This window comes from Hypanus sabinus, chromosome 2 (genome assembly GCF_030144855.1).
Source record: "Hypanus sabinus isolate sHypSab1 chromosome 2, sHypSab1.hap1, whole genome shotgun sequence".
Lineage (NCBI taxonomy): Eukaryota > Metazoa > Chordata > Chondrichthyes > Myliobatiformes > Dasyatidae > Hypanus > Hypanus sabinus.
The window spans coordinates 81843628-81915716 of record NC_082707.1 but is presented as its reverse complement, the minus strand read 5'-3'; the positions used below and the strand labels follow the sequence as shown (position 1 = coordinate 81915716).

The following is a 72089-nucleotide window of genomic DNA, read 5'->3' as shown; positions in this document are numbered from 1 at the left end:
CTGCCAGTGCAATTTTTATAAATTCTTTCTGATACTTATTTAGTTTGAGTTTCGGTTTTATCCCTTCAATATCACCTAGTAAAAATAATATTGGATTATGAGGAAATTGTGTTCCTGTAATTTGTTCCAGTAAAAGTCTTAAATTTGTCCAAAAAGGTTGAATTTTAGAGCAAGACCATGTCGAATGAAAAAAAGTACCAGTTTCCTGGTTACATCGGAAACACTGATCCGATAAATTTGGATTAAATTTTTTTATTTTTTGTGGTGTAATATATAATTGATGTAGAAAATTATACTGCACTAATCTTAACCGAACATTTATTGTATTTGTCATACTGTCAAGACATAGTCTTGACCAATTTATTTCTTCAATTTTAATATTCAAATCACTTTCCCATTTTTGTCTTGACTTATGGACTCCTTGCTTAATTACCTGTCTTTGAATCAAATTATACATGCAAGATATAAATTTTTTGATATTTCCTTTTTGAATTAAAATTTCTATTTCATTAGATTTCGGCAATAACATTGTTTGACCTAATTTTTCTCTTAAATAAGCCCTTAATTGAAAGTAACAAAATAAAGTGTTGTTTGATATTTTATATTTATTCTTTAATTGTTCAAATGACATTAATAATTGCTATGCTATCCTGAAAGGGCTGAAAGTTCATCTGGTACCTAAGAGACAACAAGATCTCTGGTGCATGTTTGAAGGAATAAGCAGTAAGTAGATCTGGAATAGGTCACTGTTCCATTTTCCCTAGTTGAGAAGAAGGTATGACAGGGGATCTCCAAATGATGCTACTGTGTCCATTTTCAAGAAACAAGACAAGTCCAATTTATTTTGTTGGATATTCACGTGGAATATAATGAGGAAGCAGAATCTTTGGTCAAAGGAGTGTATAGAGAAACCTTGGCGCTCTCTGCACATTGAAACTCATCGTCATTGTAAAGATTCTTAACATCCGCCTTCTTTCTGTTACCACAAGTATGGGTACTTGTATGGGTATGATTTTCACTAATTCAAATTCAAGAAATTAAACAAATTCAGGAACAACATAAGGAGAAATGTCATCTACTATATGTGTTAACCTCAGTAAAATCTTCCTCTCTGATATTTGAGAGAATAATGAAATACCCTTCTCAAGTTTGGCTGGGCTTAAAATCTAATCAACATTGAAACTCATCGTCATTGTAAAGATTCTTAACATCCGCCTTCTTTCTGTTACCACAAGTATGGGTACTTGTATGGGTATGATTTTCACTAATTCAAATTCAAGAAATTAAACAAATTCAGGAACAACATAAGGAGAAATGTCATCTACTATATGTGTTAACCTCAGTAAAATCTTCCTCTCTGATATTTGAGAGAATAATGAAATACCCTTCTCAAGTTTGGCTGGGCTTAAAATCTAATCAACATTGAAACTCATCGTCATTGTAAAGATTCTTAACATCCGCCTTCTTTCTGTTACCACAAGTATGGGTACTTGTATGGGTATGATTTTCACTAATTCAAATTCAAGAAATTAAACAAATTCAGGAACAACATAAGGAGAAATGTCATCTACTATATGTGTTAACCTCAGTAAAATCTTCCTCTCTGATATTTGAGAGAATAATGAAATACCCTTCTCAAGTTTGGCTGGGCTTAAAATCTAATCAACATTCTTTTGGTGGCTCATGATGATATATAGTGAATAATCCTCACCAATGCACGCACCTGAGATCCAATTCCAGTGCCCATTACATTCATGCACGACTGCATTTTCATTCTCATTTTAGTCTCCCTTACTACAATGCTCCCACAAGCTTCCCATTGGATTGGGTTAATTGTAGGAGCAATATTAATCAGGTCAGCCTTAGCTCTAGAATCAACACCGCTACCTTTAGATAATGTTTACATGGGGTGCACCTGGTAGTCCAGCTCCTATCCACTGCTATAACACCTGAGAGGCTGATCCCCAATTTCCCACATTGCAGGGGCCATCTCTCGGCATGTGAAGTTGTTGATGATTATATGCTCCAGAGCCAATTCAGCCTATGGCCAAGAGAAAAGGAATGTTGAAAAAAACCATGGCCACAAACCCAACTTCCTGATCTAATGAGCTGCCACAGTTCTTAACATCTTGTATGCATTGAACAAAGGGACAACTTGTAACAAGTACCTTAACAGTACTAGAGAAGAACTATCAACACTCTTGTTGATGACATCTTCCACGTGCATTGACAAGATAGCTTAACAAGTACCCTCACCCTCTCCCAGGCCAATATTCCCATAATCAAAGCTCTGATCATGCTCGATCAGTTACAATGAGCAAGTTAAAATGTCCACATGCTTGTCACCAGGCACTTGACCAAGCATTTATGATCATTTACACAGTCCAAAGTACAATTATTATTACAACCATGAGATTTGTATCTTTACAGGCAACTACAAAACAAAGAAACCCAGAAGAACCCATAAAAAAAGACTGTCAAATATCCAATGAGGCCGTGCAAACAACAGAAGTAAGAAAATAGCTTTCAGAATGAACTCACATTCACAGACACAAATCCTGAAGCAGACAGAGCAGGCCACATCCTTAGCCTCAGTTCAGCAGAGATCTGAGAAAGCATCGCGGCCTGACTCTCTCCTTTGGTCCTGATACCCTTCCTTTTCAATCCTGCCCAGCGTTTAAATCATCCAAACATTGGGTTGTTCCTTGCTCTAGGTCCCAGGCCTATTGATTCAAGACACTCTGGGCCTGGACCCTGCTTCCTTGTTTCAACCCTTATCCAAGGTCTTCAAATCAGCCTGGCACTTAGATTGATCAAACCACTGGCCTTTCCTGGCTCTCGGATTAGGTGGTTGGGCCTTGAATTTTCCTCACCTCCACTTGCCTTGAATCTGCTTCAATCTCACCTCAACTCTGCCTCGCACCTGCTCGCTTGACTCTGCCTTTCCTCTTTCCACCCCTCCATTGCTAGCGGTGACTGTGTACCATAAATTTGACCAGAAAAAGTGTTATTAATAAAGTGTTTTGTTGTATACTTTGCCGCCAATAAGTGTTGCTGGGCTTCATTAGTGCCACCTTAAACCAAAAGCTGCAGTACTAAATGAGCTTATCATGCCAAATTTCCAGGAGGATTGGAAAAGTGCTTCAAAGATGTGTTCAAAACCTCCTTGCAAACACATAACCTCTTTGGGTACTCAAAGAATCCGGAATCTTTAGCCATTCATCTGGCAGCAAGCAACTCAGGAAGATACTGCAGACTTCTAGGCTCTCTGATGACAGCAGAGGCTAAAAGCATACAGTGCATAGAGTGTAAAACAGTACAAATGCAGTATCCATCCAGCCGTCCTGCTCTATAGACAGCAGATTCATTAATCTAGTCAAAATGCTCACTCTAACTGATTGCTTTCTCTGGGAAAGTGGTGAAGGAATATACTTTCCTCATGAATAATACATCGGTGATTGAGATTCATGAATTTGTGATTTGTTGATTGATGAATTTAAATGTAGATGTCCACTATGGAAGCCAGGTACGGCCCAGAGGAAATCAAAGTCAGGATAATTTTCATTGAATGTTCCCTTTGGAAGTATAATCATTTTGCCCACCATCACAAGGATCTGCAACTTTGTCATAAAACTTAGAGTCTAACTATATTTTGACGATAACAGTCTCAGATAAAAAAGTTACCTTTGTAAAGGAAAAGAGGAGTATGTTGGAAATGCTCGGTAGGTTAGGCAGCATCTTGTGAAAAGAAACAAAATGAATGTTTTGAGTCCAAGACCCTTCACCCTAATGTGATCTTGGACATGAGACAATAATATGCAGTGTGCTTCTTTTTCACACAAACGGTGGATGATCTGCTGATTGCTTCTAGCATTTTCTGATTATCTTTCAGATTTCTGATTTTGATCTATTCTTCATTTTCCATTTGTAAACTTTGTTTAAGTAAATAAGAATGCAGGTAGACTATTTCTTTCATCTTTTACTACAACCTGTGGATTTCTGAATTTGATTGTATCTTTACTCTTCTTCAGTATATTGCTGTTCAGCCCTTGACATACTCAAAATTCAAGGAAGATTTCCCTTTTAAGAATATTTCTTTGAAAAGAAAATTTAACAGGATTTTCTTACTTCTGAGGGGAAAGAGTAAATGTAACAGCTGCTATTATTATAACACTTCATTGTCCACTATCATCAAAAGGAGAGGAAAAGCCTTGCATTTTTACAGCACCTCTTGTATCTGGATGTTCCAAACTGATTTGTCAAGTAATTTTGATGGGCAAATACTATTGTAATAGAGGAAGCAAGGCAGCCGTTTTATACACGAGAACAACACTCAAAACTAACAGCAATATAAATGAGTAGATCGAAATTTCTTTGTGTGCTGGTTTCAAGTTAAGTGATGACCAGAACTCAGTGTGGCCACCAATAATCTTTATCAACTAATCTTTCTGACAACATGAGGAGATTTTCTGAGTCTCGGCTCAATATCTCATTCTAAAGACCACCAGTATTGGTTTATTATTGTCATGTGTCACAAGATACAGTAAAAAAATTTTGAACTATTCCCTCAGCACTGCACTGAAGGATTGATCAAGACAAATGCTCAGGTTTCTGGAATAAGGTTTCAACTCATGACTTGCTGACCTGAAGGTAAGAGCTGGACCATTGAACAATACATACTTAATGTTACAGACTGGATCATACATCTCTTTAGCTGATGGTTAGCGAGGTTACATGTTACATGTAATAATATTGGATTGTCACTGCCTGAACTAGACAGCAGCTGCAGGTGCTGGAAAACCTAAGCTGATGAAAGACCTTGCCCAAAAACACTGATTCTTTATATCCCTCCATAGATGCTGTCTGACCTGTTGAGTTCCTCCAGCATTTTGTGTGTGCCATTGTCTAATCTAAGCTGTTACGTTCATCAACCAACTTCCAAATCAACGGTGGGAATAAATGCAATTCTGAATTCTCTTATGGACCACGTTAATGGGCCTTTCTTGCACAGTGGCTCACGCCCAAACTGTTGATTTCCAGCCCCATGAACCATTGAGTTAGCATCTGTGTAGAGACTCCTTAGTTATTTTAGCCAAGAAGAAGGCAAGCTAATTTGTTGAGAATAACATGAAAATCCAAGGGCTTATCAACAACAAACATAAAGGCATTCCTTGTCACAACCACAGGTTCGGCAGTGTAGTAGATACGGCAATTTTGCTTGTGCATTTGCACGTGTCAGCTAACTATTATTTAATTATGTTCGTATTTAACTCCATACTTGTCGTGGCAGCGCTTTCCGAGACTTGGACAGAGCACAGCAACTCTTTGCTGCCTGTTTGCTTTTTGCCTTCCCTGAGAAATTGGACTTTCGAGTCAACTGACTCTAAAGACTAGCAGTATTCGTTTAATGCTTAGATGTTCTTTTCAGCCGCAGTGTAGGCTTCATTTCCCATTTGAGAGATCTAGTTAATGGCCCTATTTGTCATAGCGTTTATTGTTTATTTTCCCTTAAACACTGTTTGCATTAAAGTTTGTGAACTACCGACCTGCTTCAGTGTCTCTCACTCCACACTTGGGCCATATCCGAACCTGGTCACCACACAAAGATGGACCCAGCAGAAAGAGAGCAGCTGACCTTGGCTGTGAGATTCATTGGTCAGGTAGGAGATAAGCTACAGGCAATGGAACCTGTTCTCAATGAAGCTATGGAGGCAATGAGGCAGATATCCTCGTGCTGACAAGCCCAGCCTCACTTGCAGGAACAGGTATCGTCCCTAGCTACAATTGTTTCCATTTCCAGCATCTTGCAGGTCCTCTTTTTCTGCTGCCTCAACAATCGCTGCTACTAATGCTCCCACGCCCAGACCAGAGCTGACTCCCACGGACGTATAGGAACTGAGTATTCCACCACCAGGCAGATATTCTGGTGGTCCTGATGGTTGCAGGAATTTTATTACCCAATGCGAGCTGACATTCCAAGCCCAGCCTGGTTGTTTTGGTGATGATGTACGAAAATTGGCATACATGATCAAACTTCTTGATGGGCCTCCACTCAGCCTGTTCAAAGTTTTACGGGAGCAAGGATACCCCGCAGCCCAGTCGTTCTGACATTTCTGGCAGAGTTAAGGAGGGTTTTGGATCTTCCGGTATGGGGTCAGGAGGCTGCCCCCTGACTCTTGGACCTGCGCCAAGGCAGAGGAATGGTGAGAGCCTATGCAGTTAAATTCCATACCCTTACAGTAGAGAAGGAACGGAATGAGAGATCTCTCATCACTGTCTTCCAGTGTGGACTGAGTGCATGAGATCGCTGACTGGGACAAGCAGGACAGTCTGGATGACCCGATTAATCTAGCTATTTGAGTTGATGACCGAGTAACTGAGTGGCGCAGGGAAAGAACGTTTCAAACGTCCTACGCGCTGCCTGATCATCGCCTTTCCTTGCCTTTCTCCTCCCCTCCCTCACCGTCCAGCACCCAGCCCACAGAGGAGCCTATGAAAGTGGAGCGCATGTGCCTGTCTCAGGAGGAATGAGAGTGGCGCCAGAGAACAGGTTCCTGTCCCTATTGTGGTGATCCAGGACACTTCCAAGCATTCAGTAAAAGAGAATACCCGTCAGCAGGGAGGGGAATCCTGACTGCTCAGTTCTCAGCCTGCCCTAATTCTGTAATGCTCGCAGTTTCCTTGTCTTGGAGGTCTCAGACCCATGAACTCAAAAATTAAAAGGAAAGATCAACGTCAAGGCGCTGGATAATGGACCTCTGGAAACTGGCCAGATCCTCCTTCCCACCCAACCGCTCCAACTGGTGCTCGAAGGCAACCATCATGAAGAGATATCTTTCTATCTGGTTAATTCACTTGAACTGCCACTGGTACTCGGTCTCCCCTGGTTATCCCGACATAACCCATGGATCGATTGATCTCTGAAGGTCCAGGAGTGGGGACTGGCATGCCTGTCTGGGTCCTGCTCAAGCTCCATTCCATGAATCCCCTCTTGTATCAGCTAAGATGTGGACCTGTCCGGGATTCTGGCTGATTATGGTGATCTCCTTGAGGTTTTCAGTAAAAGAAAGGCCACCACCCTGCCCACACACTGGCTATACGACTGTGCCATAAACCTCCTACCTGGCACTAGTCCTCTTGGACTAGTACCTGCCTGTCCCACCTGCGCTCAGAACAAAACATCATGCCAGCATCCTGTGGATCTGTTATGTCCACTGCCTGTGCCCCACCACCCCTGGTCCCACCTCTCGCTAGAATTTATCACTGGTCTGCCCCTGTCTAATGGAAGCACCACCATTTTGATCGTTGAGGATTTATTTTCCAAAGCTGCCCACTTCATTGCCCTCCCCAAGCTCCCATCGGCTCGTGAGACTGCCACACACATGGTTCAACATGTGTTTAGGCTCCATGGGTTTTCTCAAAACATAGTGTCTGATCGTGGACCAGAGTTCACTTCTTGTTTTTGGAAGGCTTTCTGCTCTCTCGTAGGAGCCATGGCCAGCCTCTTGTCTGGCTCCCACCCCCAATCCAATGGCCAGACTGAGTGAGTGAACCAGGAGTTGGAGACAACCCTGCTCTGTCTTGCCTCTTCCAACTCCACATCCTGGAGCTCCCAATTTGTTTGGGCAGAGATCGCTCACAGCAACATCCAGTTGTCCTCCACCAGTATGTCTCATTTGAATGCCAGAAGGGATTCCAGACCTGCTCTTCCCTGATCAGGAGATCGACGTAGAAGTTCCTGCTGCTGAGCAGCTGATCCAACGCTACAAGCGCACCTAGAGACGAGCCAGGGCTTCTCTGCTGTGCGCCCAGAAATAGCATTCCCAGCAGGCTGATCAGCTCCATCGACAGGTAAGATCAGTCAGGCAGGAGAGGAGGACTGGTTGGCATCAAGGGATCTTCCCCTGAAAACTGAAGATTAGCACCGTGCTACATGGGACTGTTTGTAGTGGAAAAAGCTGTCAACAAGGTGCCCTATAAATTGCATCTACCAGCGTCACTGAAGATCCACCTAGTATTCCATGTTTCCCAGGTGAAGCCGGTTACTAACTGTCTCCTGGCCCCAATCACCCCAGCTCCCCCCCCCCCACCTCACTGCCTGGTAGATGGCTCCCTTGTCTATAATGTGCGATGTTGTTGGGTACATGGTAAGGTCCAGTACCTTGTGGACTGGGAAGGGTATGGCCCAGAAGAACGTACTTGGATCCCGACAAAGGACATCTTGGACAAGTCACTGATCTGGGACTTCCAGCAGACAAAAGTCTGCGGAGCCTCAGGGGTTGCACCTAGAGTGGGGACCCTGTCACTACCACAGACTCAGCAGCACAGTAGATATGGCATTTGTGTTTGTGAATTTGCATGTGTCAGCTAATTATTATTTAATCGTGACTCTGAAGACTAGTGGTATTCGTTTAATGTTTAGATTTTTTTTTCAGCTGCAGTGCAGGCTTTGTTTCCCATTTGAGAGGTTTAGTTATTGGCCCTATTTGGCAGAGCATTTATCACTTATTTTCCCTTTAATACTATCCACATTAAAGTTTGTGAACTATCGACCTGCTTCAGTGTCTCTCATTCTGCACTAGGGCCAGATCCGAACCTGGTAATGTTCCTGATCTTCAAACTTCATTATGCTTCTTGAGCAAAGAGCTATATAGGCTATGATTCAGCAGAGAGAGAAAAACATGATTTAATGGTTATGTGGTGGGCAGAAAAAGCACAGGAGGCCCGGCAGCTTGATAACAACTATGACACATGAAAGTTCTTAAGTGTTATCAAGATCACGTTCAATCCCAACACACAAGGATTTACTCCATTGACAACCAGTAACAAAGGTGAAATGTTCACAGACAGAGAGGCAGTCAATCTTTGCTGGAAGCAACATTGAAGATCTCCTTAACTGTAAATATATCCTTGAATCAATACTGAAGTAATCCATACCATCGTGCCTTGCCACCTGTTCGAACTAAAATGAAGTCAAAAAGGCTGTATAATTAAGCCTCTGGAGCAAGTGGAATCTCTGAGAACTTCTCACATTTAACAGAGAGGACCTTCAACCACTAATCCACAACCTAATCATTAATACCTGGGAAATAAGGATATACCAGATATACCAGAGGGATTCAGAAATGTCATAATGATAATCATCCTGAAGAAAACAGACATAATTGGCTGTGTTAACTACAAAGGGGGAAGTGTATCACCTAGTGTATCAGGGAAAGTTATCACCGAGGTCCTTCTCAGCTGTAGTAGCCCAATGGTCAAAGTGTTGTTCTCTGAAATATTGAATGGGTTCAGTCTAATCAGGGGTACATGGACACGATTAGTGGACCATGAAACAGAGCAGCAACAAATGGTTTTGTTTCATTCATCTCACAAATGCTTTCAAATCCATCAACCAGGAAGGATCGTGGAACAACAACCCCAACTTCAAATAGCTATTGAATTTCATCTCGATATATTTGTATCATGACGGCATGAAGAATGAAAGGCAACCTCACTTGAAAATTGTGGTGGTTATTCACCTTCCAGGGCTTGAGAGGCTTATTGCTAACCTTGGCTTTCTACCACAGCAGCAGGATCTTCCCTAAGGTTCAGAATTGTTTGTGACAATGTTAAACTTTTAACAGATACTCCTTGCTCAACTCCTTGTTATAGACAGCAATTGCTTGCACTTTACATTCAGTTCTTAATATAAATTGAAAGCAATAATCTGTATGGAGTTACCCTAAATGCTTCCTAATATTTATGCTGTTTTGCTACTAGATCGCATCATCTGCATTTGATGTTCTCCAGGTACCTTTGCTGGGACAAAGTAATTTACACAAATTGGTTAAAAGGGTCTGAGGGCAATGGTACAAATAATTTAGCAGTAGTTGCTTAATGTAGGCCAATGAATATAGCCCCATTGTCTTATGTTTGGGTAATGGTGACGTAAAAATCTTCTTTTGAGTTTAGGGTTTTGTGGATGGTGACCCAATAATATCACAACATTCTAAGGGACACTAAGGTATTTCACAGGGTGATGTTGAGATGCTTTCATTATTAGGGGTATAGAGAAAAAGGGAACAAAACCATAAAATAAGAGCTGGTCATTTAAAACTGTGTATGAAATCTTTTTTTTTCAGAAGGGGGTGAATCTCTGGAATTCTTTGTCCAAAAATGATAGGAGCCAGATGATTCAATAGTTTTAAGGTGGATACAGATGAATAAACAGCTGTGATTAATGCTTATTAAGATGATCCTAATGAATAGTGGAGCAGGCTTAGGGGACCTGGTAGCCTACTGTAGCTCCTATTTTCTTGTGTTCTTGTCACTATAACAAATTGTGAGGTCAAGAATCCTAGGGTACTAGGGAACAATTTAATAGTCTTACAATGGTTGGATAGAATCTGACCTTGAGCCTGTTTTCAAGCTTTTGTATCTTCTGCCTGATGGGAGAAGAGAGAACAGTGTGGGTGGAGTCTTTGACTATGCTAGCTGCTTTAATGAGGCAGAGAGAAATATAGACAGAGTCCATAGAAGGGAGACAATGTAGGCACAAGCCTAACATATTAGGCACTTCCTGTCCTATCTGTGGAAGAATCTGTAAATTCAACATTAGCCTCATCAGTCACCTCTGAACCAATAGAATCGTAAGGGAATGAATAAAGGGCACAAAGGATATTTAGAATGATTTTAGAATTCAGTTGTGCTAAGATAAGGAGTTTGCCACTTTATATCTTAGCTTATATAACACCATATACAATCCTGAGATTAATTTTCTTGTGGGCATGCTCAATAAATCCATCGAGTAACAGCATAATATAATCAATGAAAGACCGTACCAACTTGGGTATTCAGCTAGTGTGCAAAAGACAAAAAAACAGTGCAGATACAAAAAGACAGAAGAAATAATAATGATGATGACAATAGTAATAATAATATATTACAGAGCTCATCACAGGATCCCGCAGCAGTTTTACACAAACTGATTACTTACACAGTTACAATCAATTGGCAAACATCATTGATCAAAATCTCGTCACTGAGACAGATCACCACCTTCCTCTTAGGCACCAGTATAATTGAAGCCTGTTTGAAGCAGGTGGGTACCCCAGACTGCTGAAGTGAGAGGTTAAAGATCTCAATGAACACTCCAGCCAGTTGTTCAGCACAGATCTTTAGATTTTGGCCAGGTACTCTGGCTGGGCTCGAACCTTTTCATGGGTTCCCCCTCATGAAACCACAGGATCATGGGGAAGGGTGGCTGTGGCAGTTTGTGATGGTTCTTCCATGTTTTGATGGTCAAAGTGAGCATAGAAGTCACTGAGCTCATCTGGAAGCCCTGGTGTTGATGTCACTTGATTTAACTTTATAAGCGGTATTCGTATTCAAGCCCTGCCACAAGTGTCAAGCATCCATCATTGACTCAAGTTTAGTCCGGAATTACCACGTCATTCGTGAGACGGCTTTCTGAGATCACACCTGAACCTCCTAAAATTTCTTTGGCTACCAGACTTGAATGCCTCTGATCTGGCCCTCAGTATATTGCAGATCTCATCCAGGGCTTCTGATTGGGGAAGAGTCGGAATGGTTTTGTGAGGACACACTCATCTACGACGTTTTAATGAAGTCCTTGACAAACATGGTTTATTCATTAAGATGAGTCCTTGAATGTAGCTTTGTCTACTGACTTGAGGCAATTCCATAGCCACTCCTCTGCCTCCTCCAACCACCTTTTTGTTATCCTAATCTCTGGAGCTTTTCTCATGAGCCTCTGCTTGTATGCACATAGAAGAAGGACAGCAAAGTGATCTGATTTACCAAAATGCGATCTGGGCATGGAATGGTAGGCATTCCTTGTCTCACTATAACAGTGGTCTAGTGTGTTGGGACCTCTGGTGCTACAGGTTATATGCTGATGGTAATTGGGCAGGGCTTTCTGCAGATGAGGCTGGTTAAAGTCCCTGACTATAATTTAAAATGCGTTAGTGTGGACTGTGTAGTGTATGGAGACGGCATCCTGCAGTATCTCAGAAACTTGACTATAGTCCACTGCTGGTTTGTAAATTGTGGTCAGGATTATGCAGGAGAACTCCCTTGGAAATGCAATGGATGGTGTTTGAACATAGATATTCAAGTTGAGGGAACATGAGTTTGACAAAACCGCCACTTTGGAGTACCACTGAGAGTTTATCATGAAGTACACATCTTCACCTTTTGCCTTTTCTGAATCAGCAGTTCAGTCCATGTGCATAGTTGAGGAAGCTTCCGGTTTAATCACTATACCTGGCATGGCCGAAGAAAGCCATATCTTGCCTAGACATAGAACTCAACTATCCTTCATTTCTCACCCATGGATCAATCTTGCCCCCTGGTCCTCAATTTTGTTGTCCAGTGATTGCACACTTGCTAACAATTTCCTGAGTAGAGGGGACTTCATCCCTCTGTGTTTCAGTCCGGCTTAGAATCCACCCACAACCGCCCCCCCCCCCCCGCCCCGCTTCCAGCCATGGCGATGAACATTTGTCCATTTAAAGGTGTTGTATCTGCTTCAAAGATACTGAAATCTGTAGATCATTGAGTTGACTTGCAATGAAATAATGAAAACTGGTAGGAAAATCGATGTCATCATAATTCAAAACTGAGGTGGCGCCAACAAACGACGCTACCACGGGTGACATCCTCCTGATGGAGCATGAAATGGCTTCTTTCACTTCTTTGACAACTTCTTTTTCTTTCAAATGTAGTTCTGATACTGTTGGAGCCTATAATCTACAGTTTGATGGTGTGTTTTTGCACCGATTGATCAATCGGGCACTTTGCTGTCTCTGAGAGGGTTCTGGGAAGTGAGCAGCCTCCTTGTGGGCAAGAAGTTTGGAGATGGGGCACGAGCCCATGATCGTCTCCATTTGTTTCCAATCTCACCATTTAAGGTGTGGAGGAAGACTAAAAACATTGAGGCGAGTGAGTGTTCAGCGCAGTCTACCAGCCTCTCACTCGCTGCTACCGGACAAGGTGTCTGCATAATGCAGTCTTTCCCTGTCTACTGCTCGCTGCTTCATTGGAAATGTCCCTGCATTTGAATGATCTCTCTCTCCTTTTATGCAGTTGGAGGATGGTGCCATAGCAACATTTAATCAACGTACTTTGTGGATTGGACTGCAGTTCACATTTTGATGTGTTTTCTGAGTCTGGTCACTTCTTTTTTTGTTGCTCTTTTGGGTGACTTTGAATTGGGGTGGCCTGCAGGTACTGAACACTGAGTTGAACTGAACATGGACTCTTTTGATTTTGTGTTATATATTCTGTGTTTTCACTCAATCTTTTTTATTGCTGTTTGTTCTATTTCCTTTTTGCATGGGGGGGTTGTTGCTTGAATGGGTTTCATGGTTGTCTGTGGGGAAGACAAATCAAATTAGAATTAGGTTTATTATCACTGGCATAAGTCCTGAAATTTGTTAACTTAGCAGCAGCAGTTCAATCCAATACATAATGTAGAAGAAGAGGAAAATAATAATAATAAATAAATCAATTACTGTATACGTATGTTAAATAGATTATAAAATTGTGCAAAACCAGAAATAACATATATTTAAAAAGTGAGGTAGTGTTCACAGGCTCCATGTCTATTTAGGACTCAGATGGCAGAGGGGAAGAAGCTGTTCCTGAATCACTGAGTGTGTACCTTCAGGCTACTGTACCTTCTACCTGATGGTAACAGTGAGAAAAGGGCATGCCCTGGGTGCTGGAGGTCCTTAATAATGGACACTGCCTTTCTGAGACACTGCTTCCTGAAGATGTCCTGGGTACTTTGTAGACTAGTACCTAAGATAGAGCCGATTAAATTTATTACCTCTGCAGCTTCTTTCAGTCCTGTGCAGTAGCCCCTCCCCCCCTACCAGAGGGTGATGTGGCCTGTCAGAATGCTCTCCATGGTACATTTATAGAAGTTTTTGAGTGCTTTTGTTGACGTACCAAATCTTTTCAAACTCCTAATGAAGTATAGTCACTGTCTTGCCTTCGTCATAACTGCATCAATATGTTGGGATCTCAAAGATCTTGACACCCGGGAACTTGAAGCTGCTCACTCTCTCCACTTCTGATCCTTCTGTGAGGATTGGTATGTATTCCCTTGTCTTACCTTTCCTGAAGTCCACAATCAGCTCTTTCATCTTACTGATGTTGAATGCAAGATTGTTGCTGTGACACCATTTCACTAATTGGCATATCTCAGTCCTGTACGCTCTCTTATCTCCATCTGAGATTCTACCAACGATGGTTGTATCATCAGCAAATGTTTAGATGGTATTTGAGCTATGCCTAGCCACACAGTCACGGGGATAGAGAGAGTAGATCAGTTGGCTAGGCACACACCCCTGAGGTGCACCAGTGCTGATCATCAGTGAGGAAGAGATATTATCACCAATCTGCATAGACTGTGGTCTTCCAGTTAGGAAGTCGAGGATCCAATTATAGAGGCAGGTATAAAGACCCAGGTTCTGTAACTTCTCAATCAGGATTGTGAAAATGATGGTGTTAAATACTGAGCTATAGTTGAACTACATCCTGACATAGGTGTTTGTATTGTCCAGGTGGTCTAAGGCCATGTGAAAAGCCATTGAGATTGCATTCACCTATTGTGGCAACAGGCAAATAGCAGTGGGTCCAGGTCCTTGGTGAAGCAGGAGCAGTCCAGTCATGACCAACTTCTCAAAGCATTTCATCGCTGTAGATATGAGTGCCACTTGGCGATAGTCAATAAGGCAGCTCACATTATTATAATTGTTGCCTTTGGAAGCAAGTGGGAACTCCAGCCTGTAGCTGTGAGAGGATGAAGATATCCTTGAATACTCCCACCTGTTGGTTAGCACAAGTTTTCAGAGCCTTACCAGGTACTCGTCAGGGCCTTCTGCCTTGTAAGGGATCACCCTCTTTAAAGACAGCCTAACACCAGCCACCAAGATGGAGATCACAGGGTCATCAGGTGCAGCAGGGATCTTCACAGCTGTAGTTATATTCTCCCTTTCAAAATGGGCATAAAAGGCATTGAGTTCATCTGGTAGTGAAACATCGCTGACATTCATGCTTTTGGGTTTTGCCTTGTAGGAAGTAATGTCTCACAAACCCTACCAGAGTTGTGTTACTTCCGATGTCGCCTCCAACGTCATTTGAAATTGTTTCTTCTCCCTTGAAATAGCCCTTTGCAAGTCATACCTGGTTTTCTGGTACAAACCTACGTCACCAGCCTTGATTGCCACAGATCTAGCCTTCAGCAGACAATGTACCTCCTGGTTCATCCATTGCTTTTGGTTTGGGAATGCACAGCAAGTCTTTGTGGGCACACACTTACCCACACAGGTTTTAATTAAGTCAGTAACAACTGCAGCATACTCATCCAGATTCGAAGATGAATCCCTGAGTACAGTCCAGACCACCAATTCAAAGCAGTCCTGTAGACGCTCCTGTACTTCCCTTGTCCATACCTTCTTGGTCCTCGCTGCTGGTGCTGCAGACTTCAGTCTCTCCTTTACTCAGGGAGTAGAAGTACAGCCAAATGATCAGACTTCCTGAAATAAGGGCATGGAATAGCATGGCTGAATCTCAGGGTTGTATAGTGCATCCATACTTTGACAATAAATGTATTTTGAATCTTTTGAACCAAGTTCAGAAAATACATATGTGTTCCTCTTTGTAATCATAACACAAGTTTTCCTTTGAGTTTAAAGTCATTAATCTGATCATTCAGGTTTACTGATTTACTGATAGTTTATCTAAAGTTTTATATTTAGAGTTATCCCACTGATTAACATTCACCTTTGTTGACAGAATCATCCAAAGATTTAATAATTTGAAAACTGTATTCAAACTCTCAGTACAGATTGAATTATGACAAGAAATTCACTCATTAAGTAATTATAACTCATTGAAATTGTAACCCAGTAATTTTCATATATCCAGACCATGGATATTGCTTTCCTTTGTTCTGTAGTACCAGCCCTGATAAATGTTGCTGTACATCTAATTCACATCTGCCTCACCCATCTCAAACAAACACAACATCATGCTTTTTACCTTTAATGGCTTCATATACAGCATCAGCTATTGCTCCTTATGGGAAACTAAATGGGACAACAATAAATATCCTTTTATTCATAATGAAGAATAGAAGGTTGGGTCATATTGGACATCTAAATTCTTACATTTGTTTTGGCCTTTAGCATTCAAAATTCATAATGATCCCAAGTTGAAATAAAAATCGAATGTATGTTTTTGAACTCACCGCTTAACCATCCACTATTCTCAACAGTTTGGCTAGAAAGACAAGTTTTTAAGTGAAAATGAGAAGGTCACTACCACCAAATTTCAAATAAGAATGATTTAATATCCTTAATTGAATTGGGGTATCTTGTACTATGAAGATTGCACTTTGTTTTTGTTATTCCTCTCCACACCTGGTGGGGCATTGGGTAGCAACTGTGCTGTTTCTTTAGCATTTTGTCTATTTCCCATGAAGCTGAGCTGCTAGCTTAATGGTCAATCTAGCACGAACGGGAAACGTGCAAGGAGCTGACTGGATTGGAACCCGTGACAACTAGCCTCACAGCCTGGTGATGACGCCACTACACCACTGGTGAACTGAAGATGATGGCACTTTAATCAAATGTTAATACACTGCCATTACATAGAAAATATTCTAAATTATATTTTGACTGCCAAAAGAGATAAAGAAAATCATTGATAATAATTAAAAACCAAGCAACCATGAAGACAGCCCTACAGAATTTAGTGGTGTAAATACACATGTAAATATTTTGGAGCAGATGTTTAAAAACACTAATCACTCAGCTTAAAGTTCTGATTAACTTAAGATATAATTGCACACATTACCCCACTTTCCTTATGTGGATGATAAGAGTATAGTATTTTCTTTAACTGACATGTCAAACTCCCTTTCCTGAACAAGCTTTCAGTGTAAAAGCTCTTTACTCAGACAAGATAATGGCACAAGGAAGCTTCACACATTTTTGTTAATGTAAATTTAATATATTCTCAGCCATCTGTTAGACTTTTTAAAGCCGTTTTTGTATCTGACTGATGAGTAAACTGGTTCTGTGCTTCACTCAATTCTTCTTGCCTTCACCTTGTTTGTAGGACAACTGATGTGAATCTTTTATTGACTTGAACTGCGCAGCAGCAAACGTTCTGCTCTTTCAATGTATACGATTGTCTCTGTTGAGACAGCAGGACTACCTCTACGTGCTGGAGAATTTTAAAACACAAACTATAATTTTCTTCTGCTATCCGACACCACCGCATCTCAATGACAGCAGAATGTTAATGGCAGCCTCAATGTCAGTGCTGAAGATCCTGTAAAATTATAAATAAATCTATTTTAAAGGATTCGCTGAGTCATTGAGAAAGTGTGGGGAAAGAGACAGGAGGAAGACGTCAGATCACGCTGTTAACAACTGTTCCAAATTAATCTTGTGTTATGTCAGTGATTAAAGATATAACTGTTCGCTTGGAGAAAGAAAGGTTGCTATTGAACTTATCATTTTTAGATAGAGGGGAGGAGCTGACTAGTTGAAAGGGCCCAGGTTTGATCCTGATTGTGATTGCTACCTGTGAGTAATTAAGTTCTCTCTGTGACCCCTTCAGATTTCCTCGACATGTTCTGCTGTTCTTTCACATTCCAAGATCATGCTAATTGGAAGATTATTTGGCTGCTTACGTTCTTCTCGTGTAGAAAGGTGAATGGAGTTGATGGACTAGTGAAACAGGATAGGTTTGAAGAAAAGAAGTGAGGGAATGGAACTGATGGGTGCACTCTGACAACGGGCTAATCGACTTGCTGCCTGAATGGTCTCCTTTAATATCCTAGGCAAAAGCGATATGAGAATACAAGTAGGACATATATCTCTAATTTCCTCCTGGAAGTCTAACACACATGCATGCATTAGTCAAGGAAAGAATCAGGCGCAGTTCTGAAGCTCTCTGTGGTTGAATAACCAGCTGCTGTTTATGCTGCAGCTTTATCCATGGTTACCAGAGGCTGGTTTTGTGCAGAATGTTATCAGCAAGAACCATTGGAAGGAAGAGAGTCCAGCTTGTTGCTATTTTAACAGAAGCATAGCAAAGGATTTAAACCTTAGGTAAGATAGCAAGAATGTGTTAACTCTTGGTGTTTATTCAGGGCAGACTCTCAAAGCCGACATAAGATTTGATTTAAAATTTAGAATACCAAAATTAAAAGGAAAACAACAATAATAAATCACAAAAAAATCAAAAAAAACCCCCACTAAAACTATATTATACACTCATTGGTCACATTAATTGGTACAAGAGGTACCTAATAAAGTGGCCATTGAGTGTATTTCTGTACATTCATGGTCTTCTGCTGCTGAAGCCCGTCCACTTTAAAGTTTGATGTGTTGCACATTCAGAGATAATTTTCTGCACACCTCTGTTGTAAAGTGTGGATACTTGAGGTACTTGAGGTCCTGTCAGCTTGAATCAGTCTGGCTATTCGCCTTTGACCTCTCTCATTAATAGTGCGTTTTCACCCACAGAAGTGCCACTCTCTGGATTTTTTTTTTTGCTGTTTTTTTTTTGCAACATTCTCTGCAATTTCTGGAGACTGCTGTGCTTGAAAATTTCAGTAAATCAGCAGTTTCTGACCAAAAATAATTCCATGATATAAGTCATTTAGATCACATTTTTCCCCGTTCTGATGCTTAGTCTGAACAAGAACTGAACCTCTTGACCATTTCTGCATGCATTGAGTTGCTGCTGCATGACTGGCTGATAATATATTTGCATTAACAAGCAGGTGTAGCGGTATACCAAATAAAGCAGCCACTGAGTTTATATTTTGTTATGCAAAAGGAAATGAACAAAAATTATTGTTTTATAATTACATATTTTGAGTTCAAATCCTAATAATAAAACAAGCAAACTGGTTACAATGAAGGAAACAGAAACTAAGTTGTATGATAATAACTTCCACCTATTTATCCATATGTAACTCTGGGAAATGTCTGGTGATGAGTGAAAAGAAGCGGACACAAACACCAGAACTCAAAATAATGGAAGGTGGAAGATGAGGTGGGGAGAGCAGGGTGAGTTGATCTGGACAGAACTGTCCTTGTGATCTCTGCAGTCTTTGGGATGGAGAGGAAGTGTAGTTCAGAAATAAAAATCTCAGACTAGAGCAGTGGTTCCCAAACCTGGGTCCATAGACCCCTTGCTTAATGGTATTGGTCCTCAGCATAAACAAGGCTGGGAACTCCTGGCCCAGAGATTTGATTAAATGCTGTATGAATGAGTACCGATCTTCCAGTGCTCTGCATTGCAGCTTATCCAGCCCTCCTCTTTGGACTTCTCTGGACTTGTTACTGTTACTGGTTAGGCAGGACTAATGAACTCATTTAAAGTACCAGTGACAGTAACAGGTCCAGAGAAGTCCAAAGTGGAGGGCTGGATGGGTTCTAGCTAGGGGATCCTATGCATCAGTCTTCTAGAAGTCATGATCCAACCTTTAGAATCCAATGAGGCTCAAACATATTGACAATGGTGAAAGGATTTGTTATTTTCTAATGGCAGGACGCTAATTGATCTGATAGACAGCATGCCCACACTGTTGAATCACTCAGTTCTTAATTTCACTGACAACCATATATCCCTTCACCAGAGGAGATCAGATCATGGCCACAGTATTAACACTGCATTATGTGTTATGTTTTGTAACTTCAGAATATAAAAACTGATTGAAAAGAAAACAAGGGAGCCAGGAAATAACTTGTGTACATTCATTTTTACTTTAATGGAGGTGCATACATATGATGTGATGGCATGATGATGTATGACATTTACGTACTATTATATATCACCCGTAATGAATTGTGTAAGCAAACAAAGAGTGCTTAGTCAAACAATATATTTACTATATATCTCAAATATTACTGGAATATTAAATACTCAACATTCTGTAATTAATACGGACTCTAGAATAGTTCTGGTTTCAGGATTTTGCTCTTAACGTCTTTCAATCACACATCCCTTCATTTTCTATTGAAGAACAAAGTTTAAATGTATTGAACAGATTCCAGTAAACGAATCCAAATCACGGTCAACTGACTCCCTTCAATGTCTGTTAAATTTAATCGAACATTGAACTGCTCTTCACAAGGGCAAAGAGAGTTGAAAGATGAGATTGATGTAACTCTCTTCACCACTGCAAGCCACTGAATACTGTGCAAAACTGTATAGATTAAGAAAGCTAAAAAGGGATTAAATGTAAATCAGTTGACTAGTTAAAAACGAGGAATCAGGTATGAAGAACAAAGCCAAGCACCTGCTTGATAATTTCAAAAATAGCCAGAGAAAAGACTTGAGAATCGAAGTGATATAACTTCTTTTTTAGGGAAGTTATATCCTAAATGATGTTTTGAAAACCTGATAATGAAGGTAACACAGGTTTCCCAAGTTTCTACGAAAGCCGAACGTGGCTATCATTATAAGTTATTAATAATAAAATGATTGCGTAAAAATACAGATGGAATTTGATAAACCTTTGCCCCACCATTTAATCAACCCAGTCAAGGAGAAAACCACTCCAGTGACTGGTAAATAATATTTTTCAGTCAGAAAATCCCTGCTAAATCTCTTGTCTCACCATAGATTGGGACTGGAATGTCCAGGGGTCTATTCTTTATTCAACACAAATGTTGCCAAAAAATCAAGGAAATTCTAGTAAATATATCAATATGTATTTACTTTCCCACCACATTTATCATGCAGAATCATTTGCTGAGGTTCACTGATCCACTCCTCCCTGCTCCATAACCCCAAAGATTCTCTCCCTAAATATTATACAATATGTTCAGAATCAGTTTTACAGCATCTGGAGTTGTGTTTTTTGTTGATCAAGCTGCATTCTTTGACCCCAATCTTCCTACATGGAAAAGCACACCATATTTGGATAATTTGTCATGTGTTCTAAACTTCACTTCCAGCAGCTGAGATTTAGATGGGAGCATTCATGTTGTCAAAAGGCAAAATGTAATACCAGGAAGTGATGCACCATCAATAACTCTCGGAGACGTGAGGCAACAGATAGGCGTTTATTAGTTGGAAGAAAGCACCGTCAGCAGCAAGAGACCATCACACAACATCCTGGGGACTGAGGGAGGAGCAGTGCCTCCAATCGCCTTTATACAGGGGTCTGTGGGAGGAGCCACAGGAGCAGTCAGCAGGGGGCATGTCCAGACAGGTATATGTTCTTCATCACAGGAAGCAAAAGAAGAGAAAATCTGCAGATGTTGGAAATCAGAGTGACACACACAAAATGCTGGAGGAACTCAGCAGGCTAGGCAGCATCTATGGAAAGAAATACAGTTGATGCTTCAGGCCGAAACGTCAACAGTACTTTTTTGCATAGATGCTGCCTGCCCTGCTAATTCCTCCAGCATTTTGTGAAAGTAACCCCAGGAAATTTTAATGGAAATTTCATACAGGGTGGCTGACCAACAACTTAGTGGTGGGATTTTGAACCTTGTAAAATACCACACTCCAAATGGAGACACAGAATGTTAAACTTAATATTCAGTTCACAAAGTTTAAGTGTTGGGGAGAATACCCTAGTCCTAGCACATCATTATATAGTATGCAATGTATATTATTCTATTGGTGGAAAAATCCTAAATCAAAGAGTGGTGCATTTGTTAGCATTGCTGCCTACAGGTCCAGACACCTACAATATGTTCAATCTGACCTCAGGTGTGCTTGTGGGCCAGTCCGCATGTTCTCCTCACTTTCCTTCAGGATCCTTTGCTCTGTCCCACATGTCAAAGGTATGCATGTTGAATGATTAATTAGCTTTTGTAAACTACACCCGATGTTGGTGGTGGTAGGAATATCAGCCTGCAGTTGATTGGATGCATGAGGTAAAGTAAGATTATTATGTATGTATATAGATGTGAGGGCCCAGAGAAACTGGTGTATGATTCAATTACTCTAAAACTCCAGAACGTTCTAATAACAGAAGTAGAAGCTGCAGAATTGAAAGGAACAGTGACATAAATGCAGAAAGCTGCGCAGTACTCATGCAAAATTTTGTCGATTAATATTAATCCCTGATAAATTCTTGCCCAGAATTAATAAATGGCATAGAACAGAGAATGTAGCTTAGAGCAGTATTTCGAACTAAACTGAGATTAGAATGAAGAAGCCTAGGTTGGAACCGATAAAACCTAATTGCATGAGGTCCTCCGTTGGTTGGGGCCGACCATGGATATTGCATCCTAGCTGTCTATGTGATATGCAAGCCGGGTACTACAGGGTAGTACAATATGGAGAGCAAGCTGTTGCACACACAACAGCTTGCCCCTCTCCATACAGCTGATGAATTGAAAGGAACAACAGAGACTGATACAGTTTGGAATCAGCAGTATTGCAGGAGTTGTCAATCAGTGTTGAACTCAACGTTGCACTGCTTTAGTGACTCCAGCTCCTGATTTTTCCGTGGAGTTACTCCCAAAGCCTTCCCTTGTTTATGAAAAGAGTAAACCACATTTGGGTCTGTCCAGAAAGGTTTATTTCTGGCTGATTTATTTCAAATTCATTTGAATTAGAAAGTGAAGTATTTCAGCTTTCTATGGATAGATGGACTGAATGTGTTATCTTATGAATTTATCCCAGTTACAATATATATAACTAATTTGGTAAAATCTGAAGGGCCAGCACAGCTGGCTCAACTGGCAGATCTACTGCTTCACAACTCCAGCAACCTGGGTTCAGCCCTGAACGCCAATGCTGTCTGCATGGAGTGCACCTGTTCTCTCCATGACTGCTTCTGGGTGCTCTTCTGGCTGCTCCACTTACTTCCCGCATCCAAAAAAATGTGCAGGTTTATCCATTAATTGGCCTCAGTGACTTATCCCTAGTATCTAGATGAATAGAAGAATTTGAGGGGAAAGAGGTTGCTAGAAATGTGAGAGAATAATAGTAGGTTTACTGGAAGTGGTTGGTGTGCACTCTGTGGGCTAGAAGGGTTTGTTTCTGGGCTGCATTTCTCTGTGACTCTCTGACTATGAAGCAAAGGCTGTGTAAATTGTGTTTCTAATTTTACTTAATTTTGAAAAACCACCAAAACCTAGGATCTCTATGTATTTAACAATGTAACTGACTGAAACTCTACTAATAGTAAAAATATAATTACTCCAGTACCTTTGGAAATGACGTTAATTGATTATAGAACAGAGTCCAATCGCATATAATGCAGAGATCTTGCTGTTGAAACAATTTTACTTAGAAGTTTGCAGATTTGCAGCCATAATTAGTAAAACTATGCAGGTTCTTTACAGATGTAAAACATAGTGACCTTCAGTACACGATTCCTGCCCTCACATTGTGGACTGGGGCTCCATGAGCCTAGAGGCTGAAATTTTTCTGTTAATGAAAAGCGGAAGAATGCCCGTTCTTCTCTGTAATTAATGACTTGCAAACAAAATTACTGAAGCACACAGCTTGGAAATACTTGAGAAAACAATTTTGTTAGTGGATCATTAATTGCAGAGAAGGAAAAGAAAACAGGCATTCTGCTCTACATTATTGCTGCCTTAGTCATATAGCATTTAAACTTGCTTTCTGAAGGCTCTAGCCTTAAGGGGAAATCCAACATTTTCAAGTACTTAATTAAATGGACACACGTGACAAGTTTGTGATGCACAACAGACATTTCAACAAAGATGAAGAAATGTTGAACAATGTGTACCTTGTGTACCTTTTAAGCAAGTGGAGGGTGCCCCAGGTATAGAAAGGAGGTTAGTAGGAAAGAATTGAGGGCTGGAGAGTCATGGGGAAGTACTGGTTTTAGATATAAATCACATACATCATTTTAAAATCCCGTATTAGAGAGCATGGGGTGGGGGGGAGGTGAAGTCATCCATTCCCTCATGAGTAGACAAAAGAATCAATATTGAAGATGTTTCTTCTTCCTACTGTAACAGATTTCAGCCAGAAGGTATTAGCCCACTAGATGACAGCTGTATTGCATAGAATGTGAGGTGGCAGCAAGCTCATGCTAGAAATATATTCTCCCCTTTCTTAAATTAATTGCCCTGTAAATGTACCTGACAATCCCCAGAAACATTTAAATATTTTATAGTACCTTTAAATGTATTTTATAATATGCACCAACAATCACTTAAAGATATTAGGTGTGGCTTAAAAACACAAGTGGCGTAAACTTTCAAACGCTGAGTGATTGCAGAGGAGATTTAGTCAACTTAGCAGGTGGCTTAATGTTACGGTAGATGGGTCCCTCACACTGTCGTTCTTGTTGGACTACACCTCATAGCTTTCTCTCACTGCTGGCTGGGGAATGTGCCCAGGGACAACTGTGTGGTGGGGATACCAAGGAACCTGGAAGCCTGTTGAACGCTGCGACAGAAAATCTCCTCCGCCAATGGCATTTACAGATTAAGGGATAAGTGTAGGTAGGAATGTGGGGAAGGTGTATGTAGGGAATTGAATTTACTGTCAAATAAGCTGGAACAAAACTAATAAAGGAAATGAGAGGACAAAGTAACTCAAAGGAAAAGAAACAAAAGGAAAACAATATTTGGGATTTAAAAAAAAATTCTTGTAAAAATCCACTAACTGAGTAAAGGGAATTCTCTTCTTTTAGTTCCTCGTTTTCTGGGCCAATGAGGCAGCTATTAACAATAATAATACTTTAACAATTACTGCTGTTTAACATTTTTGTAGTGAGTTTTTTGGATAATTAACGCATAAATCACAGGGTGAGGTTTGTGCAAGCGTTAGTATTGCTTCTGCAAATCAAATGGCCAAGTGATGCAAGTGCATCAGTGTTATGCAGCGATTCCCGGTTCACCTTCCTTGCCTTGCTACAGGGCAACAGGCACATCAACCGGGTCATTAGCAAATCACAAGGCACTGTGTGAGATGGCACTGGGCACGGCCACTTCCTACACTTGCCCTGACGCCATCCTCACAGGTACACTGGGCCTTTAAGCAACATGACTCCCAACAACCATAAAACTTCAGCTCCAAGCTCATCGCAGGAGTGCTCAGGACAGCAAGTGGTTTCCAGGCTGCAGACAACTTACCCTCGGGGCCAGTCTCCAGCATCACACAGGCTAAACTTCCAATGTCCTTTTTCCCTGCTTTTATATGTCTCCAAGATATTATAAAAAATAGCTGAAGTTGGTTTAAATAATTAAAGATAGAATAAAATAGAAGCAAAAACAAAGTTTAGATGAAGATGAACTTTATTGCAGTCCATTGAAAAAGATGGGGCTAAGCTGATGTACTCTTGCCGAAGGATCGAATATAAAGTGTATCCAGAGCCTTGCCTCAGGAAGGTGCAAAAGGCTTGATTACCCAACGGTAAGCCGAAGGGGAATTCAAGTCAAATGAGACACCGGACCTGCTGATATGTACTCTGCAGATTTACAATGTCCGGCTGAAGAGGTCTTGCACAGTTCTGGCTGCTTTTCTGAATCAGTGAGTCAAGAATAAGGGTAAGCAGAGTCCATGGAGGGGAGACTTGTTCTCATGATGGACTGAGCCGTGCTCGCAGTGATTCATTTCCAAGTCAGAATGGTATGGAACTGAGGGGAGCCTGTAGGTGGGGGTGTTTCCCTGCACCTTGTCCTTCTAGACAGTTGAGGGTATGGGTGTAGGAGTTTCTGTTAGAGTAGCTTGGGTATCTGCAGTCACTGAGTGCTCATGGTGAAAGGAATGAATCTTCAGGGTGCTGGAATCACGCCAATCAGTGTGGGCTACTGTGAAATAGATGATGTGAGAGTGCTACTGGATTTCAACTGATCTGGGCAAATAAAAAGTATTCCATTGTAGCGATGTGCTACACACAGCACTGAAATAACGACATGCAGTCGGTAAGTTGTTTGGAGACTAGTTTATTAAAACTTTGTGGCACTGGAATTTATTCCCTAGCGCCCGCCCTCTCTGGGCGGAAATGACATCAGAGGTGCATTACCAAAGTCTCCCCTGCGCGCTGGCTATTTGTGAACTGGTTCGCCTGCGCAGAAAGTGGGTCGCCAGATAACCACCCCCAGAACAGGTGATACACCCCCTAATGTCCACAGTCTGAATCAGCCTCTGTTTGGGAGGTCTGCCTCTGCGCCGTGGTGCCTGAACCTCGATTGGCTGCGCCAAGTCCACTTGGGCTGGTTTGAGTCGGTCCACCATGAAAACTTCCTCTCTCCCCCAATGTCCAGAATGTATGTGGACCCGTTGTTGTTGATCACCTTGAATGGCCCCTCGTACGGCCGCTGTAGCAGTGTCCGGTGTCTGTACCTTCGTACAAATACAAACTTACAGTTCTGCAGGTCTTTGGATACATGGGTCGCAGTCCGTCTGTGCTGTGAAGTTGGTACGGGGGCCAGGTTGCTGAGTCTTTTGCGTAGCCTGTCCAGGACTGCTGCGGGTTCTTCTTCTTGCCCCCTTGCGGCTGGTATGAACTCTCCCGGGACGGCCAGGGGCGCGCGGTACACCAACTCGGCAGATGAGGCGTGCAGATCCTCTTTGGCCACTGTACAAATTTCAAGCAGGACCCAGGGAAGCTCGTCCACCCAATTAGGTCCTCTCAGGTGGGCCATGAGAACCGACTTCAAGTGATGGTGGAAGCGTTCAGCTAGTCCGTTCGACTGTGGGTGGTATGCAGTAGTGTGGTTTAGCTGCGTTCCCAAAAGGCTGGCCACAGCCAACCTCAAGCTGGAAGTGAACTGGGCACCTCTGTCAGAGGCAATGTGGGCCGGTACCCTGAAACGTGCTACCCAGGTTGGGATCAGTGCTCAGGTGCAGGAATCGGCAGATGTGTTGGTGAGTGGGACCGCCTCTGGCCACCTCGTGAACTGGTCCACCATAGTTAGGAGGTACCGTGCTCCTTGGGACACTGGTTTGGGGTCTACGATGTCCACGTGAATGTGGTCGAACTCCAGAGGGTGGGTTCGAACTCCTGCAGCGGGGCTTTAGTGTGCCGCTGCGCCTTGGCTGTTTGGCACTGCGCGCACTTTCTGGCCCATTCACTGACCTGCTTGTGAAGTCTGTGCCACGCGAACTTACTGGAGACAAGCTGGACGGTTGTCCTGATAGATGGATGCGTCAAACCGTGTATGGAGTCGAACACTCGCCGCCTCCAGGCTGCCGGGACGATGGGTCGAGGTTGGCCGGTAGCCACATCGCACAGGAGGGTCCTCTCACCTAGGCCTATGAGAAAGTCCTGCAGCTGCAAACCCGAGACTGCGGTCCTGTAGCTGGGCATCTCGTTGTCTGCCTGCTGCGCCTCCACGATTGTTGCATAGTCCATCCCCAGGGACAGGGCCTGGACAGCTGGTCTGGAGAGTGCGTCCGCCACGACGTTGTCCTTTCCCGAGACATGCTGGATGTCCATTGTGTACTCGGAGATGTAGGACAGATGTCGCTGCTGGCGAGCTGACCAGGGATCGGACACCTTCGTGAATGCAGTGAACGGCCTGCCTTCTAAGAAGTACCTGAACTGCCAGATTGCCAGATACAGTGCCAACAGCACCCGGTCGAAAGCACTGTACTTGAGTTCGGGTGGTTGTAGGTGCTTGCTGAAGAATGCCAGGGGTTGCCAGCGCCCCTCAATGAGCTGCTCCAGCACCCTGCCAACTGCTATGTTGGATGCGTCCGCTGTGAGGGCAGTTGGAACATCCGTTCTGGGGTGCACCAGCATCGCGGCATCTGCCAAGGCTTCCTTGGCTTTAATGAAAGCAGCCACGGCCTCCTCGTCCCAAGTAATGTCCTTGCTTTTACCCGACATCAGGACGTACAAAGGGCACATGATATGGGCTGCCGAGGGGAGGAAATGGTGGTAGAAGGTCACCATACCAACGAACTCCTGCAGGCCTTTGACCATGTTGGGCCAGGCAAAGTGGCGGATCGCGTCTACCTTGGCGGGCAGAGGTGTTGCCCCATCTTTGGTAATCCTGTGGCCCAGGAAGTCGATGGTATCGAGACCGAACTGGCATTTGGCTGGGTTGATTGTGAGGCCGAAACACTCAGGCGGGAGTAGAGCTGGCGGAGGTGGGACAGATGCTCCTGACGACCACTACTGGCTATAAGGATGTCGTCCAAATAGATGAACGCAAAGTCCAGGTCGCGTCCCACCGTATCCATTAGCCGCTGGAACGTCTGTGCAGCATTCTTCAGGCCGAATGGCATTTGGAGGAACTCAAACAGGCCGAACGGGATGATGAGTGCTGTTTTGGGGATGTCTTCAGGGTGCACCGGGGATTGATGGTATTCCCGGATGAGGCTTATTTTGGAAAATATTCTTGCCCTGTGCAGGTTTGCTGCAAAGTCCTGTATGTGCGGCACTGGGTAGTGGTCTGGAGTGGTAGCCTCGTTCAGTCTGCAGTAGTCGCCGTATAGACTCCAACCCCTGGCTACTTTGGGCACCATGTGCAGGGGGGAGGCCCATGGGCTGTTGGACCTCCGTACTATCCCCAATTCCTCCATCCCCTTGAACTCCTCCTTCACCAGGCGGAGCTTTTCCGGGGGTTGCCTTCGTGTGCGGGCGTGGAGGGGTGGTCCCTGGGTTGGAATGTGGTGCTGTACCCCGTGTCTGGGCATGGCTGCCGTGAACTGCGGTGCCAGAGTCGATGGAAAGTCCACCAGGATTCTGGTGAATTCGTTGTCCGACAGCATGATGGAGTCCAGGTGTGGGGCCAACAACTTGGCTTCACCCAGGGAGAACATCTGGAAAGTCTCGGCACGTACCAGTCTTTTTCCTTGCAAGTCGACCAGCAGGCTGTGAGCTCGCAAGAAGTCCGCCTCCAGGACTGGTTGGGGCACCACGGCCAGTGTGAAGTCCCACGTGAACCGGCTGGCGCCGAACTGCAACTGCACTGCGGGTGCTGTAAGTCCGTATCGTGCTGCTGTTTGCGGCCCTCAGGGTGGGTCCTGGCTTCCTGTTGCGGGTGTCGTACCCCATCGGGGGCAAGATGCTGATCTCTGCTCTGGTATCAACCAAGAAGCAGCGTCCCAACTGTTTGTCCCAGACGTACAAGAGGCTGTCCTGGTGGCCAGCCGCCATAGTCATTAGCGACAGCTGGCCCTGGCCCTGGCCCTTGAAGAGTGGGCAACAACGGCGGGCTTTTGCGCCCCACCACTGGTGGTAGAAACACCACTGTTCACTGGCCTCCTCACTCCTGCCTCTGTGTTGTGTGCGCTCCCCTGCCGTGCCTGGTCTGGTCTGCTGTTGGGCGCGTGGCCTGGTAATCTGACCGCCGGACGCCATGCTCTCCCTCTTGGCTTTCCACAGCACGTCTACCCGGGCTGCCACCTTCCGGGGGTCACTGAAATCTGCGTCGGCCAGCAGCAGATGTATGTCCTCGGGCAGTCGCTCTAGGTATACTTGCTCTAACATGAGGCAGGACTTGTGTCTGTCAGCCAGGGACAGCATCTCATTCATCAATGCTGGCGGCAGTCTGTCTCCCAAACCGTCCAGGTGAAGCAAGCGGGCACCTCGCTCACGCCGTGAGAGGCCAAAGGTCCCAATGAGCAGCGCTTAGAATGCTTCATATTTGCCTTCTTCTGGGGGCGACTGTATGAAATCCGCAACCTGGGCGGCAGTCTCCTGGTCAAGGGCGCTCACCACGAGGTAGTAACGCGTGGAATCAGAGGATATCTGCCGAATCTGGAACTGGGCTTCTTCTTGGCTAAATCACACGCGTGGTCGCAGCGTCCAGAAAGTCGGCAGTTTTAGCGAAACTGCGTGAACAGATGAAGAGTTTTTGTCCAAATCCCGTCTGGACCGTCGGGGTCACCAGTGTAGCGATGTGCTACACACAGCGCTGAAATAACAACATGCAGTCGGTAAGTCGTTTCGAGACTAGTTTATTTAAACTTTGCGGCGCTGGCATTTAATCCCGAGCGCCCGCCCTCCCTGGGCAGAAATGACATCAGAGGTGCATTACCAAAGTCTCCCCTCGTGCGCTGGCTATTTGTGTGCCGGTTCGCCTGCGCAGAAAGTGGGTCGCCACACCATCATGTTCCGGACTTAGATTTCTAGATGGAGGAAAGGCTCAGGGTGTCAGCAATGGGTTATTCACTGCAGGATACTCAGTCCCCAATCTTCTCTACTAGTCCTAGTATCTGTGTGGCTACTCCTATTGAACTTCTGGTCACGGATTTCCCCTCAATTATTAATAGTGAAGGATTCATCTACTGTCTCACATTCTAAAGTCAAAGGTAGATAATTAGCTCGTAGAAAATAGAAATAAAAGTTCTCTTCAGCAAGAGTGACAATTAAAAAACACACTTTTCCCAAACAGTTTGACAAAGATAGTATCAGGGTCATTCAAACATTCTGACTAAAAACTAGATGTTACAGATGATCAGGCCGCATGAAAGAAATAACTGAGTCAACTACAGGTTAAAATACAATTCAGATATGAGGAAATTGTGGTCAGTCTGAACATGATTGGAAATGGACATGATTTGAAAGTAAATCTTTCAGGTCATCAAGGAACTGAGAAAGCAGCAGAACAGCCAGAGATATCTTTGTAGATTAAAGATGCTTGTGGAAAAATTGGATTGCACAGCGGCATATATTTGTTGACTGAGTAAAACAATTTCAATGAATAAACAACTGTAATTGTAAACCAAGGATTGACGATAAACTGTGTAAATTCCCTTCTGGGCTGTTGATGCTTCTACCACATAAACACGGCAAGGTGTCCAGTCATATACAGTGGTGTCGAACACTTGCCTGAAAACAACAGCCAAGATTTTACATTGATATTTCCCTGACTCTGAGACAGTGTCACATCACTATGCAGAAGACTGTGTTAGGTCTGATACAGCATGTATTAAAGTGGAACTGAATGAGCAGCACTGTGTACAAGATATTAAGAGGAATAGATAGAGTGGACAGCCAGCGACTCTTCCCCAGGGCACCACTGCTCAATACAAGAGGACATGGCTTTTAAGGTAAGGAGTGGGAAGTTCAAGGGGGATATTAGAGGAAAGTTTTTTACTCAGAGAGTGGTTGGTATGTGGAATGAACTGCCTGAGTCTGTGGTGGAGGCAGACACACTAGTGAAATTTAACAGACTACTAGACTCTATGGAGGAATTTAAGGTGGGGGGTTATATGGGAGGCAGGGTTTAAGGGTCGGCACAACATTGTGGGCCAAAGGGCCTGTACTGCGCTGTACTATTCTATGTTCTATGTTAGCATCTGCAGCTGGGAATCTATTTTTGTACATGCAGAAACATGTGTGAGTGAGACACATTGGGCATCACTTACATATGTGCTAATTTATATGTGAGGATTAATTTTCATACAGCAATTCATCTTGGTAATTGGTTTATTATTGTCATATTTACCAAGATACAGTGAAAACCTTGGTTTTGCCAGCCATCCATACAGATAATTTCAGAATGTAAGTACATCAATATAGCACAAAGGAAAAGCAATAACAGAATATAATATGTAGTGTTACATTTACTGTGAAAGTGCAGTGCAGGCAAATAATAAGGAAGGCAAATGCGCCAGGCTTCATTGCTTGACAAAATGCCTGGAACATGGCGTTATCACATGGAGCAGGCTTCATTGGGGAGACAAGGTGTCAAGGCAAAACTAAGTCCGAGCTGACACCTGCTGCATTATATCATGGTTTGACTGAAGGGACACAAGAATGTCCACATCACCCATGGCATGTGAGGCACTGTCGACTGCTGGACTGCCAGCTGCCTAACTCGTTCTATTATCTCCATCAAAATAGCTTCAATGGTAAGATCATCAATGCTGAAGGACTCTACAAAGCTGTCTTTTCTCAGACAGTCTGTCAATTTCCAGTGTACACAGTCGAGTCTATGGACCCTCCTGAAAGCCTCCATGAGCTGAACCATAGATAAGGAGAAGCAGGACTGGTTTGATGAGAATGACCAATCAATGAGGAGCTAACTAGCAGCAAATATAAAGTACTTCTACGTTGAGAGCTCTACCTTTTGAACAATTTATACAACCTGTCATTTATGTGGTATCCCGAAATGCTCTGCTGACTAGGTATGGCTGTAGTGGACTTGGCGTCAGACTGAAGCCTGGGTCTGAGCCTGGTCCTGAGAGTGGAGGCTGAGGGTGGTGGACAAATTGATATTCAGCTCACATTCGCCACAGGCCTCCCATCCTGCAGTATAACAGCTCCTATTCCCTCTGAACTGGTATCCACAGACATCGTCACCGGTTTATTGACATCATTGAACTTGAGTGCTGGTGCATTGGTAACCAACCGCTTCAATGTGTCAAAACTTTTCTTTTGTTCGTCTTCCCAGTGCCATTCAGTGTTGCTCTCTAGTAGCTTTCGAAGTGGAGCACTGACCTCCGATAAGTTGGGAATGAATTTGGCAAGATACTGTATCATGCCATGAACCTCAATAGTTCTTGTTTGTCTTCGGGTAGTGGTAGCTATACCACAGCCCTGACCTCTTCATTATCTGGTTTTAGCCCATCAGCGCTGAGTATGTGACCTATGTATTTGATCTCTGTAGTTCTGATCTTACATTTACTTTTGTTCAGTTTTAGGTTGTATTCACGTGCTCTCTCCAGAAGCTTCCTCAGTCTCTGATCATGTTCCTCAATTGTGTCACCCCATATCAGCAAATCATCAATGATGTGGACCACCCTGTCCAGGCCTTCAATCATTTGTGCCACAGACCTCAGGAATACCTCTGATGCAGAAGAAATCCCAAAGGGTAGACGCAGGAAACGATATCTCCCTATGGGCGTGTTGAAAGTGCATAATTTGGAACTTTCCTCATCCAGCTTGATCTGCCAGAAACCTTGATTTGCGTCTAATACTGAAAAATGTTTCACATTAGGCATGCGGCACACAATCTCTTCAACCGTGAGCAGCAGATAGTGCTCTCTTTTGATGGCTCGGTTGAGATCTTGTGAATCCATGCAAATCCTCATCTTTTTCTCTGTGACCACTGTCACCATACCATTCACCCAGTCGGTCGGTTCTATTTCTCTCGTTATGACTCCCATCTATTCCATTCTGTGTAGCTCCTCCACTACTCGGTCCCTGAGAGCTACTGGAATCTTTCACGGGGCAGTCATGACTGGTGCAATAGTTGGATCAATCTGGATATGGTCTTTCCCTGGCTGACATCCTAATCCAGAAAACAATTTAGCAAAGTCTCTGAGAATGTCATTTTCTTTCTCAACACCATAGATTCTCTTCACCAGGCCTAGGTTTGTGCATGTTGCTTTGCCCAGTATTGCTGGAACATGTTGCTGTACAATCTCAAACTCTATCTTGTGTGTTTGTCCTTTGTACACACAGGTGAATGCTTTCTTTCCCAATGGCGCTGTCTTGTGGCCGAAATATACAACAAGCTTGCAGGTGGATTTTCTCAGTCTTCCTCTGATGTCCAGTGAGTTGAATGTTTCTACTGACATTACATTGCACTTTGCCCCAGTGTCAAGCTTAAATGTCACATTCCTCCTGTTTATTATCAGATCTTGAGTCCAATCATCTTCATCCTCCATCTCTGCATTGTCAATATTCTTGATGCATACCTCCTGTTCCACTTTAACTGTGGAACATGTCACTGTTTTCCTCATTCTGTTCCACAGCATGCATTTTCCTTGCATGCTCCTGCGATATGACCATCTTTGCAAAGTGATTTCTTTTCTGGCATAACTTGCATGTCTGATCAAAGGCTGGACATTTTCTGTATCCATGTTTATAACCACATCTGTTGCAGTTAACTTCCTTTTGATCATCCTGTGGAGCTGGCTTTGTCCTACTCTTGTCCGTTTTCACAGTTTTTATTTTGTGCACTTCAATCTCTTCATTGAGCACTTTAACCTGACTTGATGTGATCTCGCCAGCACAGTAAACATCAATTGCCTTTTCTAATGTAAGATTCGCCTCTCTCAATAGCCTCTCACTTGATCGTCTCGTACGCCGCATACAATCCTGTCATGTATTAAAGAACCATGCAGTTGTCCATACTGACAGTCTTTTGCCTTGTTCTTCAAATCTGTTACATATGCATCTATGGTCTCTGTTGGTCCTTGAGCCCTCATGGAAAACATGTGTCGGATGTACGGTAGGTTTTTTCTCGGTTCTCAGTAATCTTGAAACTTTTTCGTCAACACTTCAATTTCATCTTGCTCATCATCTTGGAAGACAAATGTGTTGCAAACCTTTATTGCCTCTGCCCCCGCCACATGCAGAAACGTAGCACATTGCACTTTCCCCGTCTTTTCAGCTATGCCGCTGGTGGTGCAAAACAGCTCAAACTTCTGGATCCATGTTTTCCAGTTCTCAGCAAGATTACCTTGTAGGCTTAAACTCAACTGTGGCTGTAACTGTGACAACTTTAAAGTGTCTTCTCTTCCCTTTTTTTCGCGATTTCTTCTGACATCATGTAGTATTGATGTGACTCGGACACCGCTGTAGATTGAACAACCACGTTTATTCAACAGACTTCCATTTTTCCTACCTGTGTCCTGATGTCATACACACTCTGGCCTAAGAATACTCACACAATACATTACAGTTGTGTAGGTCTTTTTATGCATTCTATTGTGTTACTTTCTTTTGTGAGTGCCTGCAAGAAGGTAAATCTCAAGTTTATATATGTATACTGACTTTGATAATAAATGTACTTTGAACATTGAACTTTGAACTATATTCAAGGGAAAATAATTAACTTTGCAGGAACCAGCTTTAAACAGAGAATCTACAGAGCAGATGGTGGTTGCAGAGAGCAAAAGAAACTCTGCGACTCACTGACAGCCATGATGTGTATAGAATCTTCAATGTCACAGCACATAAGACCCCACTCCACTAGAAAACATGAGCAGGGTAAACTGATCAGGAACAGGTAAGCAGACAACTCTTTTTGAAAGGATATTCAAAGACCTCCTCAACCACTTGCCTGTCCTTTGCATGAGCACCCTTGATGCCAACCCACATCAAACTACCTAGGCCACACCTCCAGAAATGTTTAACCAAGAAGATGCCAAAAAAATGCCACATCCCAGCCTCAAAAAATCGCAAAACTGGTCAGCTAAGTGCTTTGATTACTCATTTACTGCTCACTGGCCTGCACACCTTTGGGATGTGGAGGAGTCTGGAAAACCTTGGGAAACGTGCACAGATATGAAGAGAAATTTCAAACGCCGCATAGGTAATACTCAAGGTCAGAACTGTGTACTGGTCATCACAGCTGTGAGGCAGAGGCACTAGCTGATGTTCCACCCTTGGATAAGTAATAAGTGCTGAACCAATTATAATTTATCTAATTGGAAGGAAATACATCCTACAATGATTATGATATAAGCAAAATTAATCTTCCGGGGGAAAAAAGCAATGTAACAGGTTAATTAGATCACCGATTTTGTTAGGATATTTTTGTGGTTTACTAGAGAACAATAGGAGTCAACCAAGAATTACTCCCAACACCAGCCACTGTGGAACACCACTAGTCACCAACAGCCAAGCAGGAAAGGCCTCCTTTATTCTGCCTCTTCGCCTCCTGCAGCTCAGCCAATCTTCTATATCTGCTGGCATCTTTCCTGTAGTGCCATGGGCTCTTATGCTGTTGAGCAGCCCCATGTTTGGCACCTTGGCAAAGGCCTTCTGAATATCTAAGTAAACAGCATTGACTGATTCTCCTTTGTCTATCCTGCCTGTTATTTCCTCAAAGGGTTCCAACAGACTTGTCAGGCAGAATTTTTGATTAAGGAAAACAAGCTGACATTGGCCTATTTTATCATGGTCCTCCACGTACCCCAAAACCTCATCCTTAATGACAGACTCCAGAATCTTCCATACCACTGAAGTCAGGCTAAATGGCCCATAATTTCCTTTCTTCTGCCTTGCTCCCTTCTTAAAGAGTGCTGTGCTGTCTTTACGACAGTTATTTAGTTTATAATATTTTCACCTAGTAATTCATTCGATAGTATTTTCTAGTTAGAATTAGAAGTGTTTAAAGTATATTCATTGCATGTAAAATATATCGGCATGCGATGACGTCACATCCGGTTTCGCCGCGTCTTGTGGGAAAGTACCGGTTTGAAATTAACGCGAGGGTGGAGGCTCACCACGAGGCTCACCTGAGCAGAAGTTGTTTTGCAGGCATGAGAAATCACAGTGAGAGCAACGCTGTAAGTTAATAGAAAATCGATATATTGAACTAAGATGTTAATGCCGATCCTGTTAGAAGTAACGACGATCGATAATGTTTATGCTTTCGTTAGTTAAAGAGTTGCGGATAGTTTGCATGGAAGTGTAATTAAAGTAGTCAATGGAGCAGGTAAACTCTGCCTGTATACTGCACCTTAGTGTAATGTTGTTATAGTCACCTTTACAGGTATTTACAATTGAAATGTGATATTAAGGAAGGAACAAATACTGTATCAATCTTGTATTGTTTTATTAACAGTTTTCACCATATGTTAATGTGAAGAGTGAACAGTAAATGGTTAATCTTACTGCGATCTGGTTCTTATTGACTGTGGTTTATCTCGACGCTTAATTCGGCGTTTCGTTACACGCGAAGGAGAACGTTACAAGTGCCATGACATTTTTTCATTTTTCAGTCCCTCAAAATCATTCCAGAATCTAGTGATACTTGAAAGGTCATTACTAAAGCCTCCACAGTCTGCACTACAGGATCACTTACCTTATTTCTTTTGCAATGCTCATTCAAATATACCACCTTCCATTCTATATTTATCAGCCTTTTCGATGTTGCCCCAATGTTACATTTCAATTTGTTTTCCTGACTGCGATTTTGCCCTGTCATCTGCCTGTCTTTCTTCACAGTCTCACTACCTATGCATCTACTTGTATACCAACTGCCCATTCCTCAGTCCTATCATTATGTTTTCCATCCCCCTGCCAAATTAGTTTAACCTCTTCCCAACAGCTCTAGCAAACCTGTCCGCAAGGATATTGGTCTCCCTTGGGTTCAGGTGCAGTAACCCATCTTTTTCTACAGGTCATACCTTCCCCAGAGGAGATTCCAATGATCTGGAAATCTGAAATGCTGCCTCTGTACCATTTCCTCAGGCACTCATTCATCTGTACTATCATCCTATGCCTGCCCTGACTAGCAAGTGGCAGTGGGAGTTATCCAGAGATTACTACTTTGGAGGTCCTGCTCTTCTGCCTCTACCCTAAATTCCTACTCTCACTCTACCTATGTCATTGGTGCCAACGTACACAATGACCTTTGGCTGCTCACATTTCCCTTTGAGAATATTCTGTAGCCACTCTGAGACATCCTTGACCCTAGCACTTGGGAGGCAACATACCAAATTGGTGTCTGTTTTGAGGCCACTGAATCTCCTATCCATCACCCTAACTATCCAGTCTGCTATCACAAACAAGAGAGAATCTGCAGATGCTGGAAATCCAAGCAACTCACACAAAATGCTGGAGGAACTCAGCAGGCCAGGCAGCATCTATGGAGAAGGGTACAGTTGATGCTTAGGGCCGAAATCCTTCGACAGGGCTGGAGAAAAAAAGATGAGGAGTAGATTTAAATAATGGGGGAGGGAAGAGAGAAACACCAGGTGATAAGTGAAACTGGGAGGGGAAGGGATGAAGTAAATAGCTGGGAATTTGATTGATGAAAGAAATACAGGGCAGGAGAAGGGAAAGTTTGATAAGTGGAGATGAAAAGCTGTGGAAGAAAGAACACGAGGGAGGAACACTAGAGGGAGGTGATGGGCAGGCAAGGAGATAAGATGAGAGAGGGAAAAGGGGATGGAGAGGGTGGGGGCAGGGGGGAAGCATTACCGGAAGTTTGAGAAATCGACATTCATGCCATCAGATTGGAGACTACCTAGACGGAATATAAGGTGTTGTTCCTCCAATCTGAGTGTGGCCTCAGCAAGACAGTAGAGGAGGTCATGGATTTACGTATACACTTTTTATACCTTTGGCTCCAAGTTTGTAACCTAAAATCAACTAAATAAGTCCAAACGACTCAGCAACCTAAACCTCTGTTGTTCTTGCCGAAGCCTGCTGAGCTAAAGCCTGCCCACTCTAATACTGGGCCACACACAATACACTGCTTCCACAATGGCTTCTCTGCTTACACCTTGCTTCTTTTTATTGACCCTTGCTATTAACCCAGTAATGTTCCACTTGTCGGACAGGTCCCAACAGGCACTGGTCACCTTTTAAACCTGGCATGTAAAGTTCACAAGGAGCTGTGCTCAACTCACTTCACAATCTCCTGTTCTGCAGATGGTTAAATGTTTGCATTCTAAAGAAATAAATAATGTAACAAGGTCTGGAACTTTAGTTAAAAATAGTATAGTGACACTATTAGTAAAATAATAGTGTTGATGATCAGCAGGAGTTGATAGCTTCCACTTTAGTGTTTTTAAAGGAGAAGATGAAGAAATTGCAGGTGCTTAGTCACGATCTTTCAAAGTCCTCCTGTTTAATAAACTATTTCCCTACACTGGAAAGTTACAAGCACAAACTCATTACTTAGAGAGGTATAAGAGAAAGAAACATGGAAATGATAGACCTTTTAGTCTAACATCTGTTGTGGGAAAGCCATTGGAATTTATAATTAAGGAGAGAGCAACTGAGCACTTAGAGAAATTTGAGCTGATTAGAGATGGCCAACATTGATTTGTAAAGGCTAGTTCACATCTAATGAACCTGATTGAATATTTTGTGAAAGTAACTGAAGTAGTAGGCAGGAGACTGTCTATGTGTGTTGCTTATATGAACTTTATATAAAGAAATTGTTTAGGCAGTAGAAGACAGAGATTAGCAATGATAGATAGGGACTTGAATTGGAAGGAAATGTTTAATGAAACTCTCAAAGATCTGTTCTGGGGCCTGAACTGCTCACTACATTTATTAATGATTTAGAAAAATAATAGTTTCATATATCTAGCTTTTCAAATGATGTCCAAATAGGTAACATCAGAGAGATTGAGGGTGGGAGCATGACTTTGGAAAGAGATATCAAATGAAAACTTTAAATAATCGTATAAAAATATGCTCAATAGATTTCAGTATAGGTACTGTAGATCTGACATCATCCATTTTGAGGCAAATAAATTCAACTCAATATCTTCAGAGGGTGGAAAGCTATCTGCAACAGAGACTTAAAAAAATACCAAAATTTCCATGTGCATAGATCAACAAAATGTAGCACATCCAGTATAAAAAAAAGACAAATAGAATATCAGCTTTTAAAGGGTGAGAATAGAAAGGAAAGGAGATTGTAACAGAGCTCTGCAAAAGACAGGCTATATAATGTCAGTATTGTGCACAGTTCTGAGCAGCTTGGCCTTGGAAGAATTCATTAGGACTGTATCAGGACTGAAGATAAATGAAGAGAACTCACATAAATTGGGCTACACTCCTAGAGTATAGAAGGTTATTTGTATGAGGTATTTTGGATGTTTGAAAGCAATTCAGATAGTAATGGGAAGAATATTTTCTACTGCCTGGGACATTGAAGGAAGGGGTCATAACCCTAAACTCTGAGTCAGTTTTTTTTCAAAATAAATTTCATCCAAAAAATGATAATAGAACCCTCAGCCCTAAAAATGTACCAACTAAAATAATAATCTTAAATCTGAGATCAATGGATTTTTTTTGTTAGCCAATCAGGTGCTTTTGGCTGAATGGATACAAGATGCAGATAAGCAATGATCCGAATAAAACAGCAGAACAGCCTTCACAGGCTGCAGTGGGCCCAACTTATGTCTACATTAATCAAATAAGAAATTGCAAAATCATGTATTTTGTCCACCACAAGAAAGCCGGAAAATAATTGTGAATGAGCATGTCTCAGGATTTTCTTCGATTCACTCTACAAGGATTGAGTAATTATAATAAACAAAGCTACATATTGCTGTAAAATAAACTGCCTTGTGCCAAACACCCATTTCTTACAGAATCATTTACTGTTTTGCCTGTTGTCTTGCTTTTTTTTTCACTGCATACACTCCCCTGCTGTTTGGCAATCCAACATTTCTGGCCAGCCATCAGATAACTCATCAGCTTTGAATATCTGTACACACTTGTCTAGAATTAACTCTGCTTCACATAACGGCCGTCCCCACAATGTGGCCTCCTGGTTTCCACAAGCAATCTGGTCTCTGATAAGAAAGCTTTTCAAATCAATAAATTGAGATTATCTTCTGATAATCTGAGCTATGTTATGGGTGCAGTAAAGGATTCTCACAGACGCTGCTTGTACTTATGTAAACAATTGACAATACTCAAGAGCCATTTCCAGATGTACAGTAATTGCAATGTGTTTGTAATGTATCTAATGCAAGATTCAGAATCTCATGTTATGGTACAATTCTCTCCACTCATTGCTAATGTAATAAAACAGCTTCTTTACTTATGTCCTTGCAGGTTAATCCTCCTTAATTTCCTCAATATACAGTTGAAACTCTTCCATCTCCTGACTCCATCTTAACACAGTTTACTTGCTGGAATCCAGGCTCCAATAAGCACTGTCACACAACTCCTTGTCTCCATATGTGTACCACATATTAACTGAATTAGGAGGGATCAGGCTATTTGATATTTGGATAAAATTAATATCCTAACTTCAGAGTTTCATTAGCTGGCCCTTCTGACATAGTATCTCAGCATTTCCTCCCTTTCACTCTGAGTTACTAGAGAATCCTTACTAACTAAAACTAACAAAGAGACTTTATTACAGGAAAGCACCATTTCCCACTACAGGTTTCTCCACAGACATTAAAGACTGGTAAGTTTTATACCATGACACTGTGTCAATAAATTAGAGAGAAATTGGTCACATGTTACAATCGCCTTACAAGTTGGAATTGGAAAAAGACTAACCAATCAAAATACAAATATGATTTTGTCTTTAAGCCCCCAGAGCAAATACTTGATGCAACTGATCTGTCATTTCCTTAATTCATCTGAATGTTGCTCTCAACTGCTGTATTCCAAAATAATTCTTAACCATTTTTGTATTTATCAGGGTATTCTTTTCAATTTCCTTTTTATTTATTTTTCTTTTTCACCTCAATCTTTTTTCTGATTTCCTTTGCTGTTCCTTCCAACTCTCCCGGCCCACTGGATTTATGCTTCTTCATTTTCTAATTTTATCTCTTCTCATGGCTATTTTGTTTATGATTGCTTGCCCTTTAATGTACTAAATTTATATTCTAAATCTACGTGCCTGTGATGCTGCTATTGTAAGCAAAATTTTTATTGCACCCATATCTCACTGTACTTGTGCATATGACAATAAGCACAACAATAAAGTCTACAGGAATAGCTTTCAGGAACAAAGTATCTAGCAACTCATCCTTCAACAAACACAAGGATATCTTCAGATGCTGGAAATCCAAAGCAACACACATAAAATGCTGAGGGAACTCAGCAGGCCAGGCAGCATCAATGGTAAAGAATAAACAGTCAACGTTTCAGACCGAGACCATTCATCAGGACTCATCATTCTATGTTTCACTCACCTAACCTCACTGGTGCAAGTTACACAACTATGTACTGGCTAGGGTTATTCCATTAACTATCATGAAAGTATGAACCTAAAAATGACTATGGTTGTAAATACTTCAATTTAGCTTCATCTGGGCATATTTTATATACCCAGAATTTAATGTAATTTAATTTAATTTAATTAATTGAATTAAATTTAGCCTCATCTAGATATATAAAATATTAATCTGAGTAAAAACAAAATGTATTTTGCAACATCCTTTTAATACAATGGTTCCCAGCCTTTGTTTATGCCTTGGACTAATACCATTAAGCAAGAGGTCTATGGACCCTAGGTTGGAAACCACTATCATAGTGATTCCACTTGGCTGATTGGTGGCTCTCATCAATGTGATACACCTTTGATGTGACCTGCAAATTACTCCGTTGCAACCAGGTAACTTGATTAATCTCCATACAGATGTTGCTTGACTATTTAAATGTTTTCAGCATTCTCAGTTTTTGTTATCTGCAGTTTGTCAGGGCATTTAGGGATGGATCATCATAGCAAAACCTAAATTCTAAGAATTTAAGAAAACAAGTCTTTGAGATTGGACACTTGGTAAAGAATTTGCATTGAATATAGGGCAACAGTTGTGGTTACACTTCCCTGTCCTTTTTTCAGTTGCCATGAATTTTTAGTTAAAAATATCTCAGAATTAATCAAAGCATGACAAAACCTCAAGAGCACACTCTCCTGTACAGCCAGAACATAATATAGTCCCATGAATGATTAAAATGGATTTCCCTTAATGGCTAATCTTCACAGAACATTTTTTGAAAGGAAGCAAGTACATTTATAGTAAAAGAAAACAGTTATAATAAAAACAATTTAGAAAACTTGGCTGGAAGGTAAAATGAAACCAGGAAGCAGATTACTTATGCCTTGTATTAGTAAAGCCATGAAATATAAACCAAGAGTCACTTCACTAAAATATCACTGAAATATTTCATTGGCTCTTCACTCAACCCTGGAACTTCTGGACAGCAAAGATTCATGCATTAGGATGCTCTTTTTTGACTATAGCTCATCATTCAATTCAGTCGTCCTCTCAAAACTTAACAATAAGATTTAAGACCTTGCCTCAATACTTCCCTGTGCAATTGGATTCTTGATTCCCTCACTTGCAGTTCGGATTGGCGACAGCATCACCTCCCTAATCTTCATCATCACGGGCACGCCACAGGACTGTGTGCTTAGCCCCCTGCTCTCTCGCTTTACACTTACTTTGTGTGGCTAAGCAGAGATGCAACATCATATTCAGTTTTGCCTTTGTCATAGGCCAAATCAAGGGTGGAGGCTATCATCATATAAGAGGGAGATGAAAATCTGTCTGATTGGTGCTATGACAACAACCTCTTATTCAATGTCCACAAGACCAAGGAGCTGATATATTGACGACATGAGGATGAAACCAGAGGTCTCTGAGCTAGTCCTCATTGGAAGGTCAGAGATGGAGAGGGTTTGCAACTTTAAATTTCTCACTGTTATCATTTCAGAGGACCTATTTTGGGCCCAGCACTTGTGCAATTACAAAGAAAGCACAGCAGAGCCTCTACTTCCTTAGGATTTTGCAAAGCTTTGGGATGACATCTAAAATTTGACAATCTTCATAGATCTGTGAAAGAGAGCATATTGACTGGCTGCATCACAGCCTGGTATAGAAACACCAATGCCTTTGAATGGAAAACCCTACAAAAAGTAATGAGTATAACCCATTCCATCACAGGTAAAGTCCATCCCACATCTACATGAAGGGTTACTGCGGGAAAGCAGCATCATTATCAAGGATGCCCAGCATCAAGGCCATGCTCTCTTCTCACCAATGTCATCAGGAAGAAGGTACAGGAGCCTTAGGGCTCACACCACTTTGTTCAAGAATAGTTATTACCTACAATCATCAGGCTCTGGAAACAAAGGGCATGCAAAATTAAAACTCTGCAGATGCAAGAAATGCTAGCAACCAAGAGTTCAAATTCCAAATGGCAATATCACTATTTCATTCAATAGAACCATTATTGAATACAAACGATCCAACAGTTTGATCATCAGTACTGTGTATTTCTTTCGTGAACTGCAAATGCACCCTCCATATGATGTCATCGCAAATACATGTGTAAGAAAATCACTAAATGCTGTGTGCCTCAGCGCTGAGTAGCAAATGCCATCAAGGGTATAATGAGTAGATAGATCATAATGTCAGTTTGCATTGCAAATTTAACTCATTGTTGTTATTTAGGAGCTCAGATCTCCAGCTAGTACTGTCTCTCAAGCTTGCAAAGCTGAAAAAATAATATACCATCAAAAGAACTATAAAGATGCTAATTAAAGGGATCATCAAGTGATGGAGTAGTTGGTGTTTTTTTTCTTTTATCTGTGTCTTATAACTGTTTGAAGTTTCAAAAGCTGACAGGATAGCACAGGACATGTCTTTGAGGATTTTGCACTGTTGCTTCAAGACATGGGGGTATTAGTTGGCACAATGAGCAGGTAGCAAGCAGAAGGAGGGTGAAGTTGAAAAGCAAGGTGCTCTCAGTACACTTCTTTCCAACATAGTTTGGGGACAATTTTGTTGAATACATGAGATTCCTGTCCTTCCTTAATGGTGTCTTCATTGAAATCTCCCATCTGTGACACTAAACTCAGGATAGGGCAATAATAGCATTGTTAAGAGATGTTAAGGTGACTGCTACAATGACATTATATGGGACTGATACTTCCAAGTTAGAGTTTTGGAGTGTCAGTTAGCACATTACTGTGGGATAAAGGTGGACATTGATATTACCTGTGTTAAACAAGCTATCTGTCATTCATACCTGCCAGAAATGAAGATGCAGTGATACCACATGGCTAGAAAAGCAAATTCATCACTGTGCTGATGTTACTTGTTAACTCCACTCAAATTAAACGTTTCATCATTCTCAGTTTAGCTCTGTTCTCTACTGAACCAAAATGATCCTGCACTTTTAACATTCACCGGTGTGCAGTCACTGTCCAGTGACCTCACGTCAGTCACAATGAATTGATTCTAAGGCAGTCCAGCTGTATGTGCACGGGAAGCTGGGTGACAAGTGCTACTCGCTCATAATTGCACTGGTCCAGCATTCATGGAGTGAAAGCTATTTTCATTTCAAACCATGCTATTACTAACCAATGCCATGCAGAATTTATGCCTTCTCTGCATGGAAGAATCCTGCAAAGCTACGTCAACCTCCACAATCTGTCTTTAGGGAATAGTCATTTAACCAACTCTGTCATGACCATCTGAGAAGTAAGGCATGAAATGAGGAAAGAGAAAAAGAGGAGGAGAAAGAGCTGCAGACAAAGACCAAGGGAAGTGTATCGCGAGACAGCCTTTTTTCCCTGGCCTGTGCATGAGGGCTCATCCAAGTGCAATTCAACCTCCTTACTCACCCACAATCCCACACCCTCTGTCACTGATCATAACAGAGCCCTCTTAGCCCTAAAGATAAACTAAACCAATACAACATAAACAATGCCATTAGAAATCTTGCAACCGGCAATCAGTCCTGTCATGTTCCACAGTATTGGATGGACCTGCCACCGCCTCACAACTCCCTTCCTCTACCTAAAAGGATAATGGCAGGGTTCTTAGTGGAGGAATAGAGGGATCTTGGGGACCAATCTATAGGTCCCTCTTATTTGCTGAGCAAATTGATACGGTATTTAAGAAGGCCTATGGTGTGTTAGCAAACTGAGTTCAAAGAACCATGCCTTAACATTGGGTTCTATTAAACACTTAGAGTATTGTATTCAGTTCTCATTACTTCATTGAAGGAAGGAAGTTGAAGCATTAGAGAGGGTGCAGAGGAGATTAACCAGGGTGCTGACTGGTTTAGTGAAATTGTCTTATGAGGAATGGTTGAGCAAACTAGGACTTTTCTCTTTGGAGTGATTGAGCGAAGAGGCAACTTGATATTGGTGTATCAGATTCTAAGAGGCATGGACGGAATGGACAACCAGCAACTTTTACCCAGGGCAGCAATTGCTAACACCAAAGGATATACTTAAGATGAGTGAAGGAAAGTTTAGGGCAGATGCCAGAGGTAGTTTTTTTTTACACGGAGTGAGGTAAATGTCTGGAGCGCACTGCTGGAAGTGGCAGTAGAGCCTGATACATTAGGGATATTTAAGAGACTCTTAGGCATATAAATAAAAGAAAAATGAAAGGTTATTTGCTCTGGAGAAGAGAAGGCTTGAATTGATCGTGAAGGAGGCTAAAAGGTCAGCAGAACATCATGGGCCAAGCGTCCGTACTGTGCTGTACCCGGCCATCAACCTTCACTCTATGCTTCGCCATCACCACCCTTACTCCCCTACACCCCCCGCCGATGCTCAACAACCCTCTGCAGAACTGTCACTGTTGCCTTCGTAGTCTGCACCTCGAGACCTTTTTAATTTCCAGTGGATCACTCAAAATCCTTGGAGCTTGTTCAGGATTATTTTCTGTCCTCTCCTATTGTATGTTGTGCCACCGCTCACATTTCCTCAGGCCAGTGTCTGTTCTGAACTCATCACCTTTAGGAAGTGCAGGATGTCTTGACACAATGCAGGCAAGTGGTAACTGGAAGCTGCACTCAGAACGAATGCTACTTCCAGTCACTGTGGTGGCAGGACAGAGCAATGATGGTACAAACAGCCTGCACAAACTTGGCATGCTGCCTGTACACTGCTACATGAACAAGAGTTAATCATGTATGTGATCTGCTTTCAGCGGTGGGGGAGAGGAAAGTGATTAAATTTGACTCATAAGTTTTTTTTCAATTTTATACAATCTATTGATATTCAATTAGCAGTCATTTGTTTTGTATTGTTCAGTTAATTAAAACACACCTGTCAGAAAATTGTGAAACAGTTATCAATGACAGCAAAATGGAGAAATAAGCAACGCAATTAGCAGCTGTGTAAAGGCACCTATAAACACCCCATAGATTTGTATAAGTCCAAAAGCTCAGGAACAGTTGCTCTGTATGTGAAATTTGTTGGGAATTCTGTAGATCAGGAGCTGAATAGAAATCGTTAAAAATGGGAGGATGGTGGTCAGAGTATTTTTGCGTTCCCAAACATTACCCTGTTGAATTTATTAACACAAAAGGCATCAAGTGTGAATATATTAAACTGAAATTTGTACTAGGCTAATCTGAAAAGTGCACCTTGGTGCCTGAAGGGAACAATACCTGAACTTAGAAACCTTGGGGACTTTGACCTCTATTTTGGTTAAGTGAATTGCCTATTTTCACTTAACATTTTATTCGCTTCTCTGGAAGATCTCCAGAACAGAAATAGAAAAGAAACATGACTAAATTTCTGCATCAATATTGTATTCTTTTTCTTTTCTTCCTCTGCTGAGCCAGAAAATCTTTAGTCAAGGCAGGCCCACCAGTCATTGTTTTAACCCTATTGGCCTCGTAGCAGAAAACTTGATCTGAGTACAGGTGGGCAGCCAATCATGCCTACTTACAAGTAACTGAGGTGCAGAGAAAAGGAGTGAGGTCTGCACTTTTTAATGATGAGAGCACATGGCATTGGATTTTGGGGCCTGTTTATCATTTCTGAGATAAACTCTTAGCCACTAAATTTAAGGCTTTGATACTTCTTTGTTACCACTTAAATCCTTTATATCCCCTCAAGAGGTACAATGCTGAGTGGAAATTTTGCCAGCCTAATATTGGTCAACCCGGACATTATGTGCTACTAATGGTCACACATACTGCCTGTCCCCTAGCTTTTGAAACTTTTACTGGCCTGGTGTAAAATGCCAGGAGGAAGATGTGTCCATGTACACATCTATGTATCCATATATACATTACCTTCTGCAATGCTCAGTCCCAGAGTGAATATCTCTTAATACAAAACCTTACACAACTACTCTTTCAAAGTAGGTAGGTAGGTAGGTCTCCGTTAGTCTCGCTAGACCATGGATTTGCACCTGGGAAAGTTTCCAGGGCACAAGCCTGGGCGAGGTTTTTTTACGGAAGACCGGCAGTTGCCCAGGCTGCAAGTCTCCCCTCTTCATTCCACTGATGTTGTCCAAGGGAAGGGCATTAGGACCCATACAGCTTGGCACCGGTGTCATCACAGAGCAATGTGTGGTTAAGTGCTTCGCTCAAGGACACACAAGCAGCCTCAGCTGAGGCTCGAAATAGCGACCTTCAGGTCACTAGACCGATGCCTTAACCACTTGGCCACGTGCCAACACCCTTTCAAAGTAATCCCATAAAGAAAGCAAAATGTTACAATAGCCTCTGACAAAATATTATCTTACTCAGCATTAGATGAAGACCTTAAGAATTTCAGCAAGAGTAGAGTTGAAATCTATTTTATAAAAGACTCCTGAATGCTAAAGCAAAGTTTTTTTTATCCCCACTCTGCTTTAATTAATTCATCATGTTAAAATAGATTGCATAAGCTTTAATTATCTTTGGTTCAAAGGAAACCAATATTCAGTCTTTGCCAGTTATTGAGGCATAGTATCTTCCAAAGTCAAGATCCCATCTTTTAATGAGATATATGGTATTTCAATGCATTGGCAGTGAACATAGCAGGTTCATAATTAGTATTGCACATGCCTTTGCCAGCCTTGATTGTGACATCTTTATCCAATCTAGTGGCACAGCTTATGAACGTACAGGTGTATAGTCAACCTGTAAACCCAGAAAGTGAACTCTGACTAAAGTTAACATGTTCAAGGTTCAAGATCTTTGCAGAGCTCAATCAAATAATGCACATATGAAAAGACAAAACCCAAGAGGCTTAGAGCCTGTATGAATCTTCCAGCAAGTTATTTATAAAAAATAATTCCTGGTTTAATATAATTCATCAAACCTTCAGAATCAATTTGAAAGTGAATTCATTATGTCCCACGGGTTCAAAGGATCATTCTCCATATTATCCACATGCACTCTGATTCACAAATTTAGTTTTCAAAATCATGTATGATCATTTGGACTTGTACGAGTTAACCACAGATTCTCCTGTGCAATTAAATACTTTAATATTATTACATTATTTCAGTCTTAATAATGATATCATTTTATGTAATAAATCATCATGAATTTAGACAACTAAACAAAGCAAACAAAATGAGAAAGAGATGCACAGCTAGACAATCAGCATCTGAAACACAAAGAATGGAATGTCTGAGTGGAAATGGTAAACATTGTGTGATGGATTTATTTAAAGTATGAAGTACAACTTCCTCCATCAACTGCTAAACAATTTGATGTGCCTTTCCCTCACTTTTAATTTATCATTCTTGGCTGTTCTTGAATTGATTACTTAAATGAGGCTTTTACTTCAGTTGAAGTTACAACTGTGTTCATAAATTAGAAAAGGAAGCACATTAGTAATCTTTTTGATCAGTGATCATTTGGGAATCTTACAAATTAAAAATTGCTGCTATTGGATATTGTAGATGTTTTATTAAATGACTGCTGATTAGAAGTTAGAATTTAAAATAGCATTTAATTCCCCAGTGACATTGAACAGAAGAAACTTTAAAGAATTATTCATAATGGTTGAGGATACCGGTTGTGTGTTAATCTTTATAATATTAATAGTCAACAAAGAGATTGCTGAGTCATTGCAAGGATACAGAAAGCTGGTGATAAAATGACTCGAGTAAGAGGCGCTAAAGTGTTTCTATCAACTGAGCTGGAAATTGTATAAGTAAGTTGATGTTAAGTGAATCTTTTCAACTGTGGTTTAATCAAAAAAAATCACAGGACATCATGATGTCAACAGAAGACATTCAATTCTGTATACTTGACCTGAGGCCAGAAAAGATTTTGCAGAAGGTTTTGGATTTTCATGAAGAGGATATTAATCTGAAAAGGAAGTGAAATGAGATGAAATCACACAGGATAAGAAAAAATATTCATACAGTGTCTGAAGGAATGAGAATATCTCACTGGAAGATTCATATTGGAATTTTGAGGCAAAAACTGAATGTTTTTTAAGAATTCATGAGAGCAGAAAATGAAAAAAAATGTTAACTTGGGAAAGATGTTTCAGGAGCTGAGAGTGGATACCTAGTCATGATGTGTTAATATTGTCCACACAGCACCTTTAGTGGTTCTGATGGGCAGTTGGTGAACATATGTACATAGTGAAGTAGGCATTGTAGAAGAATGAATTATTTAAAAGGAGAGGCTGTTATTAGTAATTGCACACAAATTATTTTCTGTATACTACTCTCTCTCTTCGGTTGTCCATCGAAATCTGGTGACGACATCCACTCCTTTAATGGTGAGATCTTTGATGACTGTACAGCCCTATCCTGGACCCACAAGCTCTATTGCAGGTGGGGCATGTATATGTGGTAGCAGTGGTAGTGATGGTAACCATGGCTGCATTTCTCCTGGCTCTCTTCTGCTGTCTTCTGGTTGTTGTTTCCATCTCCAGAATACGAACCCCGCCCCTACACAGCTGTTGCCTAGTGGTACGGTCAGCAGCAACATCCTCCAGGTCCTCGGGTCTGATCTTGCACTTCCTTAAAGCATTCTTCATCTGAAAGCACTTCTTTGGCCCTCCAGCAGAGTGTCGATCATGATGGTTGCTGGCTGGTGGCGTAGAGGCATCAGTGCTGGACTTTGGGGCGAGAGGTCCCGAGTTCGAATGGCACCCTTGCATGCTGGGTTAAGAGCCGGCCGGTGACTTCTTAAAAAAAACTCACCTGGCAGAAGGCAATGGCAAACCACTGCTGTAACTTGCCTCGTACATGATTTCCCAATACATCAGAGTGGCATGGAAGGAAATCGCCTGCTAACTGGAAAATACCAGATACCACACACACACACACACACACACACACACACACACACACACACACACCTGTACACCTGCTCTATGATGCAAATATCATATGGTAGCAACTTAATGCATTAAAGCATGCAGACATGGTCAGGAGGTTCAGTTGTTGTTCAGACCAAACATCAGAATGGGAAAAATGTGATCTAAGTAACTTTGACTGTGGAATGATTGTTGGCACCAGATGGGGCTTTACCTCTTACCTCTTGTCCTCCTGGTGTCTCTCCTTTGTCTCTTTCTTCCTATCTTCTTTCCTATCAGATTCCTTCTTCTCCAGCTTTTATTATTATATTGACATTTGTCCTCTTCTGCGCCCATTGTCTTGTTCATTAATTATTTTATTTATTAAATGATTATTGTACTGCCCTGCACTGTTTTGTGCACTTTATGTACTCCTGTGTAGGTCTGTAGTCTAGTGTAGTTTTTGTGTTGTTTTACTTGGCTCCACTTATCACCTTTTAGCTAATTCCCCTCCCTCCACCTTTTTATTCTTGCATCCTCCTCCTTCATTTCCAGCCCTGATGAAAGGTCTCAGCCTGAAACGGTGACTGTTTATTTGTTTCCATAGATGCTCCCTGAACTGCTGAGTTCCTCCAGAAAGTTCTTCCTTTCATGTGTATTGCTTGGGGTGGTTTGAGTAGGTTAGAATCTGCTGATCTCCTGGGATATTCACAAACACCAGTCTCTAGAGTTTAAGGAGATAGGTGTGAAAAACAGATATATTCAGTGAGTGGCAGAGGAAATGCCTGGATAATGAAGGAAGTAAGGTCAATTTAAGCTGATGAGAAGGCAACAATAACTCAAATATCCATGCATTACAAGAGTGGTGTGCAGAAGAGCATCTTTGAATGTACAACACATCAAATAAAGCCCAGCTAGATAGATTTTAGAACAGTGGGGAAGCAAGGGTTATGGTAAAAAGTCAGGGAGGTGGAGATGAGTCCATGGCCAGATCAGCCATGATCTTATTGAATGGGGGAGAAGGCTCGATGGGCCAGATGTCCTACTCCTGCTTCTCTTTCTTATGTGCATATGTTATTAAATAATTAGTCTTTCATCTTCTAATACATATACTTTTGATACTTTTGTGCATCAACAGACCAAGTCACTGGCTCTAACATGTGGACAACTGGAATGAGGTAAATTTTGTCATTTTATAAAGCATTTCTTCTACAGATCAATCACAGGGTGATTATAAAAGAAAACAACTTCAAAATAATGAGGGATGCATGCTGAGATTTGTTTATTATGAAGTGGTGACCAAAAAATCTCTTTAAAGCAGCATGGCAATTTGATACCATGATATATTTTGAAAAGTGAATAATATGATTGATGCTATCTACAACAGAAGTATCAGATGTATTGCAAGGAATTAATAATGAATGTTTACATATATGAAAAGTAATACAGTGTCTTAATGCCTCATGTGAACAGAGTAACTCCAACAGTACAGTACTCCCACAATAATTGTTTGTCGGCCTGAATTATATGTTCAAGTGTCTAAAGAAGGACTTAAAATTAGAAAATGCAGAGGAAGCATCCAATCACTGATTAACACTGATATATGACTGTAAACTTTTAAAATAAGGCAGATAGCATTGTTCCATTTTCCATGCTAACTGGTTCAAGGAGCAACTAGCTGCAGTGAATCAGGAATGCCAAAATTTAGCATACTTATAGTAAAGAAGACAAAAGTATTGTAACTAAATGAGAAACCTCACTGGAAAGCTCATGAACCAAAAGATGGCTTTACGAGGATTGTACCAGATGTTACCATAACAAGGTCCGACCATCAAAGGGTGATCCTTTCAAAAACACTCGATTTGTACTGAAATCTGAGATGGTGAGAATTTTCAATAGCACTGATGTGGTTAAATTTACAAAAAGATTGAAACCAAAGTAGATGCCAAAACCAAAAGAATGGATGCAATGTGAATAATCCATAACATTTCTAAGGGATTAGATTTTAAATCCCTTGAGCTAAAATTTCTTCAATTAAGAAGGTCAACAGAAACCCTGGTAATGGTGTTTACCAAATAACAGTGGATAATATCTGGTTAAAAAAATCTTCATGAGTTTTCCCTGTCTGAAGATCAATGGAGAGACCATTCTGAAAGCAGAGAAAATAGAAAAAAACCTGGAGGTTTTGACAGCTCCAATAGAAAGCAGACAATTAATGAATAACTTCTAAATTTGGTTTTCTATAGTTGCATTTTCCTGAAAAAAAGCCCATGATATTTCTTTCCCATATTTCTTTTCTGTGTTGTACTGACCAAACCAAGGTGTATTTATGCAATGGGATTCATACTTCTCTAATGACAGAGAGATAAGCTATTCATCACGCTGAATTGTGGCCCTGGTTAAGAAGAAGAAGGAGATGTATAGCAGGTATAGACAGCAAGGAACAAATGAGGTACATGAGGAGTATAAGACATGCAAGAGAAAACTTAAGAAGGAAATCAGGAGAGCTGAAAAGCGGCATGAGGCTGACAAGGTGAAGGAGAATCTCAAGGACTTCTCAAGGGCTATATTAAGAGCAAAAAGATTGCAAAGGGCAAAATCAGTCCTCTTAAGGTCAAAGCGGAGCTGAAACCAAGTTTAAAAAGCTTAACACAGTCTCGGACTATATTGTCACTCTCTCAACTTGCACTGATGTCATTATGTTTATTCTGTCATGTGAGTTATGGATAATATATATTAGTTTAAGTTTATGGTACTTTATGTTTGCCAAGTTTATAATTAGCAAAAAATCTAATTCCATGGTATGCCTAGGGCAATAAATGAACTTAGAATATGAGGATCAATAAATTGCAGAGAAATAAGACCATAAGATAACATTCCTCTAAAAGCTGGATTACACTTGATGGGCCAAATGGCCTTATTCTATGAGATATGAAAAATTGAAAAATTAGTACAGGGAGGCCCCACCCTGAAGATTTTGCAAAGAAAAAAAATGAATTGTGGAAACTAATTATTAAGATTATTCCTACAAAACAGACAATGCACAATATGCTTTTTTGGTCTGGATCCAGTGTTTTTCTATGTCTTTGCACAGCTCTTCATAGATGATTTTCATTCAACTAAATGCTTTTGTGAAATGTCAAATGGTGAGACCTATGACAGTTATATCTTCTGTATAAACTCGATGCACCTTCCCATATCACTGTGCCTCACTGAAATCAAGACATATTGAGAAGGTTATGCTAACACTGGCAGATTTACATCATATAGGATGCCAGATAAAGTTTGTTTATTTGAAACCACGTTGCATTGCCAAGAACAAGAAAGGAAACAAAATCAACACCAAATGTGAAGACTGGGTTTCAGAACAGTGATGCTAAACAAAGAGCAATTTTCCCTGATGCACAAATGATAATACTGGTAGAATTTTAGTCCTGAAGGATTTGTTCTTTCCTAACGTTCTGCTGAGAAGAAAGTAAGGCTTAATCTTCAATTCACTAGTAAATGTTCTGAACAGCAATTTAGAACTCAACTTGAAAATATGGCAATATTTAATTGCCCAGAAATTTAATCACATAGCACATTTATATATAACATATGATTCAGTTGGAACATAAAGTCCATTAAGCAAAACTGAACATGTGCATCGTGCATAATGTTGCTTTCAATCACATTGTCCCATTGCATAAAATTCACACATGCACGAAGCATAATGTGGTGAACTATGTGCCTGTCTGGACACGCCCCCTGCTGACTGCTCCTGTGGCTCCTCCCACAGGCCCCTGTATAAAGGCGATCTGAGGCCTGACGCTCGGCCTCAGTCTCCAGGTCATAGTATGATGGACACTCACTCCTGGTTCCTTCTTCCAGTCAATAAAAGCCGATATCTCGCCTTACGTCTCAGTGTGAGTTATTGATGGTGCATCAATTTTATTGACTGGAAGTTTTAAAACATGGAAACCGTTTTGCGTCCGGAAAGGTTGGATTTGGACCCTCAAGACCCTGACGCAGCTCTCGCTTTTGAACATTGGCTTGCATGCTTCCAATCGTACTTGGAGGAGGTTCGTGCAACTGAACCCGCCGTTATGCACAGAATCCTACTCTCGAGGGTCACCCCCAAAGTTTACTCCATTATCCGGGACCTGCCGACCTACGATGGGGCACTGGACGCCCTCAAAAGACAGTACCTGCGGCCGGTGAACACCGTCTATGCAAGACATCGTTTAGCTACCCGGCAACAGCGGCCTGGCGAATCGTGCACTGAGTTTCTCCGAGCACTACAGACACTCGTCCGACCTTGCGACTGCAAGACGCTCACGGCAGAACAGCATGTGGAGCTGCTGGTGCGAGACGCCTTCGTGACGGGACTGAGGTCAGTGTACATGCGCCAGCGGCTGCTGGAAAATGCCGACCTTACCTTACGCTCGGCGATCGAGAAGGCCAACGCTCTAGAAGCTGCTTTGCATAATGCTGACGCTGTCCAGTCACGCGATTCCCCGCCGGTTCCGTGGACACCTCAGACCCCGCCACCGCCGGCTCCCGGGAGCGAATTCGCCAACGCCGCTGCCAGTCGCGATTTCACGAGCTCCCCGACCCAGACCACGGCTGTGGCCCGTCAGAAGCCCGTGTGTTATTTCTGCGGCCATAAAAAACACCCTCGACAATGCTGTCCAGCGCGAGAAGCGACCTGCTCCAGCTGCGGAAAGCGGGGCCATTTCGCCAAGGTCTGTAAGTCTCAACCTCGAGCGGAGTGCAGCGCTGCAGGTGAAACATGGGGGCCGCCATCTTGCATGCCCAGATGTGGGCGGCCATCTTTGTCGATGTCAGCACGCCCCGCCCCCGACCCTCCGATGCTTACCGAGTCTCTGGCCACTGTAACTCTTGACCAAAGCGCCCCACACCAGCTTGCAAGGTCCATGATGGACATCCGGGTGGAGGGGCACAGGACTAGATGCCTGTTTGACACGGGCAGCACTGGGAGTTTTATTCACCCGGACACAGTGCAACGCTGCGGACTCGCTGTGGTGAACTATGTGCCTGTCTGGACACGCCCCCTGCTGACTGCTCCTGTGGCTCCTCCCACAGGCCCCTGTATAAAGGCAATCTGAGGCCTGACACTCGGCCTCAGTCTCCAGGATGTAATATGATGGTCACTCACTTCTGGTTCCTTCTTCCAGTCAATAAAAGCTGATATCTCGCCTTACGTCTCAGAGTGAGTTATTGATGGTGCATCACTCAGAACGCGGCCGGTAAGTCAGAGGTTCCATTTGGCTTCTGGGTCGCAGTCCACAGACATCTGGGCGGGTTGTGTAGCGACATTGGTGGTGCAAGGCACAGAATATCGGAACTTTGAGCTGCTGGTCATGCCTAAACTGTGCGCACCTGTGCTATTGGGGCTGGACTTCCAGAGCCGTCTCGAAAGTGTGACTATGGTATATGACGGGCCCCTCCCACCACTCACTGTCAGGAATCCTCAGTTTTGTGGGACTTCTTCACATACCCCGCTACTGACCACACACACACACGGGCACACACATCCCATCCAGAACCAGGCCGACAGCTGCGCTACCGACACCACTTGCAGCCTCTCCACTCTCAAGGTCCCTCCCCCACCGCTGTTCGCCAACCTGACCCCTGACTGTAAGCCTGTGGCAACTAAAAGCAGGAGGTACAGCGCGGGGGACAGGGCCTTCATTCAGTCGGAGGTGCAGCGGCTGCTCAGGGAGGGGATCATTGAGCCAAGCACAAGCCCTTGGCGGTCCCAGGTGGTTGTTGTTCGGACTGGGCAGAAAAATAGGATGGTGGTGGACTATAGTCAAACCATCAATAGGTTTACGCAGCTTGACGCATACCCCCTACCCCGCATCACGGATATGGTCAACCAGATTGCTCAGTACAAGGTGTACTCGACAATAGATCTGAAATCCGCTTATCACCAGCTCCCCATCTGCCCAGAGGACCGCCCCTACACCGCCTTCGAGGCGGGCAGCAGGCTCTATCACTTCCTGCGCGTCCCTTTCGGTGTCACGAATGGTGTCTCTGTCTTCCAGAGGGAAATGGACCGGATGGTGGACCAGTACCAACTGCAGGCCACATTTCCCTATCTGGATAACATCACCATCTGTGGTCACGACAGGCCTGATCACGACGCCAACCTCCAACGATTTCTCCAAGTGGCCGCAGCTCTGAACCTTACTTATGACAGGGACAAGTGTGTGTTTGGAACCACCCGCCTTGCTATACTTGGGTATGTCATGGAAAACGGGGTTATTGGCCCTGATCCCGAACGTATGCGCCCCCTGTTAGAACTTCCTCTTCCCACCACTCTCAAGGCCCTCAGACGGTGCCTGGGTTTTTTTTCCTATTACGCCCAATGGGTCCCCCATTACACAGACAAGGCACACCCCCTGGTCAAGTCTACCTCGTTTCCCCTCTCTGCTGAGGCCTGCGCAGCCTTCAGCTGCATTAAAGAGGACATTGCCAAAGCTACGATGCATGCTGTGGACGAGACCGCTCCCTTCCAAGTGGAGTGTGATGCCTCCGATTTTGCTCTGGCTGCTACCCTCAATCAGGAAGGCAGACCAGTAGCATTCTTTTCTCGCGCCCTCCAAGGCTCCGAAATTCGGCACTCCGAGGTGGAGAAAGAAGCCCAGGCCATAGTGGAGGCTGTTAGGCACTGGAGGCACTATCTTGCTGGCAAAAGGTTCACCTTGCTGACCGACCAGCGCTCGGTTGCGTTCCTGTTCAGCAACCAACAGCGGGGCAAAATCAAAAATGATAAGATTTTGCGGTGGAGAATAGAACTCTCCACCTACACCTATGATATCCTGTACCGGCCTGGCAGACTCAATGAGCCCCCTGATGCCCTATCCCGGGGAACATGTGCTAGCACACAGCTCGACCAGCTGTACACCCTTCATGCACAACTTTGCCATCCGGGGGTCACCCGATTTTACCATTCTGTGAAAGCTCGGAACCTGCCATACTCCCTGGAGGACATCAGGACAATGACCAGGGACTGCCAAATTTGCGCTGAGTGCAAACCGCACTTTTACCGTCCTGACACGGCACAACTTGTCAAGGCCACCCGCCCTTTTGAACGACTGAGTGTTGACTTTAAGGGCCCCCTTCCCTCCACTGACCGCAATGTCTATTTTCTCAGTGTTATCGATGAGTACTCACGAGTACTCAAAGTTCCCCTTTGCCATCCCCTGCCCCGACACCACTGCCACGTCCGTCATAAAAGCCCTGCATCAGCTCTTCACTCTGTTCGGGTATCCCTGCTATATCCACAGCGATAGAGGGTCCTCCTTTATGAGTGAGGAGCTGCGCCAGTACTTGCTAGCTAGGGGCATTGCTACCAGTCGGACCACGAGTTATAATCCCCGGGGTAATGGCCAGGTGGAGCGGGAGAATGCCACAGTGTGGAAGGCCACACTTTTAGCCCTTAAGTCAAAAGGGTTGCTGGTCTCTCGATGGCAGGAGGTCCTCCCTGAGGCATTGCACTCTATCCGCTCTCTGTTATGTACATCCACCAATGCCACCCCTCACGAACGCCTATTCTCTTTTCCCAGGAAGTCTGTCACTGGGACCACCCTACCAGTTTGGCTGACGTCCCCGGGGCCAGTGCTGCTCCGGAAACATGTGAGGAGCAATAAATATTCCCCGCTGGTAGAGAGGGTTCACCTTCTACATACGAACCCCCAGTATGCTTACGTGGTCTTACCTGATGGGCGGGAGGACACGGTCTCCATCCGTGACCTGGCACCCGCAGGTGCAGCAGACCACTACCCTGAAGGCTCTCCGGTAACTATGAACCCTGCACCAGAGGTGACACCGTACTCACCAGGCCCTACACAGACTCCTCACGACACTTGTATACCGGGCGTTTCGTACGCATTTATACCAGGCGCCTCACACATGCGTGAGGGATCACTGGCGCCTAGTGGGCAGGAACAAGCACAACCTCCGTCCCCTGTGCAATCACCAATGTCGCCGGCATCCATGCGATCACAGCCGGTGCTACGTAGATCGCAGAGACAGATTCGACCACCTGATAGACTTGACTTGTAAGAAACTTCGCCACATGGGGACTCTTTCAAACAAAGGGGGGGTGAATGTGGTGAACTATGTGCCTGTCTGAACACGCCCCCTGCTGACTGCTCCTGTGGCTCCTCCCACAGGCCCCTGTATAAAGGCGATCTGAGGCCTGACGCTCGGCCTCAGTCTCCAGGACATAGTATGATGGACACTCACTCCTGGTTCCTTCTTCCAGTCAATAAAAGCCGATATCTCGCCTTACGTCTCAGTGTGAGTTATTGATGGTGCATCACATGCAGAGCATAAAAATATACCATTGATCCTTATACAATGGCCAGCTGTCTCCTGTATTTCTAAGGCCTGAAATTTCAGACTTCAGTGAGTCCCAGTTTCCACTCACTCTCTTGCATACTGACGCTTTCTCGTTCATATGTACTGACCCTCAGTTCAACATACTAATCCAGTAAGGAGGAACAGTATCATAGAGGCAGCAGGAGAGTCTCACAGCATGGAAGCAGGTTTATTAGCCCATCAAGTTCCTGCTAACCATCAAGCATCAATTCACTCTATTTCCATTAAATTCTCCCCACTTTCTCATCAACCTCCCCCTCCCCTCAGATTCTACCACTCTCTTGCACACTGGAGGCAACTTTCAGAATCCTGTTCGCCTTTGGTAATATGGTGGATGGAGAGCAAGTGTCAAGGATGTACCTCCCTCAGCTCAGATGTGAGAGGGGGCAGCCCCTGTCGCACCTCCTGCACTCCTTCCAATTCTCAGTGCCACTTCTGGGTCCTTATTGAAGAATGGTCACTGACAGCAAAAAAAGAAACAGCAGCTGTTTCTTAGCAGAATCTTCAGATATAAAATATTTACAATAAGCTAAAAATGTGTTTATATAATTTAAATTAGTTCCATTTCTCTCTCCCCAGAAATCTCTATGAATAAAATATTAATGCTTATGTCCTTATAACATTTCTGTCTTTCCTTTTAATCATTCCACAATTTATTTGGAACATGAGTTGTATTCAATTATCCATTCTGGACCAATATAGGAAATCAGATTTTAACAGTGGCAATGAGACTGCATCCAGGATTGTAAAATGATCAAAATTTACTTTTCTTAACATTGGAGCTCTTTGTCATCAGAAATACGGAAATTTGGGTAGTGTAAACTTGGGACTGCCAGGCACATTCCACCAATGAAGCCAACTGTATTCAAGTTTAAAATAGTTGACACAATTATAGTCCTGCCGTATCTCCAAGATAATTAGGAACAAAGGGGAAAGGATAAATAGGTCTCCTTTGTAGAGGCTGAAAAATTATGGCACATAAACCTTTGGGTAGGAGGCACTATTCTCAGGAGTCTTCTCTTGAGAATGAGTTAACAGTGATGGTCTCCGCACAAGCAGTGGATAATTCATCTCCTCCTTTTTGTGCAGGGACAGCAGGGAGTACGGACATGTAGATTTGTCCAGACTACAGAACCACAAAAGTTTTTAAATGATAGAATATGCATGTATGTCATACTTTGAATCTGTACCTCTTCATCACCTTAAAATAACATCATTATTTACTGAGGCCCACAAGAAAATGAATCTCAGGGTAGCATACATTGATATATGGGTACTTTGAATGCAAATTTACTTTGAACTGTTATGAATGTACCACAGCTCTGAGGGGCTGAAGGGGCGGGAGCAGCCCCCTCCTTCCGGAGAATTGCAAGAGCACTATTAATTCGGGTCTCAGACCCAGGCAAATGAGAGACAATGTAATGGTTTTGGCCAGGGCTCTTAGACACACCTGCGCTGAGGCCATGACCCTGCCACGTGACAGCTACCACGGATGTGGACACCCTCGGACAATGTGGGGGTGGGGATTGCATCACCCTACTTTGATGGACATCTACAATTCTGCAAGTCAAGATAAAAGGGGACTGCAGGAGGCGGTACCCCAGAGAGACGCACCAGAAGGACTCGATCGCTCAATGCTCCCGTGAGAGCTGGAAGCCAGTCAAAAGCCACATGCGCTCCGTAACTTCTCTGCCTGGGGAGCGGGTGGCTGATAATACTGAGAAAGACTTCAAACTAATAACAGGGAAACAACGCTCCCCTGATTCAACGGAGTTGCTTCGTCAAAGACCCGGGCAAGTTTTGACGTTTCTCCTCACACTCTCTGAAAAACGTGAAACCCAGCGACTCCCCAAAAAGACTGAAGCCTGCAGACTTCTGAGTGATTTTTATATTTCCAAAGGACAATATATTATCCCCTAGACAACAGTCGAGATTATTTCTTAATGATGAATATTGCAATACCCGCGTTTTAGATTGAGTTTTGCCGATGTATATGTTCTGAATGTTTGCATTAACCTTACTTTTGTGCCCCCCTTTATGAATAAAACCGTTCGAAAATAGTGCCATCAGACTCCAACGGACCTCTCTATCTTTGCTGGTGAGTTATCCAGTTACGGGATACGTAACAGAACTTTGAGATTACGTATGATAAACCGGTAATACAGTGAATTCATGCATCTGCATTTTGACATGCATGCTGGGATCAGAGGTCACAGCCTCAGAATAAAAGGGCATTCCTTTAAAACTGAGATGAGGAAACGCATCTTCAGCTGGAAGGTGGTGAATCTGGGGAATTCATTGCCACAGAGTGATGTGTACACCAAGTTATAGGTGTATTTAAAGCCCAGGTTGATAGGTTCTTCATTGGTAGATGCTTTAAAGATTAAGGGAAGAAGGCAGGAGAATGGGGTAAAAAAATCATGACAGATTAGCGGAGACTCAATGGGCTGAATAGGCTAATTCTGTTCTTATATTGTATGATCTTATGGTGTATCTTTGTGATAGTCCTGGCTTTCTTCATGAATATCCAGCTACCACAAATATTTCATAGGTCTGTAAGTTACATAATTATCTCTCAGATTTTCGACCCAGAGTGGACTGTTCATTTCATAATAAAGATAACAATGGGATCCAGAGAAATGTTGTGAAGGATCTTCAAAGTGCAATTCTGCTATCTGCAGAACACTCTGAGACAGTCATGCAGAGAGGTACTTGTGCTTTCTTATTGTTTGCTGTATATAGTACAATTAATCAGGACTGCCAGAAGAGGTGAAGGCAGATACAATCACAATGTGTAAAATGTGTTTGTGCAGATACTTTGATAGAAATGGTGCAGATGGATATGGGTCCAATGCAACAAGATGGCATGGTAGCCTAGTGCTTAGTGTAAATGCGTACGAAACGCCCGGTATATAAGTGTCGTGAGGAGTCTGAGTAGGGCCTGGTGAGCTATAAGTGTCGTGAGAAGTCTGTGTAGGGCCTGGTGAGCACGGTGTCACCTCAGGTGCAGGGTTCATAGTTACCGGAGAGTCTTCAGGGTAGTGGTCTGCTGCACCTGCGGGTGCCAGGTCGCGGATGGAGACCGTGTCCTCCCGCCCATCAGGTAAGACCACGTAGGCATACTGGGGGTTCGCATGTAGAAGGTGAACCCTCTCGACCAGCGGGGAGTATTTATTGCTCCTCACATGTTTCAGGAGCAGCACTGGCCCCGGGGACGTCAGCCAAACTGGTAGGGTGGTCCCAGTGACAGACTTCCTGGGAAAAGAGAATAGGCGTTCATGAGGGGTGGCATTGGAGGACATACATAACAGAGAGCGGATAGATTGCAGTACCTCAGGGAGGACCTCCTGCCATCGAGAGACCGGCAACCCTTTTGACTTAAGGGCTAAAAGTGTGGCCTTCCACACCGTGGCATTCTCCCGCTCCACCTGTCCATTACCCCGGGGATTATAACTCGTGGTCCGACTAGTAGCAATGCCCCTAGCTAGCAGGTACTGGCACAGCTCGTCACTCATAAATGAGGACCCTTTATCACTGTGGATATAGCAGGGATACCCAAACAGAGTGAAGAGCTGGCGCAGGACTTTTATGACGGACGTGGCAGTGGTGTCGGGGCAGGGGATGGCAAAGGGGAACCGTGAGTACTCGTCGATAACATTGAGAAAGTAGACATTGCAGTCGGTGGAGGGAAGGGGGCCCTTAAAGTCAACACTCAGTCGCTCAAAAGGGCGGGTGGCCTTGACAAGTTGCGCCGTGTCAGGACGGTAGAAGTGCGGTTTGCACTCAGTGCAAATTTGGCAGTCCCTGGTCATTGTCCTGATGCCCTCCAGGGAGTACGGCAGGTTCCGATCTTTCACAAAATGGTAAAATCGGGTGACCCCCGGATGGCAAAGTTGTGCATGAAGGGCGTACAGCTGGTCGAGCTGTGTGCTAGCACACGCTCCCCAGGATAGGGCATCAGGAGGCCAGGCCAGGCCAGGCCAGGCCGGTACAGGATATCATAGTTATAGGTGGAGAGTTCTATTCTCCATCGCAAAATCTTATCATTTTTGATTTGCCCCGCTGTTGGTTGCTGAACATGAACGCAACTGAGCGCTGGTCGGTCAGCAAGGTGAACCTTTTGCCAGCAAGATAGTGCCTCCAGTGCCTAATAGCTTCCACTATGGCCTGGCTTCTTTCTCCACCGCGGAGTGCCGAATTCCAGAGCCTTGGAGGGTGCGAGAAAAGAATGCTACTGGCCTGCCTTCCTGATTGAGGGTAGCAGCCAGAGCGAAATCGGAGGCGTCACACTCCACTTGGAAGGGAACGGTCTCATCCACCGCATGCATCGTAGCTTTGGCAATGTCCCCTTTAATGCAGCTGAAGGCCACGCGGGCCTCGGCAGAGAGGGGAAACGTGGTAGACTTGACCAGGGGTAGTGCCTTGTCTGCATAATGGGGGACCCATTGGGCGTAATAGGAAAAAAAAACCCAGGCACCGTCTGAGGGCTTTGAGAGTGGTGGGAAGAGAGTGTTCTATCAGGGGGCGCATACGGTCGGGATCAGGGCCAATAACCCCGTTTTCCACGACATACCCAAGGATAGCGAGTCGGGTGGTTCTGAACACACACTTGTCCCTGTTCTAAGTAAGGTTCAGGGCTTTGGCCACTTGGAAAAATCATTGGAGGTTGGCGTTGTGATCCGGCCAGTCGAGACCACAGATGGTGATGTTATCCAGATAGGGAAATATGGCCTGCAGTTGGTACTGGTCCACCATCTGGTCCATTTCACTCTGGAAGACAGAGACACCATTCGTGACACCGAAGGGGACGTTCAGGAAGTGATAGAGCCTGCCGCCTGCCTCGAATGCAGTGTAGGGGCGGTCCTCTGGGCGGATGGGGAGCTGGTGATAAGCAGATTTCAGATCTATTGTCGAGTACACCTTGTACTGAGCTATCTGGTTGACCATATCCGCGATGCGGGGTAGGAGGTACGGGTCAGGCTGTGTGAACCAATTGATGGTTTGATTATAGTCCACAACCATCCTATTTTTCTGCCCCGTGTGAACAACAACCACCTGGGCCATCCAAGGACTTGTGCTTGGCTCAATGATCCCCTCCCTGAGCAGCCGCTGCACCTCTGACTGAATGAAGGCCCTGTCCCCTGCGTTGTACCTCCTGCTTTTAGTTGCCACAGGCTTACAGTCAGGGGTCAGGTTGGCGAACAGCGGTGGGGGAGGGATCTTGAGGGTGGAGAGGCTGCAAGTGGTGTCGGTAGCGCAGCTGTCGGCATGGTGCTGGATGGGATGTGTGTGTCGCTGTGTGTGTGTGGTCAGTAGTGATGAAGTCCCACAAAACTGAGGATTCCTGACAGTGAGTGGTGGGAGGGGCCCGTCATATACCATAGTCACACTTTCGAGATGGCTCTGGAAGTCCAGCCCCGATAGCAGAGGCGCGCACAGTTTAGGCATGACCAGCAGCTCAAAGTTCCGATATTCTGTGCCTTGAACCACCAATGTCGCTACACAACCCGCCCGGATGTCTGCGGAATGCGACCCAGAAGCCAAATTGATCCTCCGACTTACCGGCCGTGTTGCGAGTCCGCAGCGTTGCACTGTGTCCGGGTGAATAAAACTCCCAGAGCTGCCCGTGTCAAACAGGCATCTAGTCCTGTGCCCCTCCACCAGGATGTCCATCATGGACCTTGCAAGTTGGTGTGGGGCGCCTTGGTTGAGAGTTACAGTGGCCAGAGTTGACTCGCCGTCGGGGTACCCGGTAAGCATCGGAGGGTCAGGGGCGGGGCGTGCTGACGCCGACAAAGATGGCCGCCCACATCCGGGCATGCAAGATGGCGACCCCCACGTCTCACCTGCAGCGCTGCACTCCGCTCGTAGCTTAGACTTACAGACCTTGGCGAAATGGCCCCGCTTTCCGCAGCTAGAGCAGGTCGCTTCTCGCGCTGGACAGCGTTGTCAGGAGTGCTTTTTGAGTCCACAGAAATAACAAAGCACGGGCTTCTGACGGGCTGCAGCCGTGGTCAGGTTCGGGGAGCTTGTGGAATCACAACTGGCAGCAGAGTTGGCGAATTCGCTCCCAGGAGCCGCCGGTGGCGGGGTCTGAGGTGTCCACAGAACCGGCGGGGAATCGCACGACTGGACAGCATCAGCATTGTGCAGAGCAGCTTCCAGAGTGTTGGCTGTCTCGATTGCCGAGCGTAAGGTCAGATCGGCGTTTTCCAGCAGTCACTGGCGCATGTACACTGACCTCAGTCCCGTCACAAAGGCATCTCGCACCAGCAGCTCCGCATGCTGTTCTGCCGTGAGCGTCTTGCAGTCACAAGTTCGGACGAGTGTCTGTAGTGCTCGGAGAAACTCGGCGCTCGATTCTCCAGGCCGCTGTTGCCGGGTAGCTAAACGATGTCTTGCGTAAACGGTGTTCACCGGCCGCAGGTACTGTCTTTTGAGGGCGTCCAATGCCCCATTGTAGGTCGGCAGGTCCCGGATAATGGAGTAAACTTTGGGGGTGACCCTCGAGAGTAGAATTCTATGCATAACGGCGGGTTCAGTTGCACGAACCTCCTCCAAGTACGATTGGAAGAATGCAAGCCAGTGTTCAAAAGCAAGAGCTGCTTCAGGGTCTTGAGGGTCCAAATCCAACCTTTCCGGACGTAAAACGGTTTCCATGTTTTAAAACTTCTTCCAGTCAATAAAATTGATGCACCATCAATAACTCACTCTGAGACGTAAGGCGAGATATCAGCTTTTATTGACTGGAAGAAGGAACCAGAAGTGAGTGACCATCATATTACATCCTGGAGACTGAGGCCGAGCGTCAGGCCTCAGATCGCCTTTATACAGGGGCCTGTGGGAGGAGCCACAGGAGCAGTCAGCAGGGGGCGTGTCCAGACAGGCACATAGTTCACCACAGAGACCGAGGTTGAAACCGAGCCCGAAGGTTACTACCTGAAGGAGGGTGTGTTGATGAGGAAGTGGAGGCCCCCCAAGGTGTCGGTCGATGAGGACTGGGCGGTGGTACATCAGATAGTAGTCCCGAAAGCGTATTGGGATGAAATTCTGAACTTAGCTCATAAGGGACCGTTAGGTGGGCATTTGGGAATAACGAAGACAGTGGATCGGGTTCAAAGAGAGTTCTATTGGCCAAACCTGAGAAAAGAGATTACTGAATATTGTAAAAGGTGTCATACCTGCCAAATGATGGGTAAGCCGAACCAAGTTATCCCTAAGGCACCCCTCCGACCCATCCCTGCGTGCGAGAAGCCCTTCTCCCGAATCATTGTGGATTTTGTGGGACCCCTACCTAAAACTGCGAGGGGGCGGCAGTATATCATGACCATGATGTGTGCCGCTACATGATTTCCAGAGGCTGTGCCTCTAGGTAATATTAGGACCGCTGCGGTGGTGAGGGCCCTCATCAAATTCTTTACCACAGTGGGGCTGCCTAAGGAGATACAATCGGATCAGGGGAGTACCTTCACATCTAACGCATTTCGGCAGATGATGACCCAGCTAGGGGTCAAACAAATTCTAGCCTCCGCGTACCACCTGGAATCCCAAGGGGCGTTGGAAAGGTTCCACGCTACACTAAAGACCATGCTTAAAACTTATTGTCAGGAGAACGTTTGAGACTGGGATGAGGCTTTACCCCTTCTGTTATTTGCCGTCAGGGATACAGTCCAGTGCTCACTGGGGTTCAGTCCGTTTGAGCTCGTTTTCGGTCACAGACCCAGGGGCCCTCTAACCCTCCTGAGAGAAACGTGGTCTAGCCCGACCGTTCAAGTCAGCGTGATTGACTATGTTCTGAAATTCTGGGAGAGGCTGCATAAAGTAAGCGCCTTGGCAAAGGAAAACCTTAAAGAATCCCAGGAAAAAATGAGCCAGTGGTATAACCCGAGAGCGACAGAACGAGAGTTTAACGTAGGCGACAAGGTTTTGGTCCTATTTCCAGTAGTGAACCATCCCCTTCAGGCGAGGTTTCAAGGACCATATACAGTGTGTAAGGAAATAGACTCACTGAATTACGTGATTGAAACCTCCGATCAGCGAAAGCCGACCCAGTTAGTTCACGTGAACATGATGAAAAGGTACAATGACACTACCCCCGCGGTGGTCGGTGCGGCCATGAAAACCGATCACAACCCGTTGGTATTCCTGGCCAATATGGAAAATAAAAACAGGAGGTTATTGAGCTGGAGTCTGATGCTGCAGGAATTCGATATTAAGATACAGCGCGTTAAGGGGAGTGATAGTGTGCTAGCGGATTGTTTATCTCGATGCTGAACTAAGTGTATAACTGTATAGCTTGGGTATTGTGTTAGATTAAAAATCATGTAAGACTCTACAACTCCGTTTTTAACTGCTGGTAAAATACGTTTTTTTAGAGGGGAGGTGTTATGAATGTACCACAGCTCTGAGGGGCCGAAGGGGTGGGAGCAGCCCCCTCCTTCCGGAGAATCGCAAGAGCACTATTAATTCGGGTCTCGGACCCAGGCAAATGAGAGACAATGTAATGGTTTTGGCCAGGGCTCTTAGAGACACCTGCGCTGAGGGCATGACCCTGCTACGTGACAGCTACCACAGATATGGACACCCTCGAGCAATGTGGGGGTGGGGATTGGATCACCCTACTTTGATGGACATCTACAACTCTGCAAGTCAAGATAAAAGGGGACTGCAGGAGGCGGTACCCCAGAGAGACGCACCAGAAGGACTCGATCGCTCAACGCTCCCGTGATAGCTGGAAGCCAGTCAAAAGCCACGTGCGCTCCGTAACTGCCTGGGGAGCGGGTGGCTGATAATACCGAGAAGGACTTCGAACTAATAACAGGGAAACAATGCTCCCCTGATTCAACGGAGTTGCTTCGTCAAAGACCCGGGCAAGTTTTGTTGTTTCTCCTCACAATCTCTGAAACACGTGAAACCCAGCGACTCCCCAAAAAGACTGAAGCCTGCAGACTTCTGAGTGACTTTTATATTTGCAACGGACAATATATTATCCCCTAGACAGCAGTCGAGATTATTTCTTAATGATGAATATTGCAATACCCGCGTTTTAGATTGAGTTTTGCCGATGTATATGTTCTGAATGTTTGCATTAACCTTACTTTTGTGCCCCCCTTTATGAATAAAACCGTTCGAAAATAGTGCCATCAGACTCCAACGGACCTCTCTATCTTTGCTGGTGAGTTATCCAGTTACGGGATACGTAACAGAACTTTGAGATTACGTATGATAAACCGGTAATACAGTGAATTCATGCATCTGCATTTTGACATGCATGCTGGGATCAGAGGTCACAGCCTCAGAATAAAAGGGCATTCCTTTAAAACTGAGATGAGGAAACGCATCTTCAGCTGGAAGGTGGTGAATCTGGGGAATTCATTGCCGCAGAGTGATGTGTACACCAAGTTATAGGTGTATTTAAAGCCCAGGTTGATAGGTTCTTCATTGGTAGATGCTTTAAAGATTAAGGGAAGAAGGCAGGAGAATGGGGTAAAAAAATCATGACAGATTAGCGGAGACTCAATGGGCTGAATAGGCTAATTCTGTTCTTATATTGTATGATCTTATGGTGTATCTTTGTGATAGTCCTGGCTTTCTTCATGAATATCCAGCTACCACAAATATTTCATAGGTCTGTAAGTTACATAATTATCTCTCAGATTTTCGACCCAGAGTGGACTGTTCATTTCATAATAAAGATAACAATGGGATCCAGAGAAATGTTGTGAAGGATCTTCAAAGTGCAATTCTGCTATCTGCAGAACACTCTGAGACAGTCATGCAGAGAGGTACTTGTGCTTTCTTATTGTTTGCTGTATATAGTACAATTAATCAGGACTGCCAGAAGAGGTGAAGGCAGATACAATCACAATGTGTAAAATGTGTTTGTGCAGATACTTTGATAGAAATGGTGCAGATGGATATGGGCCCAATGCAACAAGATGGCATGGTAGCCTAGTGCTTAGTGTAACATTTTGCAACACCAGCTGTAAAACTGGGGTTGAATTCTTGCTGCTTTTTGTATGTTCTCCCTGTCAGAGCATTCTGACAGGCTGCATCACTGTCTGGTATGGAGGGGCTACTGCACAGAACCAAAATAAGCTGCATAAGGTTGTAAATCTAGTCTGCTCCATCTTGGGTACTAGGCTACCAAGTACACAGGATATCTTTAGGGAGTGGTGTCTCAGAAAGACAGCATCTATTATTAAGGATCTCCAGCACCCAGGGCATGCCTTTTTCTCACTGTTACCATCAGGTAGGAGGTACAGTTCTGCCATCTGATTCTTAAATGGACATTGAATCTTTGGACACTACCTCATTTAAAAAAAATACAGTATTCCTGTTTTTGTGCATTTTTTTAATCGATTCAATATAAGTAATTGATTTCCTTGTTAATTTATTATTATTTTTTTTATTTTCTCTGCTAAAAAATAAATAAAACGTATTGCTTTGAACTGCTGTTGCTAGGTTAACAAATTTCACGTCACATGCTGGTGATAATAAACCTGATTCTGATTTTGATCATGTGGGCTTCCTCTAGGTGCTCTAGTTTCCTCTCACATCCCAGGAAGATGTACTGTTAGCGTCAGCAAGTTTTGGGCATGCTTTACTGGCACTGGCGACATTTGTGGGCTGCCCATCACAATCCTCACTGATTTGAATTGAGACAATTGGTCCATTTGACTGTATGTTTCAATATGCATGCAACAAATAAAGCTAATCTTAGCTTGGGCAAATGGAATCGGGCTTCACGGTTGACAGGGACAAGGTAAGCAAATGTGTCTGTTCCTGTATTGTACCATTCTAATGCAGTGAATTCATCATGAGGATAACACCCCAATTCATTGTACCACTGCAGCAAGAGGAAGAGAAAAGGGAAGGTGTCATATGAGGCTAAAACAAACAGTCACTATATATATACAGTCAAGTTATAAATTTGCTCCAAGGTTTACAGGAGGAAGTAATCCCTTAAGATTACGCAGTCCATGTCCAAGCCCAGCAATGATGAATCATACAAGTTACACCTGCATGTCATAAGATTCTGACAATAACATCTCCATCAAGAAGTCTCTCTAGTTTCTCCAGGTACTGATCAGCATTGCTATTACCAATCCCTCGAGCAGCATCATAGTCACCTTCAATACCTCCACAATATTTTTCCCCAATTGATATTGCACTGCCAGAGTCTGATCAGGAAATAAGTTTCTGAAATGAAAACAAGATTTGATCCTGATGATGTGAGGGACAGGATGAGAGGAGCACATGAATCATCCAGATATTTTATAAAGAGATGGATGAAGAGCACAAGAGATTCTACAGAGGCTGGATATCCAGAGTACCACACACAAAATGCTGGAGGAACTCAGTAGGTTATGCAGCATCAGTGGCAGGGGATAAACAGGGGCTCCCAAACTGGGCCCATGGACCCCTTGGTTAATGGTCGGGGTCCATAGCATAAAAAAGCTTGGAATAAACACTCAATATTTTGGGCAGAAACTGTTGCTCTGATGAAAGATCTCAGCCTTAAAGCTTTATTTTGTTCTACAGATGCTGTTACCTGCTGAGTTCCTTCAGCATTTTCTGAGTGCTGTAATGAATGATGAGGATGTAAGTTAAAAATAAAGATAATTTAAAATAAGGAACCAACTTACACGCACTTAACATTTCAATCAAAGTTGCAGTTCCATATAAGTGAATGGGACAATGCTACATACGCACCACACTTCAGAACAGTACAGTGTACAGGTACTGTATGCTTTGTTGTCACATGAATGAATTCACCAGAGAGAAGCACTGGTAGATATGAAACAGCCTCTTTATTTGATAAAATGAGATACAGCAGGCATCAAATGGAGACCCTTTCAGAGGAAGAAGGTCTGCTTGAACCAGTACTACATTTATTTTATGTGCTAAAGATCAAAGAAAATTCAGGAGAATTCCATATTTGCAATGCTTCCTTGGAACCAGACACTAATCTTACACCTCCCTCATCTGCACCCACACATGAGACATTCAAATACACACAAATAACAAATTTCAATCAGCATTGTCCAGTCTTCCAATTAACAATGGTGTCTTCCAATTAACTTGGTTCATTGTTCTTAGAAACCCACTGTTCAGAGTTGCATTTTAAATTTAATCTTCAATGCATATTCAAATCTAAAGGTTAGCGGTTGAAGTCAGTTAAAATTATTTGCTACATGCGTTACCCAAAAAATCACTCTAACAGTCCTTCCCCTTGGCACTCTTGGACAAAAATAATTTTGTACCAGGAAAGACCAACCTTAAGGAAGATCTATTCAAATAGGGCAGCAAAAATGCCTTGCCTCTGGAATCCCCCCCAATGACTTTATGCGCATCTACATCTACCCTATCATCCCTCATCACTACCTACAAAATGCTAAACAGAGATCATTCTAGAAATTTGAACAACAGTCCATAGAAATGCAGCTTTGTTGGTATTCCTGTTGGCTCAATCCCAGATTGGATGATTACAGCTTAATCACATTCCACATCTTTACCCCTTATTCTCTGGTAGCTAAAACTCTTCTTCCAGGGGCACTAGCAAGGTAAGTGCATGAGGCTTACAAGCTCTCACATCGATGTACAGGAAGGGGTTGAGATGGTCTCTCTTTGAATGATGGCAAGGACTTCTCTCCAGTGGTACCCCCTTCCGAACTGTCCAGCCGATTGCTGGCCTGATTGCTGATGGGGCCAGCTCATTTGTATTCGCTACCCATTCAGGAAGAGGGTGAGTATCTTCGTGATGCTGTGTGCAATCTTTGACAGTCTGTAATGCTATCAGCTGCAGACCCTGATGTCTCTGTTTTAACAAATCCCTTCTCATCTATTTTCCCCATATCTTCTCCATTCTATGCTATTAAACTAATCATCTACCTTCAGCAACCAGCTTTCATTACAGAGTGCCATCACCATTACACTTTAGCATGCTATTCATGGGTTTCTTTGGGTCTGTATCCACCAACTGTGGTCAGGTCTGGTGTGGCCAGCTGGTGTTCATCTCTTAGGTTCTGTTTAATTACACAGTTACTCGGTACACTCGATCCCCCACCCTGTCTGTGGGGGCAATGAGAAGGTGAGTCATGCGGTTTAACCTGAGGCCAGTGTTTCCGCTAGCTGCATTGCTGAGTTTACACACAGACACAAGTGCCACTTGTTAAAAGTAGCATCTGTGATCCCATCTATGTGGGAACAAGCCCTGTCCTTTCAGGCAGCACCCTCACCATGACATTGTCACCCAGCTGTGGAAGGACTATTTCATTTCCCTCTGGCTCTCTCTGATTAGCAATGTGCTGCTGCTGTTTTGTTCAATCCTTCAACACTTTAAGTTGGTTACAAATCTCT

General features: G+C 43.4%; 1 long non-coding RNA gene across 1 annotated transcript; it reads left to right on the top strand.

Annotated features, from left to right (window-relative positions):
* The first annotated feature begins 18039 nt into the window (after nucleotides 1-18039).
* LOC132405081 (uncharacterized) lies at nucleotides 18040-67125 on the top strand. Its single transcript, XR_009515746.1, has 3 exons — nucleotides 18040-18134; nucleotides 51475-51514; nucleotides 67103-67125. It is a non-coding gene; the product is annotated as an uncharacterized LOC132405081 (long non-coding RNA).
* The last annotated feature ends 4964 nt before the right edge of the window (nucleotides 67126-72089 follow it).